This window comes from Dermochelys coriacea, chromosome 3, assembly GCF_009764565.3.
Source record: "Dermochelys coriacea isolate rDerCor1 chromosome 3, rDerCor1.pri.v4, whole genome shotgun sequence".
Taxonomy (NCBI): Eukaryota; Metazoa; Chordata; order Testudines; family Dermochelyidae; genus Dermochelys; species Dermochelys coriacea.
In genome coordinates, this window is record NC_050070.1 from 102,997,734 (window position 1) to 103,069,822 (window position 72,089).

The window sequence follows — 72,089 nt, forward strand, 5'->3', positions numbered from 1 at the left end:
GCTAAGTGCTGTTCTGTGTTTGTACAGCTCCTGGCACAATTGTGTCCTAATTCATAACTGAGAGACTCCTAGTGCTACAGAAATACAAATAATAATGAATAATAATAAAGAATATACAGAGTAAGAGGTCACAAAGCTTACAATCTAACTAAATAACACAGAAAAAGGAAGTCATCTTCCCATTTTACAGATGGGGAACTGAAGCACATAGAAATTAAGTGTGTTGTTCGAGGTCACACAGAAAGTCTGTGACAGAACCAGTGCCTTAGCCACAAAACCAACCTTCCTTTTAAATAAAGATCCCCTGATTCCTAATGTAAACATTTATGCTTCCCTGATGGTGGTTTATCAACACAGGAACACATTACCTTAAGCTATTCATGCCTATGTGTTCCTGAAATTCCTATACAGCCCTCTTCCAGTTCCTTTACTGAACCCTAGAGAAGTATATGGTGTGGAAAGCTACATATTAATCCATTAAGAATTAATAGTGTAAAAGTCTAAGAATAGACACAATAAAGGAATAATTGTACTAATTAGTTGATATTTGTAGGCATCTAAAATCATTACAGAGTCTTTTCTATCTAAATTAGAGATATGTCTGAACCATGAAATTTAGATCTAGGTTTAAATTTCACATACCTCAAATTTGGGAAGTATTCTGACCCCACAATAAAAATAAAGGTCCCATTTATGGAATTCAGATCTAAGTCTGGGATCAGATTTGACCCATTCCCTCAAGCCTAGAAATTAATGTTTAACGGTGTTGGGATCTGGGCTTTTGATTCAACCTATCTCTAAAATGTACGTAGCAACTTGTGTCCATGTCTTTTGTAACTTTCTGTGGCGGGGTGGTCCCCCCCCCCCGCCATGCCTTGAAGGGCTTAAAACAGCCCTGGGAGAGGGCTGAGAGGGGAAAAAGCTGGGCTGTTTGGGAAAACAGCCACAGCTACAGCCTGTGTAATTAGGGCCCAGCTGGCCCTTATAAGAGGGCAGTGGGCCAGAAGGAGAGAGACACTCTCTTTAGCTATCTGGAGAGAGAAGGACCTGGCTGCCTGGGAAGCTGAGGAGGGTACCTAGGGCAGAGGGAGCTGGGGAGCTCCAGCCTAGCAGAGCTGCAGGCTGAGGTAAAGGCCCATGAAAGGCAGAGGAGCAGCCCAGACCTAGACAGAGGCAGCTGGTCCGACCCCCCTGCCTTGCTGGCAATGAGTGCTACAGACTGCAGGGTGCCCCAGGGAGCAGGGGCTAGATGATGACTGACAGTAGCCACTGAGGATGGGGGTTGGGGGTTCCCCTGGGGCAAGTGAACCCAGACTGAGGGGGTACTGCCAGGGGGCAGAACCCTAATCTAGAAGGACACCGGGGTCTGGGTGGGGCACAGGGCCAGTTGCAGGTGAGACACTGACTGGGAGAGGGCGCTCCTGTCTGAAAAGAGCTAATTCCCTGGACAGCCAACAGGAGGCGCCACAGTGGTGAGTTGTCGCCCTGTCACATCTCACTAATAATAGTTAATTCTATAACTCTCATTGATAAGAGAGGGGAAAATATAGCAGTAAGTATGGAGCTGGGGAGCACAGTTTGAATTGTTGCCTTCCCCCACATTGTATTTTTCATTGTATTGCTGATGAATACTGTTGAATATTAGTCCAAAATGAACATTAAACTTTTCAGTGTGTGTTTGTGTCGTAACACTTGAGGTATGCCCTTCTCACCTGTTTCCATTTTCAGGGAGCCTTGTAGGCATCCCAGTGTTGAGAAAAGAAAGTCAACACTTTTTTATAATCATCATATTGAAAATGCACAGCCTGTATCTTCTGAATAGCTGTTCCAAAATATACACTCTTAAAATGAGCAAAATTCCATTTGCAAAGGATGCCTTTAAACCAATTTAAACAAACCTTGAAGCTACCTTAAATCAACCGCTCTCTGCCACTATTAAATCATTCAGTCTAGATTCTGATCATCTAACATAGTAAATTATCCTCATTATTGCAACATCTCCAGATTTAGTCAACATTTTGAGCGATGCTCATGATAGTTTCAAATAAATCCAAACTAAACAAGTTCAGTGGTTTGCTGGATTTTTCATGCAAATCACATCTCTGCACTGAATACAAAAATGAAACTGTTCAATGGAAACACATAACATAACACAGTTGCACAATGCTAACTTTAAACTATGACTCTAGAGCTTTTTCACCTCTTTGACAAGTGGAGTGTATGTTTATAGTAGCGTTAAAAGACTGAAAAGGCAGTATTTAATAGGTTTGTTTGGTAGGCGGCTTGTATAAGGACTCATAGCAAGTAAGGTCAATCAACTATGCAATAAAAAGAATTCCCAGTCTTTGGTAGAAAACACAATGGGTGAACTCCATGAGAGTTTTGCCATTGACCTCGCTGAGGGCCAGCATTTCGCCTCATAAATCCCTGATCCTGTATAGTCAGATTTCAGCTGTTTCAGCCCAAGCAGGCATGATAGTCCTTTAGCTGAACTTATGATCATATTTATTTTATTTAAACGTGTTATTTGGAAGTCAATGGGACTACTCATGTGCTTAAAGTTAGGTAAATGCTTAAGTACCTTGTTGAATCAGGTTCACAGTATATAAAGGTAAGCATGCACTCAAGTCTCTGCAGGATCTGAGCCTATGAATATAAATGAAATTATGACTTCAGCAAAAAGGCTATCATGCCATCTTGGGCTGAAATCTGCTGAGTCTCAGGGCATGCTGCCAGCCACATCTTTTAGGAGAGCTGTTGCAGAAACAAATATTTTTAGGAGTGATGTACAGGGAAAGTGGGACATTTGGTTTATTTTTTGTGCTGCCTAAATATTTAACAGTATTACATATGGGGCTGCAGTTTCTTTTGCAATGTATTGTATTTGTAAGTATTCACCAAAGGCACCTAGGGCATTCAGATAGGCACCTCTTGTTTTATAGGTATAAATAAATATATAAGAATAAATGTTTTTCAAAGGTTTATTTTAAACAAATTGTTAGCCCACAAAATATGTTAAGCTAATGGACTGCAGTTATAATTGTACAAAGCACTGCTCTTCAATATTTAACATTTTGTAAGGTTTTCTGATGGCACTCTCAGAAAGTTTGTAATACCTTCATGTTGTGTCTTGAACCAATGTACCAACAATGTGATGTCCAAGTGTAATAGCAAGGCTCAAAATTCTTTTCCTTAAGTCCCCCAGTGCAGGTATTTAAGAACAAGGCATGTAGTTGGTTGGTTGGTCTTAAAGTCCCTGCATTTCTTTTTTTAACCTCACTGGAAACTAATGTTCCAGTCCTGCAACCCAATGTGTATGGAAGTAAAGTTGCATCCAAGGCCCTGATCCTATATTGAGCAAGACCTGTGGGCATGGAGCCCTTCTGTAGCAGGATCAGGGCCTAAGGAAATGGAAAAGAAATGAAAAGGAAAAAGTGAGGGGAGAGAGACAGGAAGGGATACAGAATAGGCAGGGAGACAAGAGAGTGGAAGGGACTGACAGGAAAGGGGAAAGCAAATTCTTCAATGAAAGAAAAGATGTAGGAAGTGAGAAACAGTATTGAAAAGGAAACGGTTACAGGGACAATGAAACAAATAGAAATAAGTAAAAAGAGAAATAAAAAAAAGTCAGACACAAGGGATTTAAGTTAGACTCTATTTACTTTTGTTATTTCCTATATTTTATTGTATTTCTCTGGAAAACATGCCACAGATTTAGTAATAGAAGCACATACGGGAGGAGAAGGAGGAACGTGGGAGAATGTTTCTGCTCTGACTTGGGTTAAATTGCTGCTGTTACTGTTAGGGCTGGGAACAATAACAAGTAACATTATTACAGATATCTTCCTCCTACTTTCAGTCTCCAGGGTTCTGCCTTGGTGACCATCCATCTAAAACAGGCATGACAAGTCTTGGGTTTTTTTTCCTTAGTAGGAAGAAAATGAAGTTGCATTTTTATTTATTTATTTATTTTTACCATCTTTGTAGACTGGTTGAGATGTAACTGGGCATGCTCTGTCTCTATCTTCTGATGCCCCAGAAGCCTCTGACTCCATCCAGTTAGTAGCAGCTAACAGGCATACAGCTTTCTGTCCGAGGGCTACAGTGCTGCGGTGCCAGTGTAGACACCCTGGTTGATTACAGCACTGCGATTAGCCTCCAGGAGGTGTCCCACAATGCCGGTTCTCACCTCTCTGGTCATCTGTTTGAACTCTACTGCCCTGCCTTCAGGTGACCAACTGTGAGCTCCACCCTTTAAATTCCTGGGGAATTTTGAAAGTCCCCTTCCTGTTTGCTCGGTGATGCGTGCAGTGGTTTCAGTGCATCTTTCCAGGTGATGCCTGCTCCACACACCTGGCGAAGAGGAAGAGATGCTCTCTGGGATAGCTGCCCAGAGTGCACCACTCTGAATACTACTGCTGTCATAAACATACAGCTAAGGACAGCATAAAGTCCCTCCTTTATCTGTAAGGGGTTAAGAAGCTCAAATAACCTGGCTTGCACCTGACCAAAAGGACCAATAAGGAAAGAAGATCCTTTCAAATTTGGGCGGGGGGGGCGGGGGAGGTTTTGTTTGTGCTCTCTGTTCCCTCTAGAGACAAACAGAGAGACCAAGCAAGTAATCCAACTTCTATTGAAATGATACAATTTCTGTAATTTTTAGATGTAATAGCAAGGAAATGAGTTAGATTATCTTTTGTTTTAGCTTGTGAATTTTCCCTATGCTAAGAGGGAGGTTTATTCCTGTTTTTTGTAACTTTAAGGTTTTGCCTAGAGGGGAATCCTCTGTGTTTTCAATTTTATTATTGTGTAAAATTACCTTCCATCCTGATTTTACAGAGGTGCTTCTTTTACTTTTTTCTTTATAATAAAGTTCTCTTTTTAAGAATCTGATGGGTTTTTAAGACACTAAAAACCCAAGGGTCTGGTCTGTGCTCACCTTGTTTACCTATTTGGTTGGTATATTATTCTCAAGTCTCCCCAGGAAAGGGGGTGAAGGGGCTTGGGGGGATATTTTGGGGAACCAGGAACTCCAAGTGGTCCTTTTTCTGAATCTTTGTCTAACTCACTTGGTGGTAAGAAGAAAAGGAGTACTTGTGGCACCTTAGAGACTAACAAATTTATTAGAGCATAAGCTTTCGTGAGCTACAGCTTAAAGCTTATGCTCTAATAAATTTGTTAGTCTCTAAGGTGCCACAAGTACTCCTTTTCTTTTTGTGAATACAGACTAACACAGCTGGAACTCTGAAACCTGTCACTTGGTGGTGGCAGCAATACCATCCAAGGACAAGGAAGAATTTGTGCCTTGGGGAAGTTTTTAACCTAAGATGGTAGAATTAAGCTTGGGGGGTCTTTCATGTGGATCCCCACATCTGTACCCCGGAGTTCAGAGTGAGGAGGGAACCCTGACAGCTGCAAGTACCCCAAGTGTGAACACAATTGCGCAGGCAGCTGACAGTGTGAAAACACAACAGCGGTTTCCCTTCAGCGCTCTCTGAGCGGTGCTGTAGCAGACGGCGATGTAACTCAGCCAGTGTAGACATACCCTAGGTGTTTTTGCTCCTTTCTCTCCTGGAGTCTGGTAGTTGCTTATGATGTTTTCTGCTGTAGTCTCTGCAGGGTCATCATACTGGGATAGGACTTCTATTTTAACTACCCCGTTGAAACTACTGTATAAAAAGGTATGTAGGTAGAGTGAATTTAAGCAAATTTGGCCAGGAAGATACCAGGCTAACACTCCCCCCAACCCTCATTCTTACAAAATGTACTGTAATATTTGTAATGAAAGCAATGAATATGACCAAAAAGTGCTAGCGACCTTGGATTTACATCTCATCTGAAAAATGTAACCTCCAACAAAACAGTATTCTCTAAAGTCCTGCTGAGGCATTGCTTTGGTGCTCAAATGCTGGCTCAGAAGGAAAAGTGCCTCATCCTAACTAATCAGACGGCTTCATTTCAGTGCTTGGTGAAATGATTCCTCTATGTATAGTTGTGTGTATCAGATCAGTCTGTATCTATATGCATATCTACATATAGATAAACACACATTATAAATGTTTATGTACAATGTCATCAGAGGTATATAAATCACAGACAGCTAGCACCTTGTCCCTTTTCTAAAAGAAAGACAGGATTGGACACTCACAAAATGAGACACCTTGGGAAATCAATATTTGGGATGACTTAGATTTTTTTTAATAGTAAATTCATGTATGGAAATCAATTGCAAACAATAGTTAGTAATTCTGTAATACTGACACCATCGAAAGAGAGAACATCTTTAACAGGCCAGATTGGGAGCTACATATGTACATAACGTTTTGAAGACTGGCCTAAACTAAAATTCCAGCTCAGCTGGATAATGAAAGATCAAAGTGTATATGTAGTTTGGACAAATGACTACTGGGCTACCTCTGCAGTGGACATACACTTGGGGCAAACTGTGCTCCTTCTATGTCTATGGAGGGGCCTGCCTATAATGGAATCAGTGTGGTTCTGTGTGTAGGTGCAGGGGGGGATTATGGAACTGGAGTTGGATTAGGGAGAAGTTTGTGGCTCCCACACTAGGCAGCTGGCCTAGATGTTAACACACTAAAGTGGGACTCAAGAGATGGGGGTTCTTTTACTGGCTCTTAAATTAACTTTTGGGGTGCCCTTGAGCAAGTCAGTTCATCTCTCTGTGTCTCAGTTTCCTCATCTGTAAAATGGGAAAAATTATACTTGAGATCTATAGATAAAAAATTCTGTATAATACCTAGTTATATAGATTTCAATAAGAGGAAACAACCTAGGCAGATGTCATTATAATGCCATGGCTGTAATAGCCTAGGATGGGAGTAGATTGCTTAACCCCAGGCCCCAAAGGACTTTCTTGTAGCATGCCTAACAGCACGAGTGGCAATGGAGGTGATGGATAAGGCATATCCCCTGGGTTAATATTAAAATTATTAAATAGGTGCCAGAAATATTATAAATATATCCAGAGTTATTGGCCTAGTGGATGGGGGGAAGCTGTAGAGATAATATATCTTGATTTTTAGTAAGGCTTTTGACACAGTCCCCCCATGACATTTTTCATAAGAAAACTAGGGGAATATGGTCTAGATCAAATTTCTATACTGGTTGAAAGATCATACTGAAAGAGTAGTTATTAATGGTTCACTGTCAAACTGGAAGGGTATATCTAATGAGGTCCCACAGGGGTCAGACCAGGTCCAGTACTAGTCAATATTTTCATTAATAACTTGGCTAATGGAATGGAGAGTATGCTTATAAAACTTGTGGATGAGACAGGTTGCAAGTACTTTGGAGGACAGGATTAGAATTCAAAATGACCATAACAAATTGGAGAATTGGTCTGAAATCAACAAGATGAAATTAAAGAAAGACAAGTACAAAGTATTACACTTAAGAAGAAAAAATCAAATGCACAGTTTCAAAATGGGGAATTACTGGCTAGGTGGAGTACAGCTCAAAGGATCTGGGATTAGTGGATTACTATTGAATCTAATTGAATGAGTCAACAATGTGATGCAGTCGTGGAAAAAAGGCTAATATCATTTTGGAGTGTATTAAGAGGAGTGTTATATGTAAGCCATGGGAGTTATTTGTCCTGCTTTACTCTGCGCTGGTGAAGCCGCAGCTGGAGTGCTGTGTCCAATTCTTGGTACCACACTTTAAGAAAGATATAGACAAATTGGAGAGAGCTCAGAGGAGAGCAACAAAAATGATAAAAGATTTAGATAACCTGCCTATGAGTAAATGTTAAAGCTGGGCATGTCTAGTCTTGAGAAAAGAAGACTGAGGGGAATCTGATAACAGTCTTCAAAGATGCTAAGGACTGTTTATAAAGAGGATCATGATCAATGGTTCTCCATGTGCACTGAAGGCAGGACTAGAAGTAATGGGTTTAATATGCAGCAAGGGAGATTTAGGTTAGATATTAGGAAAAACTTTCTAACTATAAAGGTAGTTAAGCTCTGGAATAGGCTTCCAAAGGAGGATGTGGAATCACCTTCATTGGAGGCTTTTAAGAACAGGATGGTCAAACACCTGTCAGGATGACCTAGGTTTACTTGGTCCTGCCTTCCAGCCCTACATATCTATGATTCTATGAAAGTCATATAACTAGCATTTGCTTATGATAATATTAAAACTTGGGAAACGTGAGCAGAAAAGTAGTGATAAAATTGGCCCTTTTGTGTTTCTGTTCAGTTGATTACAATGAACTTCAGAGCTTAAGGTTACAAAATTCTGATATTACAAAATGTATTGGTAGCAAGATTGGAATAGGGTCATTATTGAACTAACACAGCATGCAATGAAACTGATCCAAACCCATTGAAGTCATGGAATGTCTTACATTGGCTTTGAAGAGTTTTGGGTCAGGGTACATAGGCAAAGGTACTCATACTCCTACACTGAACAAGAGAGACAATTTAAGGTACCACTTAATGCAGACATCCCCAGCCCTGCATACTGCAGGTGGCCATCTCCTTCACCGGAAAGTGTGTGGAGAGCAAGGTTCATTCATACGCATATAGTAAGAATACTCACATATCCTTGGACATGATCACACTATGGTTGGGACATCATAACCTTATATCTCACTCTAGACCCTATGCTGTCATTTTTAAAAAACTAAATCTGTATACCCAGTTGCCAATAATGTCCCACTATTGAGATGTGTGGCCCATGGGGAGATGTGGCTGCACGAGTCTGGAAGAAGCCTATCCTACTAAATGAGGAGAAATATACTAGTAGTCCTGGCATAGTACATGTATAGGAAAACCAACAATGTAATTGAACAATAAACACCAGGATTATGTGACAAACTGGCATCCATGTCATCTCCATTCCAAGGGGGAGAAAATGCTGCTAAACTACACAGCCTACAAGATTTTGTGAAAGTTTCATAATATAGAAGCGACAAGTCAACTTGATATGTGATCAAGGTGATAAAGTTTTAAAAAAGCAGTGAGAGCCCTATTGAAATGCACCAGTTATCTCACTAAGATGGGAGTCCACAATAAAGCTAGTTTGATAACATTCCTTGAAGATAAAGGGTGAGGAGTGTGTGTGTGTGGGGGGGGGGGGGAAACTATTCTATAGAGGGTGAATACCTGTTGGGTGATATGAGCTAAATCTGTATTAAATTGTTCTCTGTAATAATTGTTATATCTCTAATATTGTTGTCTGTACCTCTAAATTCAGTTAATCATTTGATATAAAAAGGTCAAAGTATTCATTCTCCATGAATATCTGGATTCATTGGTGCATGTCTTTTATTACTGTGTAAGAAGCCTCTTATTCAGCTCATTGTTAGCTTCAACTAGTTACATATGGTCTGTTCCTTTGGGGGTCTAAGTACATTCTGTTAGTAAAGATGCTGAGCACTGTCAATTCCCAGTGAAGTTCATAGGAGTAGAAGATGCTTAGTAACTTCTCAGACTTATGGCTCATGACAATGATGAATATCAACAAGCAATAATAGATCACATTTGCTGTGATTAAAAGAGTATTAAATACAGAGCTGTATTAATGTTTGTTGCCAACATGGCAACTCAGCATGGGAATTTCTCAAAATGTTTCTAATGGTTTTGCATACTACTGCAAAAGGACACTGATGAAGGTTATTTTGATTGCCATTTGCATCTGTTCACCTTCTGCCTATTCCTTTACACTTTAGATATATGTAGGAACAAAAACTTTATAGAACCCAAAGGGAAAGGAAACTAGTCATAATGAACAATTATGTTTTTACATAATAAAAAATTCCAGAGATGTGTCCCTTCTAGATAAAGAGCTGGAAATTATTTTGGTCTTCAAGTTTCCAATATCCTTCTAAAATTTTTCATGTCGTATTAGAATGGAGTAACAACTAAACATGGCAAATGTTATGATTCTACTACAACGAATGTTCAAATGCCTATCATTAAAATTATTTCAGAGGTAAGAAACAGTCATCACTAAGGGTCACATTTTCAAAAAACAGCCTCCAAATTTGCTTTTGTATTTGTGTGTATGCAATTGTTTATATGTCCAAAAAACTAAGTCCCTGACCTGGAAAGCCATTCCATACAAATGGACTCATATTATCTGTGCAGAGCCCCAAATTAAATTAATGGGGTTCCACCTGTATGAAAGGTTCTACCCCATATAGATCAGTTCGCAGTGCAGTCTCGACCCTACAGGTTAGCAACAATGCTGTGATACCTGGCTCTGCCCCCAGAGCCCTGATTGGTGGTGGGATGAGCAAACAGGAGAAGATAGCCTCCCATCCTCACAGAGGTCTCATTACTTAGAGAGCTGGCCAGAAATCCAATCCTGACTTCCCGCTACCAGCTCACTTCTCATTGGAGGGTGAGATTATGAGGAAAGAAGGAATTGCACAGGTAGTGAGGGCAAGTGCTACTGCAGAGGTACAGAAAGACAAGAGTCTGAGTACTGAACTGAGGGATATACTGTAGGGCAGCCTGTCTGAGTGGCCCCTGTGAACCTGTACCATGTTACATGTCAGAAGTTAAAGGGAAATAGGTTCATGATTGGTGACTGAGGGACTGATGCTGGGAACTGCTGTGGCTATTTGTTTGCTGATCAAAGTGACTGCTGCTGACAAAGCTGAATGTTTGCTACTGATAATGGAGGGATTTGGGGGTGAAATCTTGCCTCCTGATTACCAGTAAAGGGGGACCCCACTACAGAAGGATTATAGCCTACATTTATTTTTGTCATAGATGACCTGAAACAATTACTCAATATCCATTTTGTATTTCTCTTCTAATCACTGAAATAGACAACAGAGAGATTCGGCAACACAGTAAATGACAATTAGTTTGGCACTTCATACAAATTTCTGTTCTGTAATTGGGAGCTCAGATAATATACTCTGATGATGATGTGATACTTTCCATTCCAACAGTAGCCAAACAGGATGTTAAATGGCAGCTACTAGATAACTTACATCCTAGTATTTTAAAAGAGCTGGCTGACGAGCTCTTTGGACTGTTGTTGATGATTTTTAATAAGTCTCAGAACATTAGGGAAGTTTCAGAAGACTGGAAGAGAGCTAATGTTGTGCCAATATTTTAAAAGGGTGTGCCGGATGACCTGGGTAACTGTAGGCCTGTCAGCCTACCATTGGTCCTGGGCAAAATATTGGAATGGCTGATACAGGACTCAATTAATAAAGAATTAAAGGAAAGTTTAAAACAAAAAACAAAAAAACCCACTTTAATACCAATCAACATGAGTTAAGGAAAGTAGATCCTGTCAAGCTATCTTGACTTTTTTATAAGATTACAAGCTTGGTTGGTAAAGTAATAGTGTTGAGGTAATATACTTGGCCTTCTGTAAAGTATTTGACTTAGTATTACAGAACATGATTAGAAAACTAGAACAATACAAAATCAGCATGGCATGCATTGAATGGATTAAAAACTAGGTAACTGATAAGTCTCAAAACATAGTTTTAAATGAAGGATCATCATGAAGCAAGTGTTTCTCTAGTGGGGTCTCGCAAGGATTGATTCTTGGCCCTGTGCTATTTAATATCTTTATCAATTACCTGGAAGGAAATACAAAATCACTGCTTGTAAAGTTTGCTGATGACCTAAAGATTAGGAAGGTGGTAAATAAAGAAAAGAACAAGTCAGTGATACCAACTGATCCAGATCGGTTTGTAAGCTGTGCACATAATATAAGCTTTGTTATGGCAAAATGTAGGTCATACATCCAAGCAACCATGAATGTAGGCCACATGTGCAGGATAAGGATTCTATCCTTGGAAGCAACGAATCTGAAGAGGATTTGGGGTCAAGGTAGATAATCATCTTAATATGAGCTCCTAGTGCAATTCCATGGGCCAAAAGGTCTAATGCAATCCTTAGATGTATAAACAGGGAAATATCAAGTAGAAGTAGGGAGGTTATATTACTGCTATATTTGACACTGTGACCACTACTGGAGTACTGTGTCCAATTCTGGTATCAACAACTCAAGAATGATGTTGATAAATTGGAGAGGGTTCAGAGAAGAGCATTGGAAGGATTGGAAAACATGCCTTATAGTGATAGACTCAAGGAGCTCAATCTGTTTGTTTTAACAAAGAAAAAGCTAAGGGGTGACTTGATCAGCCTATAGGTACCTACATAGGGATTAGGAATTTGATAATAGAAGGCTCTTCAATCTAGCAGACGAATAACAAAATCCAGTGGCTGGAAGTTGCAGCTAGAGAAACTCAAACTAGAAATAAGGTGCAAAATTTTAACAGTGAGGGTAATTAATCATTGGAACAATTTACCAAGGGTTGTGATGGATTCTAAATCACTGCAAATTTTTAAAATGCAGATTGGATTTGTTTCTAAAAGGTATGCTCTCGTTGAAACAGGAATTAATTCAAGAAAGTATTGGAAAGCTGTTAAATTCAGCATGTGGAAGTGCTTAATTAAAAGAAAACATTAAAAAAAATACTAAACTAGCACAGGGGATAAAATCTGTCCAGAGTTCTATCATGTGCTTCAATTACATTATGTTGCCACCAGCATCCTTCCCATTACATACTCTTAACTACATTTTTAATGAACGATATTTTTACTAAATTACATGGGTTGATACAGAACCATTCAGATTATCTATTGTGACTTTGGACACAAACATGAAGACTATAAAATCTTGTTTTCAGTTTTGGCCACCCCATCTCAAAGGATCTAGCCAAAAAAAAAAAAAAAGGAAAGAGTTCAGAACTGGTGGATAAAAATAATTAAAGGCATGGAAAGGATATTATATGATGAGACTGAAAAGATTAGGGCTGTGTAGTTTAAAGAGGAGACATGATTTGCAGAATAATGAATGGGATAGAGAAATAAATCAGGAGCTCCAATTTATTCCATCTCATAATAGTACAACATAGGGAGACCTATGAAATTAATTCTTTTCCTTTTTTTAAATATCCCCCTTTTTTCCATTGAAAAAAGTGTGTGGAGTGGTGGAGAATAAACAGTGAGAGAAAGTGAATGGGGAGAACTCACTTTTTTTTTAATTGGAGAAAGGTGGAAATTAAAAATAAAAAATGATATATGGCAAAAACCCACTTTTTTCATTTTTATTTAAACTCTGCCCTCCCCCCCAGACACTTTTTTTCCCCAGTGGAAAATGGGGGAAATAATTTTAAGAAAGTGTGTTTTGTTATGGTTTTTTTTACCCAAAATGTCAAAGAAATAACTCAGAATATATTTGTCAGATTTTCTCTTTGAAGTTTTGATTTAAAAAAAATTGATGGAAATGAAACTTTTCCACAAAAAATTTAGTTGTCATTGAAATCTCACTTTTTACCAAAAAAATATTTAGTAAAAAATGTTCTGACTAGCGCTAGTCAAAAATGTAGTAGGTTGCAGAAAGGAACTAGATATCTTATCTAAAGAAGAAGAACATCCACAATTATATTAGATTATGAATTTTTATAAGGGATAAATCCCTCATGCTTCAGGAAATAAACTATTAGGTGCTGAAGAAACATCATCAATGGGCTGCTTATTCTGTGCTTGCCCATGGCAAGTCTCATGCATCTTCTTCTGACAGTATCTAGTTAGAAACAAGATGCTGGACTGGGTAGTATGACAATTCATATGGTCCTATCAATGTGTTTAAGATAATATTAATCCTATTTAGGAAGATGGTCTGTACCCTGCTGTGGAAATTGTCAGGAAGCTTATCTGGTGTAAGTTTTGAATTGAAGAGGACAGAAACAGGAATTAAAACGAAATATCTTAAATCAAGCTTCTGTTATATGGGAGAAATCAGCTATTAGCTGAGCAGTAACCATGTGTTTTTAAAAAGTGTGACCTGCAATCCCCTCCCTAAGGCAGGTATGCCCAGGTTGCTCTGTAATTGTCAAAGGGTGTACATTATCTGGTACACACCATCCTGCTTTTAAAGCAGAGACTGGCCCAAATATTCTGCCTAAGTGGTTTTGGATCTGGCTTCTGAAGAATGGTTTCTATCCTTTTATGTCAAAAGAAAACTATTTTGTTCGTCTTTAGAACTCGTATGGCTGTTTTGCTCTCCCTTTGTTAGGAAAGGCTGTGAAGCTTTGGCAGTGATATGAGACTGTTAATGGACTAAAGGGCTGAGTTACAAATAATGGCAATTTTAACTAATGGCCATTGGTCTTCAAGGTTATGTCTCTGTCTTAGCGTTGTTTAACAGTTTTATGGTGTTTAATAGAGAAATGAACTAAGGTCTATATATTCCAGTCTTACAGATTGCGGGAAAATATTTTCCTGCAGAGAACTTCTACCATCCCAAAATTTTTAAAACTGACTTGTTTAAATAATTTCCTCTGTTTGCCAAAAAACAGTTTGGACAAGCTTCTTTTACACTTTTTTTTCCTTCTATGAGGAAATAATAAATGACAAGCGAATGAGTTAGAAATTACTACATCAATTACACAACTTTGAATCTATCTTCATGAATTGTGGATACTTATTTAAGTGCTTGCAATAGTTTCAACAAAGCAATGCCAATGGGCACAATAAATCTTAAACAGTAGATTCAAGCTATTTAATACAGGCAGCAAAGTAACGAAAAAGATAAATTAGAATTAGAGATTCTGTGCCAAATTCATCCCTGGTATAAATCCACTGAAGCCAGTGAATTTACATAAGGGATTAATTTGGCCCTTTGTATGTATTGCTGAACCAGATGGGAAAATTTGAGCTGCCACTGGAGCTGGAGGTGTTTGGAGCTCCAAAATTACTGATGTAACTACTTTATCTATGCAGCATGAAACTAAGTAGTCGGATTACAACCCTAACTGGTCATAAAAGGCTAATACAAATGGAGTCTTTGCATCGGGTCCTAAATGAATACATTTACTGTGCAAGTCACTACCTTCTGTAAAGCTCATACAGAAGGCAAGGTTCTGAAAACCACTGGATGGTTAGATCAGCCACAGGATTCTGTATCGGCCTTGGAGGGGCATCAGATTTCCCAGCTGTCAAACCATCTAGAACATGAAGAGGAGTATTGGGATTAAAACTTTGCAGATCTCTCTTCTACATCTACTCCCAGTTCATGGTCATATACTTCCTGCTATCTGGGATATCAGCGGACCAGAACCCCATCCTCAGCCAACATGACCAAACGGAAAACCTTTTATAAAACACAACTGCCAAATAGTCACAACAACAAGAGGGCAAATATTATCCATCTCCTTTCACGCTGATGTTTGCACGTATGAATCAGTCACATCCATTTTAATTTATCTTCAAGTATCAGTCCCTACTGAAGCATTTCTATAGTTTTATAAACATGTAGATTAAAACCTTTTTTATTCAAAGAGAATGTTGTACATAATAAAACACTGTATTTGGAAGGGGTATCTAGAAGTTAAATTGATGTGTGAGAAAAAGCTGTCTTTTTAAATGGACTCCAGCTTGGAGCCAGAAGTGAGTAGCCTACCTATGGCTGGATTTTTTTTAAAGCATTATTCTGGCTAAACTTTGAGCTGAATGTTGTGTGTCGATTGTAGCATACAGCAGGGTAGCGGTTTCACTGCACTGTGTGGTATAAAATGTCTGTGCATTATGGAAAGATTTTTCATCTCATACATCACTGTCAACTTTCTGCTGTAATTCCAGAAAGTCACCTAATCTTCTTCTACGTTCACATCAACACAAAAAAATTAAATTAATAATCTGAGGTTGGGTTCCTTTTTAATGTTCTCTCCCACAACTCCTCTCCTCACCCCAGAATAGATGGATAGAGCAGATGTGTTGGTGGTAAGCTTTTCTGATGAATGCCTTGTTGAGTTCAACCCAGCTGCATGCCTAACAATAAGCATAGCGCTTCTTATACTAGTCTAAGCATATTAGAAAGGGATTTACTTTCACCACTTTCCAAGTTGTAAAACAACTCCTTTATATAGTATTGTAGCAAACAGTAAAGGGACTGCCTCATACACAAATCAGCTCAGAAGAAGCCTTATAAAAGGAAGTAGCTTGAAAGACTGAAATCAGTGAAGCCACCCCAGCAATGAATTTGGCTTGGGATTCTTCAGAACACCAATTGAGGTCCATTCTTCTCGGGCTGTGTGCACAAACTCCCCTTGTTAGATACCACCAAATGGAAATTAAAAACCCCTAAAGTGGAGAGAATCTCTGAGAGTTGGTGGCAGAGGAATAGTGAAGAAATTTCTGGTATCCACTGGAAATCTGTTTGTTTTAGGGATTAAAAAAATAGAAAAAAACATTTTAACCATTAGGATTAGGTATCTGAGATAATGGCCCAGGAAAATTATGAACATTCTGAGGACTGGTAGTGAGACTATTCACTTGACAACAGGGAAAAGAAGGGTATTGGTGGGTGTATTTCACAGCTGAGATTGAGATTTATACAGGGCATTTGTGTGCTGATATGTCTGTAGCAGAGGATTTGGGAGTTAGGTGAAAGATGGATCTGAGTGCTTGTAAGGAGAAGGATAACAAAAGTTTTTTGCAGTTTGTGAGCCTGTTGATATTCTAGGGGAGGATTTGGGATTTCTTGAAAATAATGAGAGCATTTGACAGTTGGGACGGAGATCAGGTAGAGGTGTTTGCAGAAGCGGGGGTTAGCAGGAGGATTCACACATGGAAGCGGACCATGTCAAAGGGCTGGAGGAGGTCATAGTGAGATTCAGCAGTTAGGAAGGAGACTAGTGTGTGAGGTTGTGGGAAGTTGAAGCATCTGGAAGAGGTGTCAGACTGCTTACTTTGGTAGGTCTTGGAGATAGAGAAAAAGCCCACAAGAGAGATCTAAACAGTATGTTCCTGGGCCTGTGTGATGCCTAAAGCTGTAGGGCCTAATTTCCAAACCTGGCCTTATCCCACTTCATGTGCTGAACTTAGAAAAGTACATGTGAGTACATCCTCTGAGTTTGCACACATGTACATGCAAAAATGGTGGTCAGATTTTGAATCAAGCCTATAAAGGGGTAGCTAATTTGAATTAGGTAAATGGAAGAAAGAAAATGGGGTAAAGGGCCTCATCCTGTGAGATACTGAGCACCTTTGATGAAGGGCTGAGTGTTGTATGATGAATGGTACCGAAGAGAGAGGGTCAGGATGAAGGAGGGATTCAATTTGGTGTGACACCATGGGCACAGGACTGCAAGTTGTGGGCCAGGTTCCTCCCAAAGAAACTCAAGCATCTTAGCATGTAACGTTGGTCTCTATGGATATTCAGTAAAGATCTCTTCCATACAACTCCACATGCTTGCCACTTCACTTATTGCTAATTATCCTTGGAACACCCTCAGTTGTTATGTATGAAGTCAAAGGATGTTGAGGGAGCTTAGCACCTTGTGTAACTGGACTCTAAGAACCTGATCCAAAGCTTGCAGAAAACTTTCCAATGACTTTGATGGGCATTCAAGTACTGAGCACCTCTGAAACCAGGTCCTAAAATGGGCAGTGTGCTTCAGCATTAGCTTTCTGTCAAAATTACTTCAGAAGAGTATGGCTCTTTTGTATCTTTAGAGCTTGATGAAAATCCATTACATATTTAATGCAGTGATATCTACTTCAATTTGTAGTGCTTTGGCCTAATTTGACACTCTCGTGGTTGGCTACATTCATATTATTAACCTCCATAAGTGTGCATTGAGGACCTACAGGTGGTGGGAAGTACTGCACACATCTGTCTATGTGATCAGAATTACCAATCCACTTTTATTAGATTATTTTAAAACAAAGAGTGATATTTGTTAGGCTCCGGGGAGCCCTTACTGACAGTGTGAAGAGTACTTATTAACCATAAAGCAGTGTTTAAACTGATAATATTCAATACTCCTGTGGGGGAATGAAAATCACCACTCCTGCTCGAGAAGAGATAACAACTATGGGATACAATGCAAAGAATACAAGCAAAAGTATCTGTATCCAATTCTGTCTTTACTGATATGGGTACAACTCCCACTGGCTGGTTTGACTGCAATGGGAATTGCACCCATATAGCTAAGGCCAAATTTGGGTTCTTAACAGGAGTTCAGTAAATTTCTTGCCTTTATATACCACAACAGCACTAGGGAGGTACAAGTTTAGGTACCTCTGATGATATCACTCATATATTTACATAACTGTTATGCTGTATCATCCAGGCTATGTATCCTACATTTTATGACCTGTAAGATGCAGATGTGCCATTTTTATAGAATACCCATTTTTATAAATTGCAAAGATGATGACAAATGAACAAAAGAATTGGAAATGTTAGAGAGCTGAATAATTCAAGCTTGTTCACTTATTTGGGAAACTATTCTTTTTGTTCTCATGTGATCAAAATAGTGTGTTTCTGGTTCTGAAAGAGATGACTTTCCAAACTGGGATGGGAAGAAGGCAAAAACTGGAAAAGAAACATTTCATTATATTCAAAATTCAAACATAATACAGGGGAGCTAAAAAGGAAATGACATATCAAATGGAATTTTTTCCAAAAGCCTTCTACATACATTGCTTTTTATGGCATGACAGCATTATGCCATTAGGATTGGGCCTCAAGAGCTGCATAGGCTGGAAATGCCACAGATCAGACCCTTCTGTCTGTCTTTCTGCACTCTTTCTCTTCCAAAAGTTGTTTCATATGACTGTGGTGACATAAACCTAGACTGGGTTTATAAAGAGGAGGAAACGTGCAAGGAAAATGATTCCACTTACTAGCGTCCCCTTTTTTGCTATCACTATCCAAAGGCCTCTTGTCCTGTATTTCTTACTCAAGAGACAGAAAGAAAAGGAGTACTTGTGGCACCTTAGAGACTAACAAATTTATTAAAGCATAAGCTTTCGTGAGCTACAGCTCACTTCATTGGATGCATCCGATGAAGTGAGCTGTAGCTCACGAAAGCTTATGCTCTAATAAATTTGTTAGTCTCCAAGGTGCCACAAGTACTCCTTTTCTTTTTGCAAATACAGACTAATACGGCTGCTACTCTGAAACCTGTCAAGAGACAGAACCACTGTGTCACTTATTCCTGGAGTTCTTATGCAAAAGGAGTAGTCACTGTAAGGAATTACAGACCAGACCCTAAGGGAGTACATGATTTATCTGTATAAACAGGAATTAGAGAGGTGCCTGGGTGACCCTTCTCCACAAATTTGCCTGCAAAAAACAGTTGTTGTTTTTTTCTGCGAGCTGGGAATCAAAAGCATTGTGGTCCCATTTTCCAGCATCTGGGAAAGTTCGGTTACAGACAAATCTGTATAGAATGTTCTGATTTAATCTGAGCAAAACTATTCCATTGTTTTGGCTGTACTGTAACACATTTCACTGGGAGTCTGGGCTTACTCAGACATTTTGAACTTTCACTCCCTCCTTGATGTAACTAACAGTCCTGCAGGATGTGATGCCATGAACTTTGAGGGCTGAGGAAAGGGAAGGGCTCTCTATTGGCTGATTATAGAAGCAGGACTGATGGTGGTCCAGCATGAAATCTAGCATCAGTAAGTGGTATGGTGTAACAATGATTGCAACCCCTGGACAGAGAATGGTTTGTTATAGCCCCAGTTTTGCTCCCATTGAAATCAATGACAAAACTCCAGAAGAATTCATTAGCACAGGATCAGACACTATGTAACTAAAATGAAAGAGCAGTGTTGTGACAATTTGTCCTTTAGTAGAGTTAGATGTAATGCTGTTTGTGAGTGAATGGGTTGTAAAAGGAGGTAAAGAGCTTGGACACCTAAGCAACTGTAGAGTTGGCAGAGTAAATGTACATGGGCATTACTGAAAGAGGGCAGAGTAAAGATTGTATGGTGAAGGTTAACTATGCATTTCCTGGTTTTCAGAAGTTTGAGTTTTGCTGAACTCAGTGTTTTGCAAGGGGACAACATATCACCAAGCAACGTTAAATCTGCATTAACACAGTATTTTGCCATTGAATTTTCTATTTTTTTTAAACAGGAAAATATATTGTTGGTAGGCATTAATAGTCATTTAGGCAGTTCTATGTCTCACGTCCTGCAATTTGCATACCGAGCCACCCAGCTCCACCCTACACACACATCAGCTGGGCCCCACAAACCCTGCTGCAGTATGCCTCCCCAGCCATGCCCCTGATCCATTCACTACCTGGTCCCTGCCCAGTGGGTATACCCTAGCCACTCAGCCCTCTGCAAGCTGGGGATGCATCTCCCTGAAGTCTTCACAAATGTTTCTATTGCTCTTGCTCCTCTACCCCACCATAAACTGACTTGCAATGCAGTGCCTGGAGCAAAGGACAACTATGTTATAGGGGAATGGAGTTACTGGTCATGTTTCAAAATGGTTGTAGAGTGGAGTCTGTGGCAGAACTAGGGAGATAATTCACAGACAGCGTTTCTATTCCAAATTACTGACAGTTTTATGTTTGACAGAAAGATGCTCTGAGCCCTGTCCAATAGATTACCCCATCTCCAAGAAACAGATCGGTGACAGAGCTTGTAGTGTTTCTATGCCATATAGGACACATTTTCTGGTCAGCCATGAACCCTCCAATTTCCCAATTAATGTTCTTCCAACACTTATTAATAGCTTTCATGTTGTCACTGTAGTGATTATTCAGAGGCTCAGCCAAATCAGAGAAAACTATCACAGCTCCTGGGCACAAATCTCTGGATGATGTTCAAATCTTCTCTCATATATTGTATGAGGTGTACACCAGGAATAAAGGTCAGTTCATTTCCACCCTTGTGGATCATTACAATGTCTGATAGATTATAACTTCTTAAGTCACTGGTTAGATGCTGCAGAGTGGGCAAAACATGATCATAGAATATCATGGAAGGAACCTGAGGAGGTCATCTAGTCCAACCCCCTGCTCAAAGCAGGGCCAATCCCCAACTAAATCATCCCAGCCAGAGCTTTGTCAAGCCTGACCTTAAAAACTTTTAAGGAAGGAGATTCCACCACCTCCCTAGGTAACGCATTCCAGTGTTTCACCACCCCCCTAGTGGAAGTTTTTTCCTAATATCCAACCAAAACCTCCCCCACTGCAACTTGAGATCATTACTCCTTGTTCTGTCATCTGCTACCACAGAGAAAAGTCTAGGTCCATCCTCTTTGGAACCCCCTTTCAGGTAGGTGAAAGCAACTATCAAATCCCCCCTCATTCTTCTCTTCTGCAGACTAAAACAATCCCAGTTCCCTCAGCCTCTCCTCATAGTCATGTGTTCCAGACCCCTAATCATTTTTGTTGCCCTCTGCTGGACTCTTGCCAATTTTTCCACATCCTTCTTGTAGTGTGGGGCCCAAAACTGGACACAGTACTCCAGATGAGGCCTCACCAATGTCGAAAAGAGGGGAATGATCACGTCCTTCGATCTGCTGGCAATGCCCCTACTTATACAGCCCAAAATGCCATTGGCCTTCTTGGCAACAAGGGCACACTGTTGACTCATATCCAGCTTCTCATCCACTGTAACCCCTAGGTCCTTTTCTACAGTACTGCTGCCGAGCCATTCGGTTCCTAGTCTATAGTGGTGCATGGGATTCTTCTGTCCTAAGTGCAGGACTCTGCACTTGTCCTTGTTGAACCTCATTGGATTTCTTTTGGCCCAATCATCTAATTTGTCTAGGGCCTTCTGTATCCTATCCATACCCTCCAGCATATCTACCTCTCCTCCCAGTTTAGTGAGATCTGAAAACTTGCTGAGAGTGCAATCCACACCATCCTCCAGATCATTTATGAAGATATTGAAAAAAAACCGGCCCAAGGACCGACCCTTGGGGCACTCCACTTGATACTGGCTGCCAACTAGACATGGAGCCATTGATCACTACCCATTGAGCCCGACAATCTAGCCAACTTTCTATCCACCTTATAGTCCATTCATCTAGCCTATACTTCTTTAACTTGCTGGCAAGAATACTGTGGGAAACCGTGTCAAAAGCTTTGCTAAAGTCAAGGAACAACCTGTCCACCGCTTTCCTCTCATCCACAGAGCCAGTTATCTCGTCATAGAAGGCAATTAGATTAGTCAGGCATGACTTGCCCTTGGTGAATCCTTGCTGACTGTTCCTGATCACTTTCCTCTTCTCTAAGTGCTACAGAATTGATTCCTTGAAGACCTGCTCCATGATTTTTCCAGGGACTGAAGTGAGGCTGACCTGCCTGTAGTTCCCAGGATCCTCCTCCTTCCCTTTTTTTTTTTTTTTTTTTTTTTTAAAAAGATGGGCACTACATTAGCCTTTTTCCAGTTGTCCAGGACTTCCCCCAATTGTCATGAATTTTCAAAGATAATGGCCAATGGCTCTGCAATCACATCCGCCAACTGCTTTAGCACTCTCGGATGCAGCGCATCCAGCCTGGACTTGTGCTCGTCCAGCTTTTCTAAATAGTTCCGAATCACTTCTCTTTCCACAGAGGGCTCGTCGCCTCCTCCCCATGCTGTGCTGCCCAGTGAGTAGTCTGGGAGCTGACCTTGTTCGTGAAGACAGAAGCAAAAAAAGCATTGAGTACATTAGCTTTTTCTCATCCTCTGTCACTAGGTTGCCTCCCTCATTCAGTAAAGGTCCCACACTTTCTTCTTGTTACTAACATACCTGAAGAAACCCTTCTTGTTACTCTTAACATCTCTTGCTAGCTGCAACTCCAGGTGTTATTTGACCTTTCTGATTTCACTCCTGCATGCCCGAGCAATATTTTTTACTCTTCCCTGGTCATTTGTCCAATCTTCCACTTGTAAACTTCTTTTCTGTGTTTAAGATCAGCAAGGATTTCACTGTTAAGCCAAGCTGGTTGCCTGCCATATTTACTATTCTTTCCACACATCGGGATGGTTTGTCCCTGTAACCTCAATAAGGATTCTTTAAAATACAGCCAACTCTCCTGGACTCCTTTCCTCCTCATGTTGTTCTCCCAGAGGATCCTGCCCATCAGTTCCCTCAGGGAGTCAAAGTCTGCTTTTCTGAAGTCCAGGGTCCATATTCTGCTACTCCTTTCTTCCCTGTGTCAAGATCCTGAACTTGACCATCTCATGGTCACTGCCTCCCAGGTTCCCATCCACTTTTGCTTCCCTTACTAATTCTTCCCGGTTTGTGAGCAGCAGGTCAAGAAGAGCTCTGCCCGTAGTTGGTTCCTCCAGCACTTGCACCAGGAAATTGTCCCCTACACTTTCCAAAAACTTCCTGGATTGTCTGTGCACCACTGTATTGCTCTCCCAGCAGATATCAGGGTGCTTGAAGTCTCCCATGAGAACCAGGGCCTGCCATCTAGTAACTTCCGTAAGTTGCCAGAAGAAAGCCTCATCCCCTGGTCTGGTGGTCTATAGCAGACTCCCACCATGACATCACCCTTGTTTCTCACACTTCTAAACTTAATCCAGAGACTCTCAGGTTTTTCTGCAGTTTCCTACTTGATACATACATGATGCCAATGCAGGCCACCTCTTTTCAGCCAAATCAGCCTGTGGTCAGCAATCACCGTACCATGGCTCTTCTGCAACCTCATGATATGGGAATCAACCAGAATTCACTCATCAGCAACCTTAGCAGTGTACATATTTCTATTTCCTCAGTGTCCAGGTACCAGCACTGTCAGTTCTAAACCTCCACGCTATACATCTTTAGAAACGCTGCATTAATCTGCCATGAAGTCAGGATATAGCCACTTATCCTCCCCCCCCCCCCCATCCCTTCCACCTCAGGGGCTAGTAAAATACAGATTTTCTTAAACCAATCCAAGGCTTGCCTACCACCTGTCCTCATTTCATGCTTCCTCCGCAGCCACAACCCATCTCCCTGTCACTTCCCCCCTACGTGCCCCACACACAGAGTCCTGTGTTTCCCGCTCGTCCATACCCGGTATAACAACATTTTGGTTAAATGGCTGGTGACTATCTGCTGTGCTCACAATAATCCTCCCCATAAAATGAAAACATATTATAACAGACCATTTGTAGCAAGCAACATGAGTTATTAAATCTTTATTGCATAAGTGTACAAAGGTTCACCCTGGAAATGTCCATGTCTGGGTGTTCAGCAGGCCAATGGCATCAGAACATTCTCTCGACCTACCCAGGCAAGCATAAAGCAACTGCATAGAAACTCTCACCATTTTTTTCTTTATTGGTGCATGTGTACTGTAATCTTCTAGACTGCACATCCAAGCGAGCAAAGAAGTGAACAAGTTCATAAGTGCTGTTCACAATGTAGAGTCCCCCAAAGACTTAGGGGGTGCCATGCACTGCTGTGTGTCTTGGGGAAAAATTGACCACTTGAGACCATTTTGATCCACATCACAGCAATAGTTTGATCTCTAGCTCTGTGCAAAAAAACCCCACATAGAACCTTTTTGAAAAATGGCTATTTTGAGGGGGCTTATATCTATGGAATCCCTGGCTCAAATAACCCCACATGTGGCTCACAACCCTATTCAGCACTTGCACAAATCATAGCAAATTTCAAGTAAATCCACACAAGCATGCAGATTTTAGAGCACTTAGAAGCATCATCCTTTAAACAGAAAGGCTAGAGAGATGATGGAGGGAAAGGGCTCCTGTACACATGCATCTTCACCACAGAAGGCTCTGAAAGGTGTGAGAAATCCATTCATTTCAATGTGACTCTCAGCTGAATGAGAACACACAATGGAGATGAATATAGCCTGAAACAGCTCTAAGATGTGTTCTCATCCTCCTCCTGCGTGCTTTAGCATCTGTGATAGTCATGAAGTTTGCCTGCTTTCAGCTCCCTAGCCAAGGGGGCAGGACTTCCCCAGATTCTGTCTCTCACGGGGGCAGGGAGGAGGCCTCAGACCATCTCAAAAGTTGAAGTCTTCAAGAACTCACCTCACATGAGTGGGGGCAGGGCTGGGGTCCAACCCTTGTAGATGGGCATGGGCCTTCCAGATCCTGGCGCACACACATGGGGAGCAGCAAAAGAAGCTCAGACACTCCCAGAGGGACAAGGCCCCCAATATCCCAGCTCATGTGAGGGGGACAAGGAGAGGAGCTCACACTCTATTAATGGGACAAGGCCACCCAATATTCCAGCTCATATGAGGGGGCAGGAAGGGAAGCTCAGAGCCCTCTACCCCCCGAGATCTGTGTATGCACACCCAAGGGGAGAACATGGCCTGCCCCTATTTTCTCCCAGTCCCCCTGCCACTCACTCCCACATGCACTTTCCCAGTGTCCAACCCTCTATCCTCCCAATCCCCACACCTCTCTCACCTGAGCCCCCAAGCTCTCCCCCCATCCCCATTTAGTCCACTTCCTATGATCTACTCCTCCTAATATCCCTCCCATTCCAGGAAACATTCACAAGTCTAATATTTTCCCCCAAAGACTTTGATTACATTCTCGCCAAAATAAACAACCTCTGACCTCTCAGTCTAAAACTCCTTTTGTTTTAGGTGAGGGCTTGTGATTAATTTATCCTTGTTGTATTAATTGATGGCTGTGAACTCACCCTTCAATCTCAGCAAGGACTATCTTGGGTAACGCTCAAGAGATTGAGACCATATTGACCCGTGTCACATCAGTAGTTTAACTTCTAGCTCTGTGCAAAAAAATAACACAACACACCTGAAACTTTTTGAAAAATGGTTATTTTAGGGGACTTATCTCTCCGGAATCTGTGGCTCAAATGAATGCAAATTTGGGTCACTAACCCTATGCTGCACTTTCTTGAGACACACCCAGAATTCAAAAGAGTCCAACCAAGTATATTGATTTTAGAAGACTTAGAATGGTTGACCTTTAAAGAGAATTTGTGTTGCAACAATAGCTGCCCTGCCACTATAATGGTTTTTTTAATACTTGAGATGTGACTTTTAAATCTCAGTTATATGCATTCTGACCATTTTCAATGTAAAGGGATTTCTGTAGTGTCCATCGCTGTGGTATCTAAGAGTTTAGGAAATCTTAAACTAGATCAGACATTTTAAGTAAAATAGAGCAGAACTCAGGAGCTGGAGTATGCACCCAAAGTATATAATAAAATATTAGTAATGATATACTATGCAGTAAATAGAATTAAAGTATCTGAATTAACGGTATATGTGCTATTATGAAACATTCTTTCACTCCTATAAGTGGTGGTTACATTTACAGAAGAAATATCCATTGGACCTCGCCCCCAAAAGGCTCTAAGTGGCTGCCATTGTGCGGGAATGCCATAGAACAAATATCAGCTATGTTGGTCCGAAGTTTTTTTTCCTAACATGAACTTGGCAAATCAGACTAAAGAGAGTAAGAGTGGGGGTGAATGGAAAAAAAAACAAAACAAACAAAAGAAGCAAATCCCAGGAAATGCAAAGAAGAGCAAGCTCAAGTACTGGGCATTTAGGAGTAAAGTTAATCTTGTGTAACCAGAATAAAGAGTAAATTGCAGTCATCCATTAGGAACATGAGTAATTAAAAATACGTTGGGAGATTGGATGCCTCGGGGGCTTGCTGTAGGACAACAGAGCCCTTTGTGTCTAGTTTTGATTTCAATTCAAGTGACCAAAAGTTGTTCTGCTTGTGAAAATATTCTATATGGTATTAGCTAATGATTGGATGAATCAAAAACCTTTGTTGAGATTGAAGGGTGAGTTCACAAATAACACAACAAGGATAAATTAATCACAAGCCCTCACCTAAACCAAAAAGAAGTTTTGGACAGAGACTGTTACCAGTTGGAGAGAGAAATGGTTAGAGCACTGCTTTTCCCAACCTGCTCTTAAATACACTACACAGACTGTGTAGCATCTGTCCTGGAATTTAATTTCATTTAATTTCAAATTAACAATAAAGTAACAATTCAGTGCAAGATTTCTCATGAGGTTTTGATACTCTCAACTTTCCTCCCCCTGGATTGCTCAGTGCATAACCCCATCCCCCCCCCCAGCATGTCTCTCAAAAGCCACTCCCACCTCCCTCCTATACAGGTGGGGTAACAAGCTACCTTCTTCAGTTTGGCGTCTTCAAAAATTTATCCCAGTGTAGAAACTAGTAAGGACCTCCAGGATTTGGCTTAATAAAAATGTTTATTAATAATTTTTATCTCTAAAGCACTACCCTGCTGATGGACTTGGGGAGAGCTATACCAATATTTCAATGCATGATTAAAAAAAATACATTGTGAACAAATCTTTATCACACTTAAATTGACTAAAATAAATGGAGGGAAGAGTGGGGAAAGGGCAAAATGGGAACAGGGGATGAATATAGAATGAACAGTGATCATATTTGAAAAGTTTCTTAGGGAAGAGGGATATTTTAATGTTTTTAAATAAGGAGAAAGAGAGGGAGACGACTTCAGTGAGGAACAAGTTTCATAGTGGAGAGGTCACCACAGCCAAGGTAAAATGGTAAAAGTGGAGGCGTGTGTGTGTGTGTGAGAGAGAGAAAGTACACCACCTGTTGGTCTAACTCATGTGGCGTGCACGTGAGTCATGAGGACAAGGCTCAAGGAGGATCTCTCTAAATGTTACCAGAGCCCATGCTGTTTAAAGGTTCTTAAAAACCAGCAGTGCCTATTTCAAATCAATCTGCCAGAAAGTTAAAACAGACTGTACTAATGTCCAGAACTGAATCCTTGAACAATTGTGGATGTTGACAGCTCTGAAAAGCAGGGGAAGGGTGGGAATCATGAGAGAGGTGGGGGAAGGGGAGATGCTGCCAATCATGATAAATGGTTGTGGCTTTTCTTTCACAGTTGGAAGTTTCCAAGGTACAAAACAACAAACATCAGGCTAAACATTTGCAGGTAGAAATTTTTGCACTCTATAGAATTCTAAAGCAAATGTGTTGATACTACCATGTGATTTTTATTATTACAATCTGTTCCTACCTCCAGCTTCCAGTGAAACTAACGGTGCCTGATTTCCACTGAAACCCTTCTCTCAAATGTTTAAAAGACTGTAAAAATAGTCTCAGTAGTTTTACTGTATCAAACATATAGATAATTTCTCTGAGAATAGGAGTTATCTGTAGAGCTGATTTTTGTTTTCGTCAGTCCCTCCTACTGGTACATGCAATGTTATAGCTGCGTTGGTCTAGGGATATTAGGGAGGCAAGATGGGTGGGGTAATATCTTTTATTGGACCAACTTCTATTGGTAGTCTTTCTACAAGGTAGAAAAGTGTCACTATATAAAATCTGTTGCAAAAAGATCGGAAGATCTATCCCCTTGGATTAGTCTTGTTTAAATATCATTATCCAGCTCTGTCCAGCAAACATTTACATATTTGGTTAACTTTATGCATACGAGTAGTCTCATTTACTTCAATGGGCCTACTCACATTCATAGATGTTTGCAGGATCAGGGCCTTCCTGGAATTCTGGGTACAGTCTAAAACTCATATAGTTGTGATTCTTACTGAATCTGGGCCTCAGGATTTGAACACACCAAAACTGTCTTTTTTTATTCATTCGTCAATCTAACCTTCTTTTGTTTCAGGGGGGGTTTTTTGGGGAGGGGGGGCAGGTGTAGAGGAAGAAGGGCTAAGCAATTCAGTCCACTGAGCCAGCATCTTTCATGAAGAGAAGTTTACTGCATGGTTCTTATAAATATTAAAAAAAAACAAAAACAAAAAACAACAACCACCACACACACACCCCAAACCAAACCTGACTGCTTTTTGGATTAAATCCAAACTGTTTGTGACACCTTTCAATACTGTACAAGTGGTGCGATTGGTCATAAATTAAAGTGTAAATGGGCTTTAGAATACACACAGTATGATTAGAATGCACCCAGTTACAACAGTCAATAACTTATCCTTATTCAAGTCTACAGTTCTAGTAGTCTCCAAGGGTCCTATTCCTGAATCTTTTATATTTTTCAAACAGATTCCCTGTATTTTGTAGCATAAACCAGAGTTTAGAGTTCAATTTCCCTCCAAATTTCTCCAAAAATCCCCAAAGCCAAGTGTTTAGCTTTGTACTTCAAACCTTCAGAGTGAACTACTTCCCCAAAAATTTAAGAAGCGGGTTTGACTTCTGTTTGGTTCAAGATATTTGTGAAAAGCCAAACAAAATGTTTTACATTTTATCATAAGATAAGAATTTCCCCAAGTACTTCCAAAAACAGTAAGTGGACCAAATGAAAACGTGTAACTTACCCATGCAATAGTTCATTGTTTCACCTCTGTGATGGTTCTTGGGGTACCCAGGACTGTGAGCCATGTTGTTACCTCCTGCCTCCAGTTTGAGAAAAAACTTGTATGTGCTTAACTGGGTGTCAGCTCCCTGACACCCCGATCTGTCAGCCACCCAAACACTCTCCTCTGGGTTATACCAGCCCTTACCTTACCTTGCAGGTTGTGGTTAACAATAGGTGCACCACAGTCCATGAGCCCCTTTGAAGCATTCCCCTCTAGTGTCGAGCCCCTTATCCACAGGCATAGAAATACCAGAGCTGCTTTCCCCAGTGGAACAGTGTATACATCAGCATGTATGATTCAAGCCAGGACCAGCATCTGCTTTCTCACAGCACTTAAATATATTTATAGTGAAATCAAGAATAATTTTATTACCAAAGATTCAGGATTCAAGAGATAGTGAGTATGGATAATGGAAACAAATGGTTAAATATAAAACAAAATCATAACATGCTTTCTAGAGACTAAACTTAACAGGCTAACCTCCTGTATAAAGAAAATCTTATCTCACCCAAAACATTTTTGCAGCATTTTCAATCAAGCCCGGTTGTGATCCCATTTTCATGAATGTAAATGCACTTCCCTTTTACTTCCTAATGCAGGATGACAGGGGTGTCTTTTTTGTTCAGCAAACCTTTAAAGTGTACCACAAGTTAAGGTTCACTTCCTCAGCTGTGTGCTCTTCCCCGTTGACTTCATATGTAAATGTGCCTCCACTGTGTTAGCTTACAATGCTTAATTTATGTGCTGACAGAGATATGGGTGAATATGTATCTTTTGGCTGATGGGTAACCTTTTTCCTCACCTCTGCTGTAATACAGACTCTTAGAACATATTTTCAGTATATATACACAACTCCTTACATAGTGTCTATACATATATTTCACAATGATAAAGACAGGGCATTGGCTTTCATTTAAGACCTCTCATGGCATTCTTTTATGAACTAGAGTGTGCATACCAGAATCAGGTATTCATGTAAGCCCCTTACCAGTTGGAATTGAGGTAGTTTTGGGTCAGAACCTCTTGTCCACTCATTATGGAGCAAATCCTTTCCCCAGTGCTCAGCCCAGATACCTAGGATTGAGTGCTAGGGAACCCTGAAAAACAAAGGGGGAAGCTCCTTCCTGCAGTCTGCAAGTTAGAACTTAAGAACAAGAAATAGGCTCCATGGTCCTAGAGCCCTCTCTGCGTAGGGAAGGATCCACATACACTCCTCAAACACATGACAACACACAGAAGGAACCCTGTGGAGTTATGCTCCACTCAGAGTCAGGGGTTACCCTACTGTGTGGCCTCACCAAATCCATAACCATTCAGTGCAGTGTGGGGGCCTCCACATCCAGAGAGGAGGTTGAAGGATTTGTCCCTAGGTAGATTTTTTGTTAGAGTGATGCTTTGGGATTCAAATAAACACAGGTTTTCTGTTTTCAAGTAATTTAGGATTTGATTCAGTGAAACATTCCACTTAGCTTTCATGTTATGCAGGTTCAAGAAAAAAAATGGCTGTGTCACTTTACATAGGCTTCTCCATCATGAAGCAGCAATTGCTTTTAGCTGAACTGGCTCCATTAAATTGGCACATCTCATGATTAAATTTTGCTCCTGGGAGGAGAAAAGTTCATGAAAATTTTGAAAGCCTTTTTACTTTATTTATGTATTTTTACTTCAATGCAACCTTCATGAGTGGTCTTCATTGTCACTAGGGATGTGGAAACGGAAACAAATTCTGTTGTCAGTTACACCAAATCATTCGCCTCCATGAGGTTACAATGTAACAGAGACCAGATTTTGACCTATTGTCTTGAGGGATGAAAAAACATACACTGTGTATATTTTTAAACATTTTTCTTTTAACTTAATACCTTTGTAAAATTTAGTATGTCAGCATATTCTGTACTTTGAATATACTTAAATATACAATTGGACAAGGTATTTTAATGTTGCATTTTATGGCAAGCAATGTATCTTGCAATACACACAACTGAGAGCCAAAGAGGGTCCTTGACTGTGTATTATACTGCCTTTTATTAGATAGTTTTATAGGGTGGCAGTGATATTGGAATTTATCTCACTGTATCACAATCTGTCAGCTGGTCCTCTTTCTTGACAGCTTCTTTATGGGAAGCTGATGGTATGAATCGGTATTCTGAAAAATTGGCATTACCTCAAAAAAGTGTGAGTGCAACAGGGATGTTGAGTTCTTAATGATACATAAAAATATTTGTTTTCAGTTTTTATATTACATTACAGTTGTAGACTTCCATATTTTTATATTTATATATTATATAAAATCTATGATTATTATATAACAAATGTTTCTGCATATATTGGGTCTTTAAATGTACTAGGCCGATTCTCCCCTTAGTTTTAATGTGTGACCCCAATGAAAATAACACACTGGTATAACTGAGGGGAGATTGTGGCCAATTACATCAGATTCAAAATCCATAGAGTTTCTATATTTATACTGGTGTAGCTGAGAACTGTTTCTCCTGATGGACTATAGACCTCATAGGATGCTTTTGGGGTAAGCCCACTACAAAGTTAGATGATGTTCCAAAGCTTATCCCAACCTTTTGAAGTCTCCCTTGTTCTTTTATTTCCCCCTTTTTTCACTTTTCCTTCTTCTACTCCAACCTGATACTACCTCTTTAATGCAAACATTCCATTCCCTTAATACTCACTTTCCAACCCTATCAAGTGCCAACTTTGTTCTCCTCAATGAAATTCACATCAATGTAGAGGATCATCCCAAGGCCTACACATCACTAAAATCCCATTTAAATGCTACCTAGATCAGGACATTGGCACTTGTGACCACTTTGTTTCAAAATTTCCAGTTTAAAAGTAGCATTTTAAACTGAAGCAGGATTTGAAAAGGATAAGAGTCAGCAGAAATATGAATATCTGAAGGAATAGTGTTTGTTGGTTAACTATTGCTGTACAATCAGCAGGGGGAGCTCACACAATGTGTTTTGTTGTTGGGTTTGGTTTCGTTCGAGTGAGTTTTGCCAGCACGAGGGCTATTTAATTTTTCACCAATAGGTGTATATATAATTATTAAATATATATTTTTAGAATATGGAGGCCTTTCCACACACCAAATCATAATAGTACAGCTCTGTAAATGGTATGAGCCATGACTTCAGTGGAGATATGCCAGTTCACACCTGCTGAGGATCTGGCCCAGTGGTTTCAAAGTAGGTTAAATTTTGGGCTAAAGCTACTGGTCAAGTGTCCTTTTCATTTTATGGTCTTTCTAACAACAAACAAAGCATACATTTGCACATCTGTTTAAACCATTTAAGCAGTTTTGTTTTTTGTTTGTTTTTAGATTAAGGCTCAAGATGAAGTTAAGACCTATACTTGAACTGAATCCAAACCCATAAGAGTTAAGAGCTGTTTGACTTGTAAAATAAGGAAAGGTTTATAGAGAGATTAAAAAAATGGGAAATCATTGGGTCAAGTTTGTGCTTCAGTGAGCCAACCTATCCACAATATACAGCCTGACATATGTACTTAAATTATTGTTATTCAATTATATGTTCAGGGGTTTGGCATCTCTGTCTTTCATTGTTTCTTGTAAGTTTGTAGTGTATAGTTTACAGCCTTAAGTCATAGACTCTGAAAGCCCTTTGCTATTGGAAGGCTGTTCATCATTGTATCTATAGACAGCCTGGGCTCTGTAACTCAGATATGGTTGCTCTTTGAGTTAAACAGAATGTGGGCTGTTAACTATTTAACTGTTACTCAAATGAAACTCGTATATTACAGTTTTAAAGTAAAACCAAAACAGAACAACAGTTTTAATTGCCATTTCTACAATAAAACTGGCTTATTTATAAGTTGGGATTTTATTACCTACTGCAATTTATGCCCACTTTATCTGGAGGCTGATGATGGCCAACAAATAACTGCTCACATTTTTTGCTCATTTTTTCCTGAAAACACAACTGCATCTTAAAATATGGAAAAGTAATTTATAAGGGAAATGAAAAAAACTTACATGGAAGATTACATAAAATACATCTGTCTTTTCTAACCATTGAGATATATAAACAAGTCATTAAAACTGAAAAAGCCAAAGAAAGGGACAAAAGCTTCTTTTAATGCAAAGAATTTTGAAAGGCTATCTTTCTGCTTTTAAAAAGATGTTACTTCACTCTTACGGAGAAAATTGAACAGAGAAAATACCAGATTTTTTTTAAAGGAAGTCCCAAGGGAGTTTATGGTAAAGATTTTTTTTTTAAAAGTTGTTTGCCAGTGGAGATGTCATTTTAAATATAATCCAGGCTTCCATTTTCTTTAGCAAAGAATTTTCTTTTGTGTCAAAAGAAATTTTAAGATCACCTATGAATTTGATAGGTGAACCTTTTACTGAACCTTTTACTGCCAAATCTGATTCCAATCCTTAAAAAAAACAAAACAACCCAACAAAAAAACCTGGTTTGTAACACAGCCAGCAATGCACTAACTTTAAAAAGGTAGCCAGACATATTGGCAAAAATGTATGCAGTTAATAAAAAAAACAAAACCCCTATGTAGCAGTTTGGGAACAATCAATCAACTTTCAGAACCTTTAAATCATGAAGCTGCTGTGAGGACATCAGTGTGCTCTGGCAATACAACGTGTAATGTGTGCAGTTGGTTTTGGGATGTTCTCCTCTTTAAAAAAAAAAAAAGAAAAATTCAAGATGCTGCTGTTTAAGTATGAAGTTTATCAGCAAGTAAAGATAAAAAAGTGACAAATATCCTAATCTGGTTCACTACACAAAGATTAGTGAGACAGTAGGTGTCACTTTGCACCAACTTAAATAAGAAATGACAAAAATTAGTGGAGTTTTTTTTTTGAGCCAATCCTACAATGTCCTGAGACTTTCCATTCCCATTTTCATGAGTGGAATTGAGAACACTCAGCGCTGCACAGGACCAGACCCTTTCTCAGGCTGCCTATTATACTCAAGGTTAATGTCAAGCTTGCACTAGTCTGATAATGAAATGAAATGTGTATTGTGACTCATGCTTTTGTATGATCAATACCATTTTAAAGAGTATATGTTACAGACAAGATTCAATGTATAAAGTAATAACTCATTGGACCTGATCTTGTTGCCAAGGAAGTCAATGGTAAAACTTCCATGGAAGTAACACGATCATTATGTCTTCCATGGACAACATTTACAGCACTGTCTTTACCATCCTTAACGGTATTTATTTAGATTAACCAATAGCAGAATTATTGTCACTCTGGGTAGAAATGTAGGGTCCAATTCTTCCAGTACACCACTACACTTCTAGTCAAATTAGACGGAGGATGCAATTTAGCTCATAGGTTTTGTCAGTGCACATAGACCATGGCCCTTTAAGACTCGTATCTTGATTCTGGTTGTGGCTACCAACTTGCTTCAAAAGAAGACAAAAACTCACAGAGGGACGAGTCTTGAACTGAAGTCAAGTGGTGTCTTCCTATTGATTCAATAAGTGCAAGAGTATGCTCAGAAGTTAGATGTGTTGAGGATTTGATTATATTTTTTTTTGCACTTGTATTAAACAGTTTTGATTTAGAACACAAAATTAGGTGAGTAGTTAGGTCATACTATGGCCTGATTATTTTTAGTGGTTTTTGGATTTTGCCAACAGCAGTATCAGAGATACTACAGTTATTACTTGATCTAAGCTAGGAAAATAGCATTAGGAGAAAGCTGAGGGCTTTTGGAAATTCCCAAATATGTAAAACGCAAAGTCTCTCTTCTCACCAATTTTACTTGGGTGTAACTGCTGTTGTTTTAGTGATGTTAGTTCTGATTCATACTAGGAGTGAGAGGTGAATTAGGCCCGTATTTTCTTGATAAGTTTGAATAAATCAGAAGGAGCCATTCTATTACATACTTTATGGGTATTTTATAAGATTGCCTTATTACATTCATATTTACTCAAGGAACAGTGTTTGTTTCTTGGGCATGTTAGAAGCATTTTATAACCTTGAATGAAATATTTTTCTTTCCTCCTAAAAGTTAACCACAATTCTTTTGTAAACAAAACAAAACCATTTGCAATCCTAAATCATTAACAGAAGCTAGGTTTAGACTTAAAGATTACATTTTAAAACAAAATATTTGAAAAGCTGCTCCTTCACCAATTTACCTGCCAAAGGCTTGAGTTCAGGGTTTTGTATTTCCAGTGCAACAGATGATATCACTGGCACTTAAACGGGGCATTTTCCTACTCTGTTCTAGGTGTTGGTGATGTCATTAAATAATGCAAGGAGTATACTGCACCCAAATCTATGGCAAGAGAAGATGATTTTGAAACGCACTTGGTTTAGAATGTATTTACTTTCCATTTCTAAGTCAGAAATCTATCCAGCTAATGATTTTGGATCTTACATGTGAACAGAAAATTTCTTTAAAAATGTGTAAAAAACAAACATTTTTATAGTTTGAAGTGCTTTCTTTAACAATAGAATTGTATATTCATCACTGGTCATGGGATCTGGATAGGTTTGTGACCTATGCTATGCCAAGACACAAAGCATTTGGTATGTAGATTTGGTTTGGAGGAATGAGAACAGGAGAAGTCTCAGAAACCTAATGATCACACAGGGCTCAGTGCTTGCAAAAGCTGGCATATTGTGCATGGCCTATCTGATTCTGGCACTAGTGGATTAGAGTAGACAATGAACTCCCTTCCCATGTAAACCTATGCTGCACTTAGGTCTATACTACAGAGTTAGGTTGACACAAGGTAGCTTACGTCGACCTAACTATGGAAGTGTCTATACTTACATTTTGCTCCCACCGATGCAACTGCTCTGCTCTGCTGTATAGGTGCCTCCTTTCCCAAAAGATTCCAATAAACCTAAATCCCTTCCTCCCTCTCATCCGCACATTGAGACCTTACAGTTCTGCCTGTCTAACTGGCCCTATACATGGAACTGCAAGCATTTCAGAGAATGCTACTATGGAGGTCAACTTTAAACTCTTATTTATCAGCCTAAATTTGTCCCCAGGACCCCTATCCTACCTTTCCCTAGGTCATTGATACATACATGTACCACAACCACTGGCTGCTCCCCAGTACAGTGCTGCAAGTAAGTCTATCCAGATGTCTTGAGAGGTTCTTAACCTTCACACTGGCAGGCAATTCACCATGCAGTTCTCCCAGTCATAACAAACCCAACTATCTATGTCTAATAATTGAATCCCCCTTTACCATTATCTGTCTCTTCCTAATAATTGGGGTCACCTTTCCCAGAGAGATAACCTCAGTGTGAGAAGATATCATGACATCATCTGGAAGGAGGATCCCAACTAGGGAATAATTTCCCTCCACTCTGACTAGATGTTTTCCTTTCCCGAGACTTTCATTCTGAACAGCACAGAGGCTGTCAGTCTTGGGATAGGATCACTCTGCTGAATCTCTGAAAGTCTTGTCTTAGCTCCTCGGGTTCAGCCATTCTGCTCTCAAGAGCCTTTACTCCGACTCGTAGGGCCATGAGTTGCTAGCACCAATGTGCACATCTACCACCTGCCCACAGTGCTAAAGGAACTGGAAGACAATCCAAATGGAAATAGGCTTTATTCTAAGCTAGCAGACAAAGCCTGCACAGAAGGGGAGAAGCGGACCACTGCAAGTACTCACACATCCCCAAGCCACCCCCTCTAGTGTCAGGAAATCTGGCCCCTACCTCCAGCTAAGCACAGAGAAAGAACCGGGGAAACAAAGTCATACAGCAACTGTAATTTGTTCCATTAACTTTCCAATCAAGACCACAAGCCACTCACCTCTCTACAGCAAAGGGACACCACATGGTGCGTGTGCAGCTGCTGGAGTAGATTCCCCCCTCCCCCGCCCTCCTCACCCTTCTTCTCCTGGTTTATGTGGCATGGCTCCAAGAGAGGAGACCCCAGACACCAGGGACCAGATGCTTGAAAACGGTTCTACTGTGACACAGGACCGATGTTGCATTCCTCAGAAAAACAAAGGTTCCCCTTCTCCTTCCAGTACATAACCAGCTCAAGTATTGATCTGGTCCCTTCCTTCCACACAGCTCCCGTTTGTAAGGGCGGAGGGGGTGTTGTAATGAAAGTTTGTGATCGAAAAGAAGCAGAAAACAGCTGTAATGTTGTAGAACCAATAATCTTGTACAAATGTCCTGTCTCACAACTGGACCTTTCCATCCCCCCCTCACTGTCAGCCTGTTGTCAGGCCAACAAACTCACAGCTCTAAGGGCAATATGATAGTTTGCTGATAATCTGTTTGATAGCTTCTGCCAAAAGCTTTGTAGTGGTTCATGGTAATTCAATAAAACATTGAATTTATAATTGTGTGGTCAGGGACCATTTTGAGGGCAGGAGGGAAGCAGGGAGGGAAGATAGGGCCTTCCAGTTCTGCATGCAGCCCTGGAGAAAGACAAAGATGGGGTTTTAACTTACAAGCATCTAGTTCGGTTTCTGCTGAGTCTCACAGTCCTCCTCTGCTTATCAGGAAGGATTTAAGGGGTCAGCTCCTCTGGGGGAAGAGATGCAGGATAATTTTCTCCTCTTCCTCCAAAGTCTTCCAGTGCCGCCGCCTCTGCAGTTTCGGCTGCTTCCTAGCCCGGGCCCTCATTGGCATTCTGTCAGATGAGGCCCGCAGGGTTGAGGAGGAGTCATGAGTCATCTCCAGCTTGGTATTGGGAGCCCTGGAGAGCATCCAGTCCAGCTCCTGCAAGAATGGACATGTTGGAGGATCCCTCCCAGAGCAATTCTTGGAGTCCTTTGTTTTCTGGTACAGAGCCTGAGGTGCTTTATTCATTCCCAGCACTGGGCCAGAGTATGGTGAATGGCCACATGCGCCAGCCTCACTAAAACTTCCCAGTAAACATGGATGTTGTGCTGCAGGAGAAGTCGTGAACACCTGGGTGTGCTTGGCTGACCAAGCAGAGGCTCTTGGAGTAGGTTTCATGTTCATGTTTACTGGTGAAAAGAACGCAGTGGAATACTGTTCTGAAGTGATTGGCACAGCTCGCTACTACCAGTGAGAACAAGGGGACAGGGACCCTTTTAGATTTGGTTAAGGGTCAGGCAAGAGAGGGTCAATGCATTGTGCGAACATGTCTGAATTCAGGACCTGGTACACACCCCATAGCCTCAGCCACACTAAAAACTGGCATGTGTATGGGGTCGTGCCACAGCTCGAGGCATGCTCATACCCATGCCCCTCAGGCCTGCTAGTGTTCTTGCCCCATACACACCTTGAAACCCATGCTTCTGGGTTTAGATGTGGATGGTAGGGGGGATTCTAGCACCACCATGCACATGGACCCATGTCCAGTCACCAGTGGAGAAGTAGCTTTAGACAAGGTTATCTCCTATTGCATATAGGAAGAAGGAAGGTGGTTAAAAAACAAATATCAAGGCAGAAATTAGCCAGTTATTTTCATTTGCAGTGCAGGCACCAAACACATATATAGCTATAGTATTGTGGCACTCTGTGCCTGCAAGCAGCACCCTGGAACCCCCACATTCACCAATGTCATATAATTAAGCTATGTTTATACAAGGTATGCCCAGTTGGCACTATATGGTTTTTATGTGTATATTGTACCTCCATGCCCCCCTTCTTATCTATAATGGGAGTTGACCCTATCTGGTACATTATATAAGGGACATATCTTATTTCATGTAGGGCCCACAAAAAGTCACATGTAAACATTAGCTTTGGGAAGAGTTGAGAGAAGCACAGGCATGATTAGCAAAGATTAATCACCATCAAAGGCCAAATTTTGTCACCTTTCTCAAGTGAGCGGTTCCACTGAAGTCAATGGGGTAATTCAGATGAATGAAGGAAGGATGATTTAGCCTCATACTGATAGTGACCCAGGTGTTAACTGCTTTATAAATACTAAAGATAGATAGAAAGATATCTTATCTCTTCTGAAGCATGGCTGGAAACCTAATGGGGCATACTTTAATAGTTAACGTGCCAGTTGTATTAATGATATATGGCCCTGTCCTGCCCTCATTAAAGTCGATGGCCGGGAGTGGGAGCAGATCCTTAGTGTCCAGTTTTCCAGTCTTTGTATTTTTATAACCTTTAAAACTGCCTTTGCATCTTTTTTCATAAACATGGAAGCCACACCGGTAACTATAAAAGCAAATGCATTTACAATATGCCCTCTGGATAACTTTAATGCTGCAGAAACATATATATATATATACACACACACACACACATTTTGCCACAACAATAGGATGTGGTAGCAGAATGCTGGGAAAATTACACACTGTTTAAAATTATAAAAACGAACAGGTCATCACTGAACATTTTGCATCTAATTTAAGGTAATCTCCTCTGTGAAGTGTGCTTATTAAGTTTCTTTCATGAGCATGGGACCTGTAATTTATGAATGCTGCAGGTGTGAATGAATTGTGCAGATCTTTATGGTGAGTGAAAGAACATTAGTCATTATTCATGGGTGAAATATTCTATTTATTCCATGGAAAAGGAATAATGTGGGTGGGTGTGAAGACAGATATAGACATAAATAGAAATAAATTGTATTATAGCTTAAAGTATTTATTCTCATAATATTACTAGGGTGTGGGCTTTTTTCTATAATTATAGATGGTGATTACCCCTGTCAGAAAATAATTGTTAAGGGCTTAAATTATTTCAGTTCACTTTTATGAAATAAAATATTATTAATAGAAGCATACTGAGCACTGGTCAGATCTTACATTATTTATATTTAGATTCATGGATTCCAAAGACAGAAGGGACCATTGTGATCACTGAATCTGACCTCCAGTAGACCACAGGCCGCAATAATTCCGAGAGCATATCTTTTAGATAAACATCTAATAGATTTTAAAATTGCCAGTGATGGAGAATCTAGCACAACACTTGATATATTGTTCCAATGGTTAATTACTCTCACTTAAAAATTTATATCCAATTTCCAGTTTGAATTTGTCTAGCTTCAATTTCCAGCCATTGGATCGTGTTATACCTTTCTCTGTAAGACTGGAGAGCTCATGGGGAGTGCGTAACAGAGGCTTGGGGAGTCTAAACCTAACTAAATCTCACATTGCCATGGGTGGGGGAGTGGCCAGTGGTGGATTACTGCATGGGCCCATAAGCCTGTGCCCAGGGGCCCCAGGCAATTTCGGGTCCCTGGAAAAATCTCCTCCCACCACAGTCCTGAGGCTGAAGGAGCACCCTGGGGACACAAAGCTTTTCTGGTTCTCAGGGCCACAGCGGGGGTGGTGGTGGAAGGAGTGAGAAGGGAATAGAAAGAGACAGTGAGGGGGCAGAATGGGAACAGGGCCTCAGGGGATGGGGCCAGAATGGGGGCACAGCTGTGGGAGGGACAGGGACAGGACCATGGGGCAGAATGGGCTGGGGCCATGGGCAGGTCCACAGGCAGAAGGGGTAGAATGGGGATGGGGCTCCAGGTTCTGACTCTGGCCAGGGCCAAGAGCTCATCCATGGTCTCTGCCGGGGCCGAGCTCTCAGCACACACCTCCCGACCTGTGGCCCTGACCAAGCTTTCAGTCCTCCCCGCTGCAGCCAGGAATGAGCTCTTAGCCCCTCCCCCACTCTGGCTGGGGGTCATGGGATGGGGGCTGAGAGGAGCAGGGGCAGGGCCTCGGCCAGAAGAGGTGGGGCAGGGGACTAGCCTCACAAGGGGAAGCTTCACCTGCCACCCATGGAAGAGCCTATTATCAAATATTTGTTCCTGTAATATGGGGTCTTATCTGTTAGTACCTTCTTGTGGCAGGATGAGAAGCTACCCACCTGACCCCCTTATACCACCACACTGAAGTCTGTTTGTCAAGTCCTTATTATGACCCAGCCCTCTGGCCAGGTCCTAATAGTCTCTGTCCTCTTCAGGATAATGGGGTTTAGAAGTTCCCTGCTCTAGTGGGGGATAGACAGTCCTAGATCTTCTAGATTTAGAACCTGCTTCTCTAAAGTCTGTGCTCCACCAGGTTCCAGCTCAATGCCCTTGTTTGGAACAGCTAGAACCAGTCCTTCTCAGTCATTTGCTGCTCCCTGAGCCATCTCCAACTTCTCCTGATCTGCAGGTTTCCCCAGCCTATTTCCCTGCTTCTGCCACTTTGGAGTTTTGGCTTGTCATGCAGCTTCTCACCAGTCTGGAGGAGGGGTCCTCTCTCTGCAATCTCTCTCACAGCTGCCTTTCTCCTCAGAAGTTCCTCCTCAGTCTAATGTCCTTAGCCTTTTATCATGCACAGATACTTCCTTACTTAACTATTTCAGTTACTGTGTGAGTTAACTATTCCAAGGTGAACCTGAGCTGCCTCCTTCCCCTTGTGGAACTTGTCAAAGGTAGGCTAAGCCTCATATCTCTTCAGAGGGCCAGTTACCCCCTGATAGGTCCTCATGTAGGTAATTATAGACTATAATCAAGTCACCTGGTAACCTTCTCTTTGTTCAGCTAAATAGATTGATCTCCTTACATCTATCACTGTAAGGAATGTTTTCTAATCCGTTAATCATTCTCGTGGCTCTTCTATGAACCCTCTCCAAATTATCAACATCCTTCTTGAATTGTGAGCACCAGAATTTAGAAAGTGAAGTCCCAGTTGACATGAGTTAATCTCTATATCACATTGCATTTGGAATTATTTGTGCAGAATGCTGTGCACGAGTTGGCTTATCTTCCTCCATCCAGGAGGAGCTTGCATTTCATTGGTGCGCTATACCTTCTGTTGTAAATCACTTTGGAATAAAGGAAGGACAACATATATTATTTTAAAGCATACCTTGATTGTAGTATTTTTTTATTCTATATATTCTGTATTTTACCTAAATGTAGAATACTATATTCTACTTTATTTGTCTTCATTTTATATCACTCTGCATGAATTATCCATGTTTTTGTTTTAAAGGATTAACACATAGTTTGAATACAATAACATTTTAACACAATTAAAATGGAGTTCTTTTTTTGTGTGTTTGTGGAATTTAAAGATTTCTTTACTGGATAATAATTTTACATTTATATTGCATCTTTCATCATGAAGAAATACAAACTAACATATAAACTATTAAATGTAAACAAATACATTAATGTAGCATTAATGTTTTACAATTAACTTGTATTTTCTTACTTTTTGTGGTTTTAAGGGATGAAATCCTGTCCCCATTGAAGTTAATAGCAGAACTTCCATTGACCTTCAATGGGGCCAGGATTTCACCCAAGGTTCTTATTGCAATAATATATAGCATCTTCTGTTTGGGTTAAGGGACCCAATGATTTTCCTCACACACCTAAAACTTCCTTTGATTTCAGTATGCTTTGGCCTGAATTTTGCATTCATTCACAATGATGCAAAGCTGGAGTAACTCTGTTGATGTGTAAACTGACACCAAACATATGCATGCCTTATTCTACTAGGGGACATATTGTGCAACCATTTTTAAGCAGAACGACTATTAAATTCTGTAAAACATATTATTGTTAATGCAGTTTTTTGTGTGTTGTCTTTTGGGAGGACCTTTGTTCATCTTTCAGTGAGATGTTTATGATCACTTTCATGCAAACTGACCCCAGCAGCCAGACAGCAGCACCCAGGCCCTTGCTGATTTCTTGTCAGGCTAGGAATGGACAATGTACACAGTGATGTCAGAAATGGGACAGGTCTTCATTAGGTTCTAGTGGCATTCTTAGTAGTTGCCAACTGAGCATGCTCAGAAATGATATTTCAAATACTTAATTAGTTTAATCCATCTTTTTTTTTTTCCTCTTCAAAACTTGGTTCTGGATACCTCAGTGAGGAGGGGCTCTGTTCATTTCAAACTTTAAGGCCAGCTAATTGCAGCAATGAATGTGAAATATGTTTGTAAGCCATTTTTTTTTTAAAAGCACTATCTTTTTTGTTCACCTTCTTCTTTCACCCCAGAGCATCTTTGCAGACACTGGGAGCTGTATAGTATTGCCATTCATTCTTGTCCATGGCTGGTTTCTCCATTAAGCCCAGCCTAAATATGCCCCTACATATGATGTCTTGCCACCTACTGGTGGTCTGGGTCTGACTGACCTTGGTTGTATCTGAAGGCTAGTCTATAAGGGTCAAACCACTGATACCTGTCTGTAGCAGGCCAGCAGCCTCTGATATAGGATTCCCATGAGCTGCATAGGATGGATTGGTATAACAAGCCATTATATCCAAAACTCACTTGTTTTCACACAGAGAAATAAAAAAAAATGGTTCACATCGCTTCTATTCAAATTAAACAAACAAACAGAAAACACCTCTGCATCCATCATTCCCCATATGGATGTGGACAGACCATCAAGCATGGAACATTTCAGTCCAAAAGGTGATTTTTTTTTTTGCAGAGATGAAAGTGTATAAAGCAATGGGTGAAAACTGAAATCACTTTACCATCTTGACTGTAGTAATTGTCACATCTCATTCAAATGACACTGGATCCTAAGATTGGGCAGGGGCATGGTTCAATTCCCACTCAGAGAGAATAGTGCCAACCATACGATTCTTGGTATTTGCCTGGACCAGTGTTGACCAATCCTGAACCTGCTTAGCTTGTGAGATTTGATGGGATCACAAAGTGTGGTGGTATGGCTAAAAGCAAATAGTAATAAGAATAACACAATAATTGAATAGTGTGTACATATAAATTTTGATAGTTTAAAATATAGTTTTGATTACAGTATTTTGAAAGTATTACAGTGCTTTATTAGCCTCAGTCAAAAGGCAAGCTGAGTGGAATTTTGAACCCGCATTTCTTCACATGCACATTTATTTGGGCATTAGAAGAAATAGCTGAACAGGATTCCCCACCCACTTTCTCAAAGTGAAGTAGAAATTGTTCTCAAATGTTGGTCATAAATGTGTAATCTGAACCCCAGCCACTCCACAGGGCTGCAGAAGAATTTACGATGTGCTAAATATTTCCTTTGTTCTTCCCAGTGGTAGCCTGCTGTAGCAATTAGAAAGCAACTGGCTGCACATGTAAACTGTGGCTGTTTTCTAAAGAATTGTTGATAACTGTTAAAAGCCTCTGTAAGCACAACTTGGTCTTTTAATAGTACAATAGATTTTTCTTAAATATATGTGTATCTTTAAATCTTCATTTCCCCCCTCCTCCTCACCATATTCTTGTTCTCTTGCTCTTCACAACTGGGTTGGAAAAGAGATATAGATGTAGTCCATTGTTGTAATCCATCCATTACTAACCTTGAATACAGTCCCCTGAATCAGTCTCTTTGTACTAAAACAACGAGGAGTCCGGTGGCACCTGAAAGACTAACAGATTTATTGGGGCATACGCTTTTGTGGGTAAACCCCCCCACTTCAGATTTGAAGAAGTGGGGGTTTTTACCCACAAAAGCGTATGCCCCAATAAATCTGTTAGTCTGTATCCAGCAACCGAGGAATCCGGTGGCACCTGAAAGACTAACAGGGCCACCCCCTGATACTCTCTTTGTACTGAGCAGCTCTGTAGGAACCATGTGTTTGTGAAAATGATCCAAGAATCTACCCAGCATTTTTTTTTCTCTTTCTCCAAAACGTGACAGTCCCACTCTTCACTCCGCACCAGTATGAAACCTGTGCCCCATTCTGTTCCCCTTGGGCTGTATGCTGAGGGTGTCGGATTCCAAGGTGATGAGTTTGGGGGAGATATACTGTAGCAGCGAAAGGTTGACATGGAGGCTGCAGGCCATGTGGAATGGAAAGATGACTTTGTGGGATATTCCCCCACATAACCACTCTATTCCTTCTACCAAAACTCCACAAGGGCATGAGCTGCATGGGGAAAAGGGAAAGAGACAGCAAGCAGAGGAGTCGTCCATGAACAAATGCACTAAGCATCTGCTTCTATATGGATTAAAGTTCATACAATGAATAATACATTAGTTATGCTTTAAGGAAAGAAGACCTTCTGTGGTCTGACAACCCTATCAGAAGGGTGACAGAGGGCAGGTGCTGGCCGGGAACGAGAGTAGCACAGCACTAATACCAGCCCTAAGAAGAGCACAGAGGGAAAGCTTCCTCTATGTGCCATTGTGTGGATCTGTGGCATTTTGCAGATCTCTTGACTATACATAAAGTCAACTCCTGGCACTTGCGCACTGCTGTTTAGATCCACAGCTCTCCTATTCCTTGAAATGATAGGTCATTGTTCCCCTCCTATGCCATAGGAAAATATGGGCCCCTTAGTCAACAGTCAAGTATAATTCCCTATCAACAAAACACCATCCATAGGAGGGGTACTCTCTCCCATGGAACCAGGTGGATATACAAAAAGAAAGCTTTTCAGTGTGGGTGGGAGGGGACAGCTATAACTTCCCGAGCTGTCCCCATCCCACTTCCAGCACCTGCCATTGGCGATGCTAAGAATGAAAGTATTTATAGTATAAAAGATTAGACTCCAGAATGAGCTGGATGGCTCAGGGATTGGTAATGGGATATAGAGCTTGTCACCTCTAGGTTGTTGGTGCCACTCCAGTTAATAATAAGTGGGAGTTTTTACCATCTGATTTTTGTTCAATGGTCTGTGTGAAATGATTTTTGTCTCAGTCCGGTTCCCAGTGGACAGACATCCCTGCTGGCAGCCTTGTTTGAAGTCTCTGCAGACATGTCAAGGGCTGGAAGGGCAGACTAAGCTATCCTCTTACCCCTTGAGGTTGCCTCTCCAGGTCAGGGTCAAGGGTGAGTGTGGTGAAGCTGCTGCTGTCATTGCTCATGTTCCTCAGTAACTGTTCTGTGAGTAAATAGGTGACTTCATTTTCCTGAGTTGTTAAATCAGCACCTTTCTTCAAGCTGGATCCAAACTCTATTAAAGTCAATGGACTGGGTTTGGTTCACATGTTGTACAGCAATTCCCCCCCAATATTTCTTTCAAATTTAAAAACAAATATTGACAATATTCTGCACCAGAGCAGTGATGGCAGGCTGCTCTTGCCAATTGACTACCATAGCAGACTGTATTTTAAAGGCTTCACTGTATTATAGCATTGGTTGTGATATTTCAGACATGGCATGAGCCTCCCAGTCCTTCATTCTGGATGACCACCAATTTGCCTCTTCATATATTCTGCTTCTGCTAGCTTTAATCATGGTGCATTTCTTTCGCTTTTAAGGGCAGGGGAATAATCTCGGAGGGCTAATTTTTTTCATTCCACGAGTCAATTCTAAGTGGGTGCTTTTGTAGCTAGTGTCTGCTATTCTCCATCTCCCTCAGGGCCAAAGTGGTTCAGCTCCATGAGACACCTGAGTTCCACAAGTCCCTTTGTGCCACAACCCAACAAGCCACACAGGAAAACCTAGTTTTGCATTGTTAGTGATTCTCATAATGAACAAGAGCTGAGCTCTGCCATGTTTCGTAGCATGAGCTGAGTACCAGCACATCTCCTCAAATAATTTATGCAATTTCTTGTAGCTGCATTAGCATATTAAAAAATAATAATGCAAAAACTGAAATAATATGTATGGTCAACTGGAAATGAACTTCAAATTGGAGTAGAAAGGGGAACATTTAGTACTTACACTAGATTAGAATAAAGTTAACCTTCTTTCCAGTATTCACTCTTACTTTACCATATATGTCTGGTTGTGCTCTGTCCCCCTGACTCAGATTCATGCTACAGCAGTATCAACATCACACACGTTCCCTCACATTCTAGTTCTTAATTTGATCCCTGCTCGCTGGATCATTTACAGGCATAAAATAAAATTATTTTTGAGAGGATATAATTTGTCTCATACATTGTAAATTTCCAACATGGTTTTGTAGTTTGTAAATTGAAATATTTCATTGATAAATTATCAGTGGCAGAGAAAACAGAGGCAGTGAGTAAGCAAGTGACTTTCTTCTGCCACCTTTTTTCTGGCTTGTCAATTTTGGGCAGTCCATAAACTCCCTCCCAGAGTCCAGGCTCTGCACCCCCTCCCACGCCCCAACCCCAGCCCTGAGCCCCCTCTTGCACCCAAACTCCCTCCCTCTTAGTTAAGAATTTTTGACTTACTGGCACCCCCCATTCCTCCAACATGCCGGATAACAAAGCTTTTACTGTAGTATTACTTTGAATTGGTATAAGCACCTTCTGGCCAAGGGTTTTGAAGCGTCATACTATGTAATACCATTATGTTAAACTTTCCCACTCTCCTATTATGTAGATAAATATATTCCCCAATTTACATATGGGTAAACAAGGCAGAAAGCAATTCAGTGGTTTGCTTAGTGTTTTACAGTAAGTCAGAGTTGGAAAAAGAATCCAGGAACAATTATTCAGTCTCCTACATTAACTATTAGATTCTAAGCATTCTGCTTGTATTAAACAGACCTGCTTTACAATTATGGTGTTAGGGTAGTCATTCTGATGCCTTGAGTCGAATTCTGCCCTCAGTGAAGTCATTGGGATTACATGAATGAAACTGAGGCAGATTTTAGCCAACGTGTTCTGAGTAGAGTCAAATGTCACAGGGAAGGAAAAAGCTAATATCTGGATAGTAATTCAACTGACTGGGTGATGGGAAAAAAATCCTGTATATCAATTTTTGGAAGTAGCTATAGTCTTATCTTGTTATGTCATGCATTTTTTGATCAGCTAATCGCCATGTTTAATGCATTAGTCAGTAGCAATGCAACAATGAAATGAAATCTAGTACAATGCTGTTAAATTGTACCAACATGTACACCAACTATAGTGTCAGTAACTTGTGCAATCCATCTCTGATTATTTTTATACTTTGTTTGACAGACACTTCTGGAAATGTCTTCTTGTTTAACATCGTCAGCAGAGCTCCCAAGCTAAGTTCCTTACGTATCTTTAAATACTGCTAAGCTGATTGGCATTTACTCACCCCCCTCAATATAAGAATCATGGGGTCTGACTTAGCAAGAATTACTTTTTTTTTTTTAAATAGAACAGCTGCCCTCTAAACTTAAGCCCATCTGGTCCTACTTGAAAAGCGAAGGAGGAAAAATTAAAATCAGTTCTCACTAATTAGAGTAAAATTGTATGTAAACAATTGGAAGGTCTTTTCATACTTATGGCCTGACATTTCCACAGAGAGCTTAATTGCTTGCATGGGCCTAAAGGGTTATGTTCTTTTTTAAAGCTGCATATGCTCTCTGCCAAATACTAGCTTGGACATGCTGTGAGTGGTGTTTGGATCACCAGTAGCTCTTGCTATTTTAGTCTCTGTCACAGCTAGAAGTTGTAATTAATTTTGATGATCCTGACAATCATAATTATGACAGTTCTTGTTTCTGATAAGACTGTTTGAAGAATGTTTCTTGTTGGGGAAATCACCATGGGTTTTAAGAGTAATAAAAGAAATATAACACGGCAATGGAACTTCTGAATAAAGGACAAACATCTGAAGCCTGAAAACAGCTTTGTTATTTTCTTATTTGTAAGAAAGCGTGAAAATTAAACTCTCATTAAGACTGAGCTATAGTTAGTTGCCATGTCAGTTTCAATTTAGATCTGTAATAACTCATGGCCAAAGAGTGTTTTTCCTTTTTATGTCTTCAGTCACTCACCTAAAAATCCAGTAGCAGGATACGTGAGCAAGAGCAATTTGCTGTTCTGTAAATATGCATAGAATTCTGGTTGGTTTCCTCAATGATGTACTATCTTAGAGATGAAAACAAGCATTTCATCCTAAGTCACTCTCATATCCAAAAGAAAGCATGTTCATCTATTACGTTCACTATTTTTGAGGATGTCTCCTCTTTCCTCAAGCAAACAAACAGGTCCCATTAATGCTTATAGCAGTTATGTCATGTATACAGAAGAGGGAAGGCTCTATTGAAGGAAAATAGTGTTAAAAAATTTGTAGCAAAGTGTTCATAATGTAATACCCAAGGTCCAGATTGTACCTTGAAGGTTCTGGCATATATAAGGCAGTGCAGAACCATGCTGCATCAGAGAGAGCATGTGATGGGGTGTGTATCCGACTCTGCTCTGTAGAGGTTAATGTGGGCAAATTAACACTCCTGGCAGCACCTGTGTGAGAGAGAAAGCTAGGCTTAATTGATAATGAAGCCGAGCTGAGGAGGGACTGGGTGGTGTTTATAAAGCCACTGCCAGGAAGTTTGTAAGAGAAAGGATTTACAGGAAGAGAATTTGGGGGGATGAGGAGGAAGGAGGGAGAATAGAAGTCTAGGGAGGCAGCAAGGAGTCTGAAGGAGTATAGGTTTCAGAGTAGCAGCCATGTTAGTCTGTATTCGCAAAAAAGAAAAGGAGTACTTGTGGCACCTTAGAGACTAACAAATTTATTTGAGCATAAGCTTTCATGAGCTACAGCTCACTTCACTGGATGTATGCATGGTTGCATCCGATGAAGTGAGCTGTAGCTCACGAAAGCTTATGCTCAAATAAATTTGTTAGTCTCTAAGGTACCACAAGTACTCCTTTTCTTTTTTGAAGGAGTATAGACCTTAGCTGCCAGCTACAGGGTCCTGGGACTGGAACCCAGAGTAGATGGAATGCCTTAGTTCCCCTACCAGCCACCCAGGAAGGTGGTGTGAAACCCCCTGAGGCAAGGGGTGGAATGACCATGGAGCCCAGGGATATGCAGAGATGGAAGACCTGCTGTGAGGTCATTGGACTACAGCTTGATTGGACTCTCTGTAACCCTGGAAGAAGTGAATTAAAGTGTGACCTGACTGGAGGGCCAAGCTTTGGGAAGAGAGACCACTGTAGTGATGGAGTGACTGTCAGCAGGGTATTTCATAGGGGGAGAGAGCTGCTACACCACATCTGGCCACAAAGAAGTGCCCCTGCAGCAAGTGAAGCCCTTTGTAAAGTACTGCAGTTGTGCTTTAGGGGGAACAATCTGAAGTCTTGAAGCTCCCTGGTCTATAGAATAAGTGTATTTTTGCACCATCCTTTCAGCTAGTGAAATATTCTCCCTCCTACATACCCAGCTTGCTCTGCAGCTGGGTATGTAGGAAAGGGAGTGAGGAATGGCCTGTTTTCTCCTCACTCCCCCCTGTCAGGTGCCTTGTTTCCTCTTGGCACCAGGAAGGAGAAGTCCCTGCTCTTCATCAAGCACAGGGATAGCAATTATGCCTGGCTATTGTGTGTAGGGTGCAATGGTGGGAAAGGTTCATTCCATCCAGTCACACAAGGGCCACTCATAATCTGGCCTCAAGAGTCAAATACAATGTTGCCAACTTTCTTGATGTTTATCGTGAGTCTTGATGCATTTGAAGTGTTTCTTGAAGCCCTGGCTCCTAGAGGATCTCAGCTTTCATATTACATTTTTTTAAAGTTTCTGGCCTCTCATGGTTACACAGAAAATCTTGAATATGTGACCCAAGTGCACCTTAAAGGTTTGGAAACCAAAAGCAAATAAAAAGAATCCAACATTTTTTGTTTTTAAACAAATATCATTTTGTGGGGCCTGTCTTACAAGTTTTCAGTGTTTGGAGTTGATCATTCTGAATACATATTTATGAAATGAGAATGTGTATGTGTATTCAGAATATGAAGACAAGATTGGAGAAGTGCTTATGCCACAGAACCAGCACTGTGCAACATCTAGTTAAGTACATGGGTGGTGAATTTATACAAAGCCCCATGCTGAGACAAGAACTTCAGATCTACCATAGACCGAATGTACAACTTTCCTTTCGATGTGACTCCATAACAGGGAATTTTGTAGGTAATGGTTTAACTATTCCATGGCGATTAACCCTTCTGCCCTGATCATTACGTATTTTATTTACCCTTCGGAGGTTGTTAACTATTATATTGTGATAGGTAAAATAAAATAAACAATGAAACTTTTTTAATTTTTACTTAATTTTTTCCCCAGCCACGTTGAGTTTTATATAAAATAATTACTAAGCGTAAATAGGAAGGATGATCTTGTAAATAAGGTACTGATTTGGGCAGTCAGCACCTAGGAGTTTAATTCCTGGCTCTGTACAGAATTCTTCTGTGGCAATGGGTAAGTGCCTGTATCTCAGTTCCCTATCTCTAACATGGGAGGATAATGCTCCTTGTCTCCCACTCTTTGTTTGCCTTGTTGATTTACAATGGTGTATGATATAACTTCTATTAATTATCAGTTAATGGCACTGTCACTCTTTACAGAGCATTGTGTATGCGCCAATGAGTTATTTGATAGCTGTTGAGTCTGATGGGTGAGTGACAGTCCCGTCCACAGGTAGAGAACACCCACACACTAGTAATGCTTTGAATCCAAGCAGCAGATTCTTTCCTTCTCTGATGCCAGTCATCATAAAGCTTGATAAAGTCTGCCTCGCAACGCCTTGCTCCATCTACAAGCCGACTCCATCAACCAGAGTGACATTCTGCACTCCTTCTCCAATCATCCACAGAGATTCCAAAGGATACTAAGTTATCTTTGCAAGCATCCTGAAATCTGCACAGTGGTCTGCCTCTTTCTAGACCCTTCACAAGCTTCAGAACAAAGCACATTCTTTGGGATCCTGTAATCCATCATTTGCTTGCTAATCAACCTGAGTCTTTTCTTATTAATCAACATCCCCATGAATGACATACCAGCACGATTTAACACTTCCACATTTGTCACCTTGTCTTGCCATCTTATTTGAGGAATTTATGCAAGCATTTGATATGAAAGCTGGTTAGTCTTTTGGTATGTTTTGTGTAAGTTGTCCATGTTTCTGAGCCATACAGAAGAGAGGATAAAACACGTCTCATAAATATGGATTTTCACTCTATTTGACAATTTGTTGTTGTTCTAGGCTCTGTCTTGCAAAAGATCAAAGTTCCTGGCTGCTTTGCTGATTCTTCTAGTGAGCTCAGCATCCAGATCTACATTGCTGATAACAGTAGAGCCAAGGTAGCAAAACTGGTCAACAAATCCAGATGAAGACCATATAAGGTGACATCTAGAACTGGTTCTGAAGAGCCTCAAGCTTATTGCTAGCCCAAAGATTCTGCATGAATCAGAATATTTGGTAACAAGATGTAGGGCATCAATACTGTGAGCCACAAGGGCTGAATCATCTGCAAACAAGAAATCCCTTATGATGATTTCCTTCACCTTCGTCTTAGCTCTGAACTTGAAATGTCAAACAAACCTCCGTCATGTGTAGTGCTAAGATAGATACCTTCTTGAACATCACGGAACACATGTTGAAGCAGGAATGAGAAGTAAATATTAACAATGTAGGAGCCAGTATGCAGCCCTTCTATTAATTAATAACAATAATAAATGTCCCTCTCCTTGTCGGACCTGCTACACAACATGTACTTATCTGAAAAAACTAACTGTCCTAAGGATGAAATTGGAGGAAGGAGGACTTTGGCTCAGATATTTTTACTACACTATCTAACTGTGCTCTTAGCCTTGTCTACACTAGATATCCCACTGATGCTATCATTAGTGGAACTACACTTGCTACCAATTACAACTCCAAAAAAGTCTACTGTAGACACAACCTGAAAGTTCTCCACATAGCTTTTCTTGAAAATCTTGCTGGTAATTCATCCTGCAGGTTGTAATTATTTACTGCCTCAGTCTAAACTATATGCAGTGTACATACATACAGTGGTGGATGGGCACCAAATAAATGCCCATAGCAATTACCAAAGGAGTGGTAAGATACTACAGTGATGGGCATTATAGAAAACTTTAAGGTCAATAAGGATGATATTACTCCTCCACCTTTTACCATTATTACAATTACCATACAACACAAACTACATTCCCCAACTTCAGCTTGTTCCACCCCTTTCATCCTTCTGAACACACCACTTGACCAGGTTGTTTTTCCTCAATACAAGTAGCACTGGGAGAAGGCAGATGGGTAAAGCTTTGTGTGCAGAAAGACAGTTACAAGGGGTGATGCAAAGCTGGGCATTCTTTGGGAAGGCAAAAAACTAACTGTGTGAAATTTCACACTAATTGGCCTCAAACTTTAGGGGGGACCCCCCCAGTATTTCAGAGTAGCAGCCGTGTTAATCTGTATTCGCAAAAAGAAAAGGAGTACTTGTGGCACCTTAGAGACTAACAAATTTATTTGAGCATAAACTTTCGTGAGCTACAGCTCACTTCATCGGATGCATTCAGTGGAAAATACAGTGGGGAGATTTATATACACAGAGAACATGAAACAATGGGTGTTACCATATACACTGTAAGGAGAGTGATCACTTAAGATGAGCTATTACCAGCAGGAGAGCGGGGTGGGGGAGGGGAGAAAACCTTTTGTAGTGATAATCAAGGTGGCCATTTCCAGAGTTGACAAGAACGTCTGAGGAACAGTGCGGGGTGTGTGTGTGTGTGTGGCGGGGGAATAAACATGGGGAAATAGTTTTACTTTGTGTAATGACCCATCCACTCCCAGTCTCTATTCAAGCCTAAGTTAATTGTACCCAGTTTGCAAAATAATTCCAATTCAGCAGTCTCTCGTTGGAGTCTGTTTTTGAAGTTTTTTTGTTGAAGAATAGCCACTCTTAGGTCTGTAATCGAGTGACCAGAGAGATTGAAGTGTTCTCCGACTGGTTTAGGAATGTTATAATTCTTCACATCTGATTTGTGTCCATTTATTCTTTTATGTAAAGACTGTCCAATTTGACCAATGTACATGGCAGAGGGGCATTGCTGGCACATGATGGCATATATCACATTGGTAGATGTGCAGGTGAATGAGCCTCTGATAGTGTGGCCGATGTGATTAGGCCCTATGATGGTGTCCCCTGAATAGATATGTGGACACAGTTGGCAACGGGCTTTGTTGCAAGGGTTCCTGGGTTAGTGGTTCTCTTGGGTTCCTGGGTTAGTGGTTCTGTTGTGTGGTGTGTGGTTGCTGGTGAGTATTTGCTTCAGGTTGGGGGGCTGTCTGTAAGCAAAGACTGGCCTGTCTCCCAAGATCTGTGAGAGTGATGGGTGATCCTTCAGGATAGGTTGTAGATCCTTGATGATGCGTTGGAGAGGTTTTAGTTGGGGGCTGAAGGTGATGGCTAGTGGTGTTCTGTTGTTTTCTTTGTTGGGCCTGTCCTGTAGTAGGTGACTTCTGGGTACTCTTCTGGCTCTGTCAATCTGTTTCTTCACTTCAGCTGGTGGGTACTGTAGTTGTAAGAATGCTTGATAGTGATCTTGTAGGTGTTTGTCTCTGTCTGAGGGGTTGGAGCAAATACGGTTGTATCGTAGAGCTTGGCTGTAGACAATGGATCATGTGGTGTGATCTGGGTGAAAGCTGGAGGCACGTAGGTAGGAAGAGCGGTCAATAGGTTTCCGGTATAGGGTGGTGGTTATGTGACCATCACTTATTAGCACTGTAGTGTCCAGGAAGTGGATCTCTTGTATGGACTGGTCCAGGCTGAGGTTGATGGTGGGATGGAAATTGTTGAAATCATGGTGGAATTCCTCAAGAGCTCCATTTCCATGGGTCCAGATGATGAAGATGTCATCAATGTAGTGCAAGTAGAGTAGAGGCATTAGGGGACGAGAGCTGAGGAAGCGTTGTTCTAAATCAAGCATAAAAATGTTGACATACTGTGGGGCCATGTGGGTACCCATCGCAGTGCCACTGATTTGAAGGTATACATTGTCCCCAAATGTGAAATAGTTATGGGTGAGGACAAAGTCACAAAGTTCAGCCACCAGGTTTGCTGTGACATTATCGGGGATACTGTTCCTGACTGCTTGTAGTCCATCTTTGTGTGGAATGTTGGTGTAGAGGGCTTTCGCATCCATAGTGGCCAGGATGGTGTTTTCAGGAAGATCACCAATGGATTGTAGTTTCCTCAGGAAGTCAGTGGTGTCTCGAAGACAGCTGGGAGTGCTGGTAGCGTAGGGCCTGAGGAGGGAGTCTACATAGCCAGATAATCCTGCTGTCAGGGTGCCAATGCCTGAGATGATGGGGCGTCCAGGATTTCCAGGTTTATGGATCTTGGGTAGCAGATAGAATACCCCAGGTCAGGGTTCCAGGGGTGTGTCTGTGTGGATTTGTTCTTGTGCTTTTTCAGGGATTTTCTTGAGCAAATGCTGTAGTTTCTTTTGGTAACCCTCAGTATTTTATGTGTTATCATTTTAAGTCCATTTCAGGATGCAACCTTAACTATGGTGTTGCTGTCACATGCCTCTGTAACAAAATATGTTTTGGTTAAGTTAAAAAAATACCTTAAAATGACACTTTTTTCAAAATGTCTCGGATTTAACTCTTAAAATCAAAGAATTCTGTTTTGTCAGTCCTACTTTGTATCATCAGCCTGTTAAAATAGCAGCTATTTCTGATTTATGCTCCTTTTTAAATTATATTTAGGATTTATGTTAGATGTGTTTCTCTTTGTTAACATGAGTACCACAAATATTTATTTAGATTTAAATAATAAGAGATGCTCTACAAAGCTCTAGGTGCCCAAACGCGTATTATAACAAATATTGCAGCACCATTAAAATGATCATGCAAACGGGAATGTAACTAGCCAGTTACAAATACTTCTTTCCATTAGCTTATCATTGTGGAAATAGATAAATAGATTCATAGATGTTAAGACCAAAATGGACCGTTAGATCATTTAATCTGATCTTCCACATTACACAGGCCACAGAATTTCACTATGTTACCCTGCACTGTGCCTAATAACTTATCTTTGAAGCATAACTTCCAGAAAGACAACCAGCCTTGATTTGAAGACACTAGGAGCTGGAGAATCCATGCTTCCATTTAAAAATGTGTTCCTAAGTTCTAATTGGAGTTGGGCAGACTTGAACTTGAACTTCCCAGACAGTGGTTCTTGTTATAACTTTCTCTGTTAGATTAAAGAGCCTTATACACTTTAATCATGACGGTATGAAGCGTCACTTCAGTTCTCTCAAAAAAAACTCTATCAAATGTCTCTTGCAGCATGCCTGCAAAGCCAGCAAATTCAGCCTATTTGCAGCATCATGGGGACCTCACAGAAAATGCCCTCGTGGCAGTAAAGTTGGGAACTTGTAAATACCATTTGTAAATATTTTAAAGGAAACCAATGTACTACATGACATTAGAATTACTAGTATCTAAAGTGTGGTTACTAAAATAATTATCAGCATTTAGAATATCTTGAATAAGAATAAATTACAAAAGGTCATGAAAATTGTAGTCAGATAAATTCATCCCCCAGTACCACTGAAATCTGTGAGGTTGCCCTGTATAAGAAAAGAAAACTTGGCCCCCTGGCTTTGAAGATTAAGAAAGGAAAAAAAAGTAATATTGTTGTAAAGTAAGTTGACAGCAAAAAGTGTCAAACTCATTCTGTGAAGAGGGCCAAATTGCATTTTTAATTATAGTCCATGGACTGCGGTTACAAAATTTGGGTCATGTACTGCCCAAGACACATGGCAGATCTCCCATTGCTCACAACTGGAGAGTTACATAGAGTTCAAAGGTAGAATTTGTAGTAATTACACTTTCAGGGTGAGACTGTGACTCACCCTATGTGCCAGGGGCCACCTGAGCAAAGACTGTACAGCTGGACCCATAAAATTCTCCTCTAATCTTCTGACTGCTGAAGCTGAATTTTTAAATCAGCAGTTGTTTCACCTCTTTACTTATTTAGCCATGTAAATCTAAATTGTTTTTCTTTATCTTTCTTGACCTTTCCTTACCAAAATATATACTTCCTTAGTTGTGCCACATAATAACTTCTACGACAATCACTGTATTTATTTTTAGTGAAATACGATATTTGCTTTGCTGTGTTAGCAATTTAGGGAGCAAGCCATAATAAAGAAGGGTCAGTGCCATTCACAGCAGCACTCCTCTTCCCCCGCCCCCAGTCTTTTAATTAAAACATATCAAACTCTTTTTCTAACGAAGTTCCTGAAATGTGAATTGCAGATTTCATTGCTATTTGCTTATGGGCTGGAGTGAGCCTTTGGACTCTGCCTTGTGCATGGGGCAATACATTGATGTGCTGCCCTAAAAGGAGGCTTGAGAAGGAATTCTGACTCTCCCTTGCTCCCACTTGCTCTAGGAGGGAAGTACCTTCCTACAGCCCTTTATTGGGAGAAGTTTACTCCCCCTATAGTGGATGGAGATTTCTTCTTAAACAAGAGGAGGGTGGAACCTATGATGTCTCATCCAGGTCCTTCATAAAGTAGAAGATGTCTGAGTTCCCCAATGGAGTTCATGTCACCACCACAGAGCTCTGTCAGCAAGAAGAAGCTCATATTGCACACAGCATAACATTGGAGCATGACCAATAACCATCACAATGAATTGGTGGGGCTCCCTCCTCCCATGACCTGGAAGTCCTTGACCCTGCAAATTTGGCAGCATTATCTGAATTGGCCTTGCACTAGTGTTCATGAATCTTGTGAGCAAATGTGGGTCCAGTTTCAAGTTGGTAGATGGTTGGTTCTTGCGCTGCCCCACCCCTGGCTGTTCTGTGCTCCTGTCACTCTTGTGGGTCATGCCAAGGAGCAATCAGTTGACTCTATGACTAACAGAGCAGCAGAATTTTTGAATTATATTGTTCTTGTCGGGACATTTTTAGGAAGACAGCAAACACATGGGCCTGAAGAGGTACATGCTTTACAGCACCGCTTTCCACAGCTCCCATTGGCAGGGAACGGCGAACCGCGGCTACTGGGAGGTGCAGAAGGCCATGCCTGCAGACGGTCAATGTAAACAAACTGTCTTGAAGCCTGCCAGCAGATTAGCCTGATGGGTGGTGTGTGGCCCTTGGGCCACAGGTTGCCCCCACTGCTTTACAGTTATCAGTACAGGAAATAAATATTATTGTAATAATTTAAATGGCTAGTTTTTTAATGAAGATTAACTTCTTCATACAGTACCATAGATAGCCAAGATCCTAGTTCCTAGAAAACAGCTCTGAATAACACATAACTATCTCTGTTCAAACAAAGTCCACAGTTGAATTAACAGTAGTGTTGCATATCAGGAGTGAGGTGCATTAGCTAAAGAGCATGGTGGGAGAACTGGCATAGTGTCTATCTAATTTAAATAATGCTATTAACATTCTTCATTTATGAAAATACAAAATTCACATACACATTCATATTTAAAATTAATTAATACAAAATATTCACACCACATCTGGGAAGCAGTATTCCAAGTGAGTATGTCTAGAGTGAATTTTCACAGCCTCGCTGCAAATGTCTCAAAAAAGAGTTTCTAATGGAAATGGTGATAGGCTGTCAGCTAATGTATAGTGGTGAGAACGGCACTGCTATAATAAGAATGACCATGAGTCAGTTTAACAAATAATAAAATACCAGTAAATAGATGAGGCTTTAAGCCTATTCATTAGGCTCACTTTCTGATGAGTTAAAACAGACTTCTTGCTTCTGGTCCATAAACACCCCCAGGCAGTTGAAATCTGTCACGGATGAGGCTGGTGTGACAAAGTTTATTTAGTTCTAGAATACAGTAGTCAGAAAATGTAAGAAACCACATATGGTGACATGGTTCTCCTAAGTATGCTAAGTAAGAGGGAAATTTTCTGGTAAAAAATTCTATGTTCAAATAATGTGTGTTATCCCACTAAAAATTAGATATCTGTGGGACCAGTTTTGAACAACGAGACTGCTAAGAATATCATTACTAAAAAGTAAAACCATTGTTTGAAATGGTCCCCGGCTGGAGGGTTGTCTGGTGGGAAAATATTTTAACAGGGTTTCTTATTAATGTGATTGTTCTCAAGATGTAACACAAATATTATCTACAATGGAATGTTCACTAAGTGTGTATCTTTAATAGATGGTAAATAGTTCATGGCAAATTTAATTTAAAAAAATCTTCATCTGAGACTTTCACTTCATACTGTTCCATATTCTAGCATAATACTTGTTCATTTAATAGAAAACTGGCAAACATATTACAGTATTTGGTAGATAGATTTCTGGGGGAGACCTTTAGAGTTTATCTACAGTGTGGCCTTGTGGCTAGTATGCTGGTCTGGTACTTGGGAGACCTGTACTCGGTTTCTAGCTCATCCACTTTGCCTGGTGGGTGACCTTAGGAAAGTCACTTTGACCTCTCTGTGCTTCTATTTCTTCATCTGTAAAATGGGGATATTGAAAAGCGAATCCTTTAATTGCACTTTTCACAATTTTTCCAGTGTTCTGGTTAAATTATCATTTGAATAATTGAATTCTGCCTACCTAATTCTCCCTTGGGTGAAAATCTGCCTCCTCCTCTCAAAACAGAGAGACAAAGCAGGCTTCTAAAACAGGGAGGCACAATTCACCCAACCTTCAGCTGTCTGTCTGCAGAACTGATTCTGATCACACTTCCCTACAGAACCCTCTTGCCTAAGGGAAAACCCATAGGGTTTAAAATGACAACTTGTAATTTTTATAATTTTCAATACACCACAGCTGCCAGAGGATGCTTCTACTTCTGTTCTTCACTACTTCTTTGCTGTCTTCTAGCATGGAGGCTGCCTCCCTTCCCAGTCTATAGCAGCTTCAGATTCCCTTAGGAGCAGGGAGAAAAGAATGCTTTGGGTTTTGCCCATCAATGGTTTGCAGTATTTGAGGGTGTTTGTAGTTGGTTCATTTCTGTCTGTGCAGAGGTACATCACTAGATGAAACGTCATCACCTAGAGATGTTGTGTTGTGATGTTAATACACTTAATAAGGAAGAGAATGTAGGGATTCAAGTGATTTTACTTTATTTCCCTCTTGTGGCCAGATTCTGATACCCTTATGCTGAGTAATACCTTACTCCACCACACATAGTCCTATTGAAATCAGTGGGAGTATTCTTAGTGTAAGTGACTACTCAGTGTAAGGATATCAGATTCTGGCTCTGGCTGTGGCAGATCATTGGGAATTGCATGAAAACTGGATCAGTTCTGGTGCCCTGATTACTCTGCCCTGGTCTACACTAGGAGTTGAGGTCGAATTTAGCAGCATTAAATCAATTTAACCCTGCACCCGTCCACACGACGAAGCCTTTTTCGACTTAAAGAGCTCTTAAAATCGATTTTCTTACTCCACCCCCGACAAGGGGATTAGCGCTGAAATCTGCCTTGCCAGGTCGAATTTGGGGTACTGTGGAAGCAATTAGATGGTATTGGCCTCCGGGAGCTATCCCAGAGTGCTCCATTGTGACCACTCTGGACAGCACTCTCAATTCAGATGCACTGGCCACGTAGACAGGAAAAGGCCCGTGAACTTTTGAATTTCAATTTCCTGTTTGGCCAGCGTGGCAGGTGAGCATGCAGAGCTCATCAGCAGAGGTGACCATGATGGAGTCCCAGAATCGCAAAAGAGCTCCAGCATGGACCGAACGGGAGGTACGGGATCTGATCGCTGTATGGGGAGAGGAATCTGTGCTATCAGAACTACGTTCCAGTTTTCGAAATGCCAAAACATTTGTCAAAATCTCCCAAGGCATGAAGGACATAGGCCGTAACCGGGACCCAAAGCAGTGCCATGTGAAACTTAAGGAGCTGAGGCAAGCCTACCAGAAAACCAGAGAGACAAACAGCCGCTCTGGGTCAGAGCCCCAAACATGCCGCTTCCATGATGAGCTGCATGCCATTTTAGGCGGTTCAGCCACCACTACCACAATCGTGTTATTTGACTTCTTCAATGGAGATGGAGGCAACACGGAAGCAGGTTTTGGGAACGAGGAAGATGATAGCTCACAGCAAGCAAGTGGAGAAACCGTTTTTCCCAACAGCCAGGAACTGTTTCTCACCCTGGACCTGGAGCCAGTACCCCCTGAACCCACTCAAGGCTGCCTCATGGACCTGCCAGGTGGAGAAGGGACTTCTGGTGAGTGTACCTTTTTAAAATAGTATACATGGTTTAAAAGCAAGCATGTTTAATGATTAATTTGCCCTGGCATTCACGGCTCTCCTGAATGTACTCCCAAAGCCTTTGCAAAAGGTTTCTGGGGAGGGCAGCCTTATTCCGTCCACCATGGTAGGACACTTTACAACTCCAGACCAGTAGCATGTACTTGGGAATCATTATAGAACAAAGCATTGCAGTGTATGTTTGCTGGCATTCAGACAACATCCGTTCTTTATCTCTCTGTGTTATCTTCAGGAGAGTGATATAATTCATGGTCACCTGTTTGAAATAGGGTGCTTTCTTAAGGGGACATTCAGAGGTACCCATTCCTGCTGGGTTGTTTGCCTGTGGCTGAACAGAAATGTTCCCCATCGTTAGCCACAGGGAAGAGGGAGGGGCTAGCCATGCGGTTGGGGGAGGCAAAATGCGACCGTGGAACGAAAGCACATGTGCTATGTATGTAATGTTAACAGCAAGGTTTACGTTGAAAGAGTGTACTCATTGTTCTATAAAATGTGTCTTTTAAAACTGTGCCTTTTTCCCCCCCCCCACCAGCTGCATGTGTTTCAAGGATCACAGGATCTTCTCCTTCCGAGAGGCTAATGAAGATTAGAAGGCGAAAAAAAATGCACTCGTGATGAAATGTTCTCTGAGCTCATGCTGTCCTCCCACACTGACAGAGCACAGACGAATGCATAGAGGCAGACTATGTCAGAGTGCAGGAAAGCACAAAATGACTGGAAGGAGAGGTGGCGGGCTGAAGAGAGTAAGTGGCAGGTTGAAGAGAGGGCTGAAGCTGAAAGGTGAGGCAGCGTGATGAGAGGAGACAGGATTCAATGCTGAGGCTGCTGGAGGATCAAACTAATATGCTCCAGCATATGGTTGAGCTGCAGGAAAGGCAGCTGGAGCACAGACCACCACTACAGCCCCTGTGTAACCAACTGACCTCCTCCCCAAGTTCCATAGCCTCCTCATCCAGAAGCCCAAGAACGCGGTGGGAGGGCCTCCAGCCACTCCACCCCAGAGGATTGCCCAAGCAACAGAAGGCTGGCATTCAATAACTTTTAAAGTTTTAAACTTTTAAAGTGCTGTGTGGCCTTGTCCTTCTCTCCTCCACCACCCCTCCTGGGCTACCTTGGCAGTTATCCCCCTATTTGTGTGATGAATTAATAAAGAATGCATGAATGTGAAGCAACAATGACTTTATTGCATCTGCAAGCGGTGATTGAAGGAAGGAGGGGAGGGTGGTTAGCTTATAGGGAAGGGGCGGGGGGTTTCATCAAGGAGAAACACACATAACTTTCACATCATAGCCTGGCCAGTCATGAAACTGGTTTTCAAAGCTTCTCTGATGTGCACCGCGCGCACCTGTGCTCTTCTAACCGCCCTGGTGTCTGGCTGCTCATAAACCAGTGGCCAGGCGATTTGCCTCAACCTCCTACCGCACCATAAACGTCTCCCCCTTACTCTCACAGATATTGTGGAACTCACAGCAAGGCGTAATAACAGTAGGAATATTGGTCTCGCTGAGGTCTAACCGAGTCATAAACTGCGCCAGCGTGCTTTTAAATGTCCAAATGCACATTCTACCACCATTCTGCACTTGCTCAGCCTGTAGTTGAACAGCTCCTGACTACTGTCCAGGCTGCCTGTGTATGGCTTCATGAGCCACGGCATTAAGGGGTAGGCTGGGTCCCCAAGGATAACTATAGGCATTTCAACATCCCCAACGGTTATTTTCTGGTCTGGGAAGAAAGTCCCTTCCTGCAGATTTTGAAACAGACCAGAGTTCCTGAAGATGCGAGTGTCATGTACCTTTTCCGGCCATCCCATGTTGATGTTGATGAAACGTCCCTTGTGATCCACCAGAGCTTGTAGCACTATTGAAAAGTACCCCTTGCGGTTTATGTACTCCGGTGCCAAGATAGGGATATGGGTTCCGTCTATGGCCCCACCACAGTTAGGGAATCCCACTGCAGCAAAGCCATCCACTATGACCTGCACATTTCCCAGGGTCACTACCGTTGATATCAGCAGATCTTTGATTGCGTTGGCTACTTGCATCACAGCAGCCCCCACAGTAGATTTGCCCACTCCAAATTGATTCCCGACTGACCGGTAGCTGTCTGGCGTTGCAAGCTTCCAAAGGGCTATTGCCATTCACTTCTCAACTGTGAGGGCTGCTCTCATCTTGGTATTCATGCGCTTCAGGGCAGGGGAAAGCAAGTCACAAAGTTCCATGAAAGTGCCCTTACGCATGCGAAAGTTTGCAGTCACTGGAATTGTCCCAGACCCACAGCACTATGTGGTCCCACCAGTCTGTGCTTTGTTTCCCGGGCCAGAATTGGCGTTCCATTGCATGAACCTGTCCCATTAGCACCATGATGCCCACATTGCCAGGGGCCCATGCCTTGAGAGAAGTCTGTGTCCATATCCTCATCATTCTCATCACCACACTGACGTTGCCTACTTGCCTGATTTCGCTTTGACAGGTTCTGGTGCTGCATATACTGCTGGATAATGCGCATGGTGTCTAATGTGCTCCTAATTGCCAAAGTGATCTGAGCGGGCCTCCATGCTTGCTGTGGTATGGCGTCTGCACAGAAAAAAGGCGTGGAATGATTGTCTGCCGTTGCTCTGATGGAGGGAGGGGCAACTGATGACATGACTTTCAGGGTTGGCTTACAGGGAATTAAAATCAACAAAGGGGGTGGCTTTACATCCAAGGAGAAACAAAACAACTGTCATACAGAATGGCCCCCTCAAGGATTGAACTCAAACCCTGGGTTAGCAGGCCAATGCTCAACCCACTAAGCTATCCCTTCCTCTGGTATTTCAGACAGGACTGAATCTCCATTAAAGTTTTCAAGGTGCCCATGACAGACCTCACCAAAACGGCCATTGATTTCATGGAGGGAGGGAGGGCGGAAGCAAATGAATACAAAACAAATCTGGTCTAGTTCTTGTTTTGATCCACTCCATCTATCTTTTACATCTTTGGCTGGCAGCAGACGGTGCAGTAGGACTGCAAGCCATCCACATCTCCTGGCTGCTCAGCCGAAGATGGTGCAATAGGACTGCTAGCCATCCTCATCTGCCTGCCTGCTCACCATAAGGTGGTACAATAGGACTGCCTGCAGGACTAAAGAGAATGAGCTGGTCGAGTCACTCCTAATTTAGTCCCTGTGCCCATGTCTGCCCAGGCGCTCCTGACCGATCTTACCGAGGTGGCCAGGATCACCTTGGACACGATGACGATAGTTTACAGGCCTATTGCACCATCTGCTGCCACAAGGCAATGGGTTGCTGCTGCTGTGTAGCAATGCAGTACCACATCTGCCAGCACCCAGGAGACATACGGTGACAGTGAGCTGAGCAGGCTCTATGTTTGCCGTGGTATGGAGTCTGCACAGGTAACTCAGGAAAAAAGGCGTGAAATGATTGTCTGCCATTGCTTTCACGGAGGGAGGAAGGGCCTGATGACATGTACCCAGAACCACCCGCAACAATGTTTTTTGCCCCATCAGGCATTGGGATCTCAACCCAGAATTCCAATGGGCAGCAGAGACCGTGGGAACTGTGGGATAGCTACCCACAGTGCAACACTCCGGAAGTTGACGCTAGCCTCGGTACTGTGTAAGCACTCTGCTGAGTTAATGTACTTAGAGCATTTTGTGTGGGGACGCACACAATCGACTATATAAAAACGATTTCTAAAAACCTGACTTCTATAAATTCAACCTAATTTCGTAGTGTAGACATACCCTAAGATATTCATATGGAAAGTAATGCAGCACAGCCAGGGCTTGGGCAGGAGGCCTGGGACGTGTGAGGAACAGACTGTGAACTTTATGTTCCAGAGACAGCTGTTTGTGATGTCCCTGTGTCACAGAGCAGGGTTACTTGTTTTCTTTAACTTTTCCCATTTTTTCCTTATTTTTTAAATTGATTGCTGTTTAATAAACTGCATTTGCTTTGAACTGTGTGTAATGATCAGTGGGTCAGGGAATCATCCAGTGCAGAGAGAGCACCCTGGAGTGGGGACACCCTAGCCCCTGACCACAACAAGGTTGGGGGTTGAGCCCCCCCAGCAATCCTGGGCCCAGCCTTGTTGGGGTTACGTGGACTCTGCGATACAAGAGAGTGGATGGGGAGCCCTCGAGGTCAGGCAGGCCTCTGGTGTAAAGGAAGTGCGAGCAAGCCTCAGATCCTCTCACTAGCCCATTTCACCAGGGTAGTGATAAGCCAGGAAAGTTCCCCACAATAGTGGGACCATTACCCCACTTACATATATATTTTATAAAAACCATTCTCAACTTTTTGCTTTGATTGGCTTTTATCAGTGTTAACCTATTATGAGAAACCTGCCTCTAATTCAACTAAATTAAGACATAAAAATAGAGTTAAAATTAAACGATTTATACTACCATTTTGTAAATTTTCCTTTCAACATTGTGAAAGTGGGATGGAGCTGTGGCTAAGGCCCCGAACTGAGAGTTAGAAGAGCTGTAATCTACAACTGCCTGGATATTCTAGGGGCTTGTTTGTGACCTTGCATGGGTCATTTAATCTTTCTTTGTCTCAATAGCCCCATCTGTAAAGAGGCGATTATCTATCTAGGCATTAAGAGCTTGTTCCTGCAATGTGCTGAACAGTCTGGTCCTTATCCTGTAAAGCACTTGTGACTTAAGCATGTGCCTAACTTTACCCCACTGAACTTGATTGCAGTAAATGGAACTACTGGTGCTTAAAGTTACTCATATTCAAATCAAGTGATAATATTGACAGATAATGCGTTCCTACCTTTGCACTTTATTTAGTATTTGTAAAGCACGTTCAGGGCAACAAGATAGGTGCATTATAAGTACAGAGTATTTTAAAATCTGATGCAATTATTTTATTTTATGAATCAATCACTGTATAATTGCAAAAATTGCTGCCTTTAGGATTAAAGGAGATGAAATGATGACATACCATCAGGGTAGATTTGTGTTGATAGAGGAATAAACACAATCAGAAGGCTGTTAATGAAATAGCAGCATTTTGTTAGCTCATACAGTGGAGTTTTTCTGTAGTTCTTTGCAGATTGCAAAATTACACTTATTACTGTTTCACATGCAAAAGTAACTGAGAAATGCTTTGAAGTTCTCAGACCAGGTTAATCCATGAAAGGCAACCAATCCTGCTCCCAAGAAATGTGAGCTAACTGAGCAAACATCCTAGTAAGCTTCCTTTACTTGTCTATGTTTAAACTTGTTTGATTTTACCGTTTGCATTTTTTTTATAACCTGTAAGTACAAAATTCTCTTAATTTAAACTAAAGAAAAACACCTTTTTGGAGGGATATGAAGCTTTATAAAACCCAGAGTATATTCAGTCCTGACACTTTGCATGGAGAGTAAACATTTTTTGTTGAAAGACAAAAGCAAAGACTGTGGTGCCAAGAGGAAATGATCTCTCAGAAAGGAAATGATAGGTTGAATAGCTTTAGTTGTACTTTCACCTCTGGGATCTTGCTTTAAAGTCATCTCTGCTGTCCTTCAGAAAATGAAATAAAGGAATTTATTGACGCTGTAAAGTACCATGGGGCCATGTTATTCATACAAATGTAAAAGGGTAACTGGCCACATAAAAAATTAGATAAAAACTAGCAACTTTGACTGCGTGCTTTCTATATGTTGCTTAGTTACAAGACTTTTTACTGTTACACTTTTTCATAGGGGAAACCGAGGTCCAATGTGAAGGGTCCAAGCTGAAATAACACCATTTATGAAAACACAAGAAGCAAATGTAAGAAAAAGAAAATATTGTGCATTTATTTCATTTGTATTTCTTGGTGATAGCACAAGGCTGTACAAAATACATTTTCTGAACATACCAATAGTTTATTTAAAGATGTTTATGAAGTTTTGATATTTAATAGAAATACTTTAACAAGATTTCTAAATTACCATTTGGATTTGTATGCTGGAAGTAATTAGAATGCATGACTCCATATGAATCCACATTCACCCTGTAAAAGCATTGTTAACTTATGTCTAGGGCCCTACCAAATTCACAGCCGTGAAAAATGCATCATGGACCGTGAAATCTAGTCTCCATCATGAAATCTGGTCTTGTGTGTGCTTTACCCTATACTATACAGATTTCACAGGCGAGACCAGTATTTCTCAACCTGGGGTTACCAGCCCAAAAGGGAGTTGCGGGGGGGGGAGTGGGCGGATGGTTTGCAAGCTTATTGTAGAGGGGTTGTGGTATTGCCACCCTTACTTCTGTGCAGCCTTCAGAACTGGATGATCGGAAAGCGGCAGCTGCTGCCCAAGCACCCAGTTCTCCTCCGGCCGCCCAGCTCTGAAGGTAGCAGCACAGAAACAAGGGTGGCAATACCATACCATGCCATCCTTACTTCTGCGCTGCTGCTGGTGGTGATGCCTGCCTTCAGAGCGGGGCTGCTGGCCAGCAGCAGCTGCTCTCTGACTGCCCAGCTCTGAAGGCAGTGCCACCACCACCAGCAGCGCAGAAGTAAAAGGGTGGTAATATCACAATCCCCAACAATAACCTTGAAATACCCCCACTACCTCAGTTTGGGTCAGGACCCAAATCTGAAATTTCAGATTTAAATATCTGAAATCATGAAATTTATGATTTTTAAAATCCGATGATTGTGAAATTGACCAAAATGGGTCGTGAATTTGGTAGGGTCCTACTTATGTCCATATTTTGGGTGGTTACCAGCCCCTATGCAGTTCTTGTTCACCTCTTTCCATCTCCCTCATTGTTCCTCATAGAAGTATGAAAAATCTGAAGTGTATTTCGGTATCTTTATTAAGATTAACGACAAACAGGTTAAAAAAACAGAACAAGGGAGGAGGGAAAACAAGGGAAGGTAACAATAAATATATAAATAGCAGTTTTCAAAGTTTTATATATAATATGTTACATTACATAGGGTACTGGCCTATTTGACATCTATGAAATGTCAGGAGGAACATCACAGAAACAACACCGGCCTCCCATTCAGGAGATGGGAGGTGGTCTCAGAGAGGACATTGAAATACAGGGGATAAATCAAAAGTGCAGGGCTGGGGCTGTGGTCAGAAGTATAACAAAACTGAACTAATGGAGGACACTAAGCCGAGAACCCCCTGCTGATGCTCACAGCTCTGAGATGATCCAGTGGAATTGCCCAGCTGTGCTGCTGAACCAGCTGGTCCATTTCATTAGATTAAAGTATGTACAGTGTTTCAGCTTCATGTAGCTTTTTCTGATGCAGTAGGTTTTGTGTGAGCTAGGCTAACTAGGATACAATTTTTTAAAAACAGAATCAACATTAATGTCTGGAACAAGGGATTTCAGTACTAAGAGTGACAGAGAAGGCTGAAACAGTATGTCTAAATACCATTGTTTGGCAAATCTGGCCACAAAATCAACTTAGTTGCCACCCCCACTCTTTCCCTTAGCCCTTTTGTCTCCCACCATCTACACAGAATCACAGGGTGCTGTGGCCGTGACCAGCTGCTCTGGGTTTTCTGGGGATTTCCTAGGAATGGCAATAGCCCCTCCTGACCACTCATGGCCCTGGTCTTTTTTTCGAACTGATCTCTCCTCTGGCTCTGACATATCTCATTGGCCAGTGAGGAAGAGCACCTTTCCACCCTCTAATTAGGCTGGGAGAAGAACAAAGAAACATTCAAACTCCTTTGCTACATCAAGGTTTTCCCTCCCAACCATCATGTAGTGGTGGTGGGGGAGTGGCTTTAACACAAGTTAGTAGATCAAGTTAAAAACTACGGGAATATAGGGTTGAACTTGACCTGCTAACTCATGTGAAGACTACATACAGTACTCCTCACTTACCGTTGTAGTTCTGTTCCTGAAAAATGCTACTTTAAGTGAAACAAGTTAAGAGAATCCAATTTCCCCATAAGAATGAATGTAAATATGGGGGTTAGATTCCAGGGATATTTTTTTTTGCCATACAGTACTATAGTTGGGAGGTGCCCCCGCCTTACACCACACAGGCACTGCCCACTGGCACTGTAGACAATGAGGCAGGTAAGGAACTGGAAGGTGCTGTAGGATAGGAGAAGCACGTTGTGCAGCGGCAGCTTTCCCTACTCTGCAAGCACCAGGGGTGGGGGGCCTCAACCCTCAGCCTGCCCACTTCCACCCCTCCCCCAAGCCCCCAGCCTTAACCCGCCTCTTCTTACCCCCCATCTCCCCTTTACTCCGCACACTGCATCCTTGCTCCTCCCCCTTCCCTCCCCTGCCCGTGGCAATCAGCTGGCTTGTGGCATTCAGGAGGGAGGGGGTAGGAGCGAGGACACGGCGCGCAGGCTCCCCCTCCCTCCTCTGCCTCCTGAACACCACAAGCCAGCTGAGTGCCGCAGGCAGGAGGTATGGGAGGGAGCGGGGAGGCTGTGTGCCCTGTCCTTGCTCCTCCCCCATTCCTCCTGAATATTGCAACCCAGCTGATTGCCGTGGACAGGACGAGGGGAAGGTGCTGATCCATGGGGTCTGCCGGCAGGCGGGAGGTGTTGTGGCGGGGGAACATAGGGGAGCTGAAAGGGGCTACCAGCTGTGGACAAATCAGGCAGCCAGACGTTATAGCAAAGCATTGCACAACTTTAAATGGAGCACGTTCTGTAATTGAGCAGGGACGTAAGATCAAAACAACGTTAAGCGAGAGGACGTTAAGTGGGGAGTTACTGTACTGCCTTGTCTTCACTGGGCTTTCACCTCCAGTTAGTTTACTTCAGTTAGAACACATCTTTTTCCCTAGTGAGACACAGTATGTCTCAGGATATTGTATTGGTGTTGCTGAATATGCTTTGTTGTTTTGCTGATTAACCATTGTGTTTTCTCTTCCATTTGACTCAAAGCAGTCACATTCTAGTTTCTATATGCTCCAGTAGGTTAATGTCTCATGTGGAGGGCCTGTGTAAAATGTTATAACAGGACAGAAGCATTCAGCCATTTGGGTAGGAATAGTAAAGAGAGGATAGAGTATGTATCTTCCAGAACTGTGGGATTCACTGTGTTTCTAAGACCAAGATACTCACTTACAGAGACTGCCTGGGGACTGGCTCAGTGGCATCTCTAACTCTCTTACAGTGATGGCTCAAACTCTGGTAGACTGGCTGATTTATCTGTCTAGATACCTGTTTTGACCTTGAGAGATGCAAATCAGGGTAGCTCATAGTTGGGCTGTATGTACAATTACACTTTGCTGCAAAGAGTGTGTATATTCATCTCTTTCTCTGTTAAAATGGTTATTGTTTGTTTACTTAACAACGTGGCAGTGTTTGTACCATAAATGGTCCTTTGCTTCTAAGGTGTTTTGGGGGTGATCCCCTGGGCATTTTTATCAAATATATGTTCCCAGGACATAATGACAGTAGGGCATTCTAGTAATATATGGAGCAAGAAAACATGGGGCACATTCTAGGACTAATAAGGATTACAGAAATAAATGACAGCTTTGCATTTTGTAGGGGTCCAGATCATCCTCCAACTCAGAAGTTAGCAAACTGTAAAATAAAAGAATGAGGATTTCTAATCATGGCAGGGAAGCACTATGGGCTAGTGGGTAGGGGCATTGGCTTGGGAATCAGAAGACCTGGGTTCTAGTCCTGCTACTTAATTATTATCTAACACTGAACAAGTACTTAGCACTCTGTTTCCCCTCCTATTCTTTGTTTCTCTTGTGTAATTAGACTGCAAACTCTTCAGGGTAGGGATTGTTTCTCGTTATATGGGAATACAGTGCCAAGCACAATGTGGTCCCAATCTTGGTTGGGTTCTACGGTAATAATAAAATTTGACCTATTTTTTTCTCCACAAGCAAGAATAAATCTGTAAGTTTCTTTCTTTTTCTCCATTACAATTTAGGTTCTTGACTGACATCTGGGTTGCCCAGGATCAATATTTGATATTTATGAGATACTCCACGGGCATGCTATTAACTACAGAAGTTAAGAAAAAGCAGCAAGTGTGTCACATTTAGCATTCCCCTATTTCCCTTTAGAGGATCTTTCATTTCCCTGGTGGGGATGGGGGGGGTCCTAAGGATCCAACCTATTTTTTCCTGCTTTAAACTCCTGTCTTTAAGGCTTCATGTAATGAGCATCTTCATTCCTGTTGATGAAGACAGAATTCCTTTCAGAGCTTGTTAGTGCCCCTCTTTAATTATCCAGAAGACTGCTATTGAGTGACATAAAATAGTGTATTTCTTCACAAATTTCCCAGCCCCAGCTGCCACAAGAGATGTGAAAAGGGCCCATGAGTAAGAATCAGTTTCCGGTTTCCAGAATAACTACCTTGAGGCTACAAAGCCAGAATTAACTTTCCATGCACATTTTAAATTGGAAACTTCCAGTGATGCAAATATAATAGCATTTACAATAGTTTAAGAGTAGAAATAATCAATATGGTCTTGGTGAAACATTTTCCAAAGCTGTGGATATATTGAATATTTTTCTCTTAACACTGACAGTTTATTTGTCTTTTCTGTGTTTTGTTTTTTTTTTTTGGCATGTACTCTGGATAAAACCTGCTCAAATAATGAGGTAAATTCTGGCTCAGACTCGTGTAATATTCTTACTGAGGAATTTGGCCCAGGTTTATAGACAAGTCATTCACTTTTACAGGGATGGGAGGGTGCATAGAAATCCTTAGGCTCATTTACACAGCAGTACGGGTCATTCAGAAGCCAGAAGGGCACACAAACTGACTGCATCCTTGGTCTACCAATCCTGAGTATGCTCAACCAATGCAGAAGGTGAAAAGAAAAGGACCAGCACCTGCCTTGTAACTGGGAGGTGCAGAATGGCACAGGAGAGGGAAAACAGGGTGCCACAAGGACCCATTCTGTTGCTTCTTGGCTGTCAGGCAATCAGCTGGGGAAGAGCCTGCTGGGGTTCCAGGGAGGAGTTGGGAAACCATTTGAGTTGTACGTGACTGACTCAGTGACTTGTCACCTCTAGGATACATACTAGCATAGGCGCCGACTTCCCCTCTTTCTCATGGGTGCTCAACCCTCCCTCTGCCCGCTTCCCAAGGTCAGCTCCCAGACTACTGCACTGGGCAGCACCGCATGGGGAGGAGGTGACCAGCCCTCTGTGGAGAAAGAAGTGGTTTGGGACTATTTAGAAAAGCTGGACGAGCACAAGTCCATGGGGCCAGATGTGCTGCATCTGAGATTGCTAAGGAGTTGGCAGATGTGATTGCAGAGCCATTG